Source organism: Pyrus communis, chromosome 11, assembly GCF_041283825.1.
Source record: "Pyrus communis isolate YQ-2024b chromosome 11, ASM4128382v1, whole genome shotgun sequence".
Classification (NCBI taxonomy): domain Eukaryota; kingdom Viridiplantae; phylum Streptophyta; class Magnoliopsida; order Rosales; family Rosaceae; genus Pyrus; species Pyrus communis.
Genome location: NC_142575.1, coordinates 20,319,896 through 20,391,984, shown reverse-complemented (window position 1 = coordinate 20,391,984; position 72,089 = coordinate 20,319,896). Strand labels below are relative to the sequence as shown.

Below are 72,089 nucleotides of genomic sequence, written 5' to 3'. Positions count from 1 at the left end.
AACTCACTATGATTTGGCCGGAAAACACCTCGAAAGGGGCGAAGCTTACGTGAAAATTTGGAAAAGTTACTTCGAGCTATTTTCTACGTCGAAAAAACACGAAACACATCGGAGAAGACGATGAACAATGACACTGTCACTATTGGGGTTCCACAAAAGTTTGCTTGGGTTTTCCCGAGGTTCCTACGTCCAGTGGTGTTGGTTTAGGGTTGTTGTTGTTACTTGTGTGAGTGACAAAATTGAGAAGAAATGGAGAGATCACAGAGGGAGTGCACGGGGAGAGAGAGGTCCGGGGGTGAGAGATACGGAAAGAGGAAGGAGAATGAGAGAGTTGTGAGGGGAGATGAGCCACGGGTCCAAAAGGAAAAAGGAAGAAAGGAGGACCGGGTAGGGGAGACCAAAAAAGGGATAGGCCCCAAGTGGCACACCCTTTAACACCAAAAATATACGAAAAATACCCCTTTCCATTCCGTAAAATCCAGGAATTCTTACACACGGGGAAGGACTTCCCCTGATTTCTGGAAAATTTGGCCTGTGACCATTTGGCTACCTTCAGAGCATTTTTCGATCAACGTCGACGATAACTCGGCCTTACCTTTGTGTGGACTTATTCCCCATATTTCTAGCTTCAATATGACTTTTGAATCATCGAGTTTGGTTAAGTATCGAACTAGAAATTAGCCTTCAAAGTTGGGATGAAATATCTTAGATTCTGGAAAACTTAGACCGTGGCCATTTGGCCACTTTTAGGCTATTTTTTCTACCAGCACCGACCTTAACTTGTCCTTACTTTCGTATGGTTTTGTTCTCTACATTTCTAACTTCAAAATGGCTTTCGAAACATTGATTTTGGTGGAGAATCGAGCTCGATAGAAGCTCTAGAAGTTGGACTAAAAACCTACAAAATGGCAGGAACTCGCAAAGAAGGTGAGTACATAAGTACTCGCAGGAGCGTGGGGGCGTGTGGCTGCTTGTGCAGCCACTTTGTGGAGGCGCGTGGTAGCACATGGAAGAACCCGAGGTCCCTCCTTAGGTTTCTTGACGTGCCAGACCCAATCCGCCTTCCGTTTTTCAAAATTCGACCGTTTTAGAATAGTTCCTTTATTAGCTATACTTTGCACGAAAAATGCATTTATTTGTTAGTACATTATAGATTTACGTTAATCGTTTCTAGGCAAAGCGCATCACAAGGACTCTTGATGCTACAAGGTGGGTTTGACTCGACGACATGATTTGTGAGTGAATCTTTTTCTTTTTATAATATATATATATATATATATATATATATATATATATATATATATTTACACACACACACACATACACATATATATGATTGATAGTTTCCATGTATGCATTTGAAAGAGAATTTATTACGTACGCCTGGATTAGACTAAAGTTTATATGAATCAGCGAAATGACAGAATTTATGAAATATGATACATCCTATGGGATGCACAGGTATGCTTATAATCGTTGATGCCATAATTATATCTACATCTATGAATGCAGATATATTGATTAGAACCATTGAATCATTGTGGCATGCTTATATTTATGTAGTCTGCTTATCATTGTTGCACCCCGGTGTTAGTGCTCGCCTAAGGCGAGGGCCAGTCTTTCACGTGTATGTTCACCTTTGCACCGCACGCTAACCTTGGATCCAAGTTGGTGTCAGTCATGTCGTACAAGTTGCATTAGGCAACTCCGACTCGTAGGTGACCATGAATAGCACCAGTCTTCAGGTGATTGTAGAACTATAGCGTATATTATGATTACACCTAGTCCTGTCATACAGGTCGCATTAGACGACTTTGACTCGTGTGCTAGCATAGATTGATGAGCATCAATTCACTTGTACAGGTCGCATTAGGCGATTCCGACTTGTGTCCTAGCATAGATTGATGAGCACTTGATTTTACTTATATTACTGTTGAGATTATGTGATTTTGGATGTCCTGCCCTTAGTTGCGAGATATTGTGCTGTAATGAATTCTTGAGATTTTGCAGGCTACGGTAACTATTTTTATACTATACGTAGTAAATATATTTTGGAAACTATACTTGTTTTACGGCGAAGGGTGACAATGTTTTCAGAAAGGTTTTTATAAAACTTTATTTTCAGGCCCACTCACCCTTGTTTTCCGCCCCTCCAGGTTTTAATAGCTTACCTTCGATGGTATGATTCTCAATCCACTCTATTGTACTTTACTTATGCTCTAATATCACGTGTGAAATGGGTTCATTCCCACTCACAACGCACTCTTATATTTGGACACTTTTAGGTTTAAATTTATTCATATTTTCCACTACACTACACTTTATGGCTTCATCACCTTCCAGATGTCGGCCAGCATAGCTCGATTCAGAGTCAAGTGGGCATTTCGGATCGGTGTGTGTCACCACAAGATCCATTCATTGAATCATTTTATACATCAAATGTTTAATGAAGAAATTAATATCTACTAAATTATAATGCGTCAACTGAATGAATATATTTTTTGTATTGATGAAGATAGATATAGTTTTAAGCAATGAGAAATCCATTACCCACCAGTATGGTTATGGATAGTCTTCGATGTTTAATTTACGATTATGGATATCATCAATTTTCATGGTTATGAGAATGATATAACATTCTTGTTTGTAAACCGAACCGTTTCTGATCCTTTACTATGTGTGTGCAACTAAATTTACTTTTTAAGTTGCTATACTTAGAAGAAAAAAGAAGAAGAAGAAATTGTATATAATTTTGTAATATGTGAACCACGGCATTTTTTATTAGAAAAAAAAAAATAGATAGATCCAACACATGTGTAAATTGGAGAGAAATGTGGTTTTAATTTTTATAAATTAGGAACTCCATATGCTTTGATGATATGAGTGATAAAAAAAAAAAAAAAAAAAAAACAGCAATTTATTTTTTATTTATTTTTTTTATTTATTTTATTTATTTATTTTTTTTATGAAATTACTTTGGAAACTTTAACGAAAAGCTCCCATTATTATTCATTTTAATGAAAAACCATATTTTTACACTAAAAAGTCAATATTGACTTTACCCTTTATTTTGTTCTTATCGTTAAAACTCAAAGTTTTCTAGTCATTTTCTTTAGTTTTTCTTTATTTTTTTAATGCTTATATTTTTATTTTCTAATATTTTCTTTTATTTATGCACAAAATGGTTTAATAGCATTTTAGTTATTTTTTTCTTGATAAAGAGCGCTCCATTAATAAATAATATTTCTACTGATAGAATGCCAGAAGTTCAATTGATGTTTCAAGGCACCAACATTTGTTAGACTAAAGAGCCCCTCAAACAAAAAAGCACTGCAGCTTTGTAAAAAAAAAAAAAAAAAAAGAAAGAAAGAGAAATATAATTCCTATGGGTCTTTTCATCCAAACAAATAAACCCCGCATTAGATAGCTTCTTAATACTACGATTTAGTAGTATTTTTCTTCACTTGTAAATGAGAGGTTTTAGATTCAATTTTCGCCAAATATGAATTTGAATCACATTATTGCTAACCCATTATGAATGTTAGTCCACTCCCTTACCCTCTTAGTTAAATAATATCGCTAAATAAAACAATGAGAATTTAGTAGTAAAATAGGTTCCTGGATTACAAACCTCAACCCCAAATATCAAAAGCATCATTCACTGTCAAATGTGTAAAATTTGTAGTCCTCTGTTAAGTATTTTCAATGGGTTATGTTGGGATCTATTTAGTTTACAGTGACTCTGTAAATGTGACTTTGTAAATAAGATTTGTTGTGAAATTATGCTAGGATCTATTGGTTTTTTACTCTTTTCATTTCTTTGTTTCTTTGCAAATTTGTGAAGAATGATTGGGACTACAAAGTTGAATCTATGAAAAAATTTTCGGTCGAATTTTAGACATACAGTTTGTATAATGTCTTTGTAAACACGAAAATTCCTTGAGACAAGAACATGTGTACAAAATATATTTTGTATTGATTTTGGGGTTACAATCTCTTTTACAATTTGATCCTCTGATTCTATCTTCGTAAGGTGTAGATTTGTTGATGGGCTGTTGATCCAAAAGGCCGTCGAGGCTCGGTCTAGGAATGAACAGTTGTGCGAATTTGTTGATATTGATCCAAAGGGCCGTGAGGGCTTGATCTTAGAATAAACAGTTGATGAACGATGAACACTTTCTTCAAGGACCGTCGGGGCTTGATCTTGAAGGAGGATTTGAAGAAGAACGAAGAGGGCTATCTTGATCCTTCTGGATTTGCTTGAGAGCTTTAGAGTTTCAAAGCTTCAAGGTTTTGGTGTAATGTGAATTGGTGAAATGAATTGAATGAAATTTGCTTCTATTTATAGAAATTTTCAAGGCCTAATTTTGAATATAATATTTAGATGAAATAAATCATTTCTGTCAGGTGTTGCCACATGTCCTATTTGATGACTTTTCCGATTCATTTCGACTTTTCGTTGAGTCACACGCTACCTGTAAAATTTATGTGACACGTGAGCGTTGAAATTTTATTTATTGGTCAACGTTCATTTCATCGAAATTTCGATGTCTACAGTCTTGCCAACTTGAATAAAAAATGCTACAAGAGCGTAGGTGGAACGGTTTCACTAGCGTTTCTTCCCATTTTATTGGTTTTTCACTCTTTTCATTTGCTTCGTTTCGCTGCAGATTTGTAAAGAAGGATTAGGACTACATAGTTGAAGCTCAAAAAATAATTTCTTAGTCGAAAGGGATGACAAATGATTGAAATCATACACGGGTGCGCCATTTTTACTCCAGTTTAGGGTAAGTAAAATGTAAATTTTTACTCCAGTTTACTGATCCCCTCATCTGCTTGAAAAATCTAATTGCTTCCTCTGCTTTTTCATTTTCTCCACACCCCACAATTATCCCAGTCCAACACAGAGTGTCTCCTTCTTCAACAAAATTTGATAGAGCTAATGCATCCTCAATTTCACCACATTTTGAGTACATATCAAGCAGGCATATCACTACAAAGTAGACATGGCATTTGTGTCGTGTGTTCTGTGTTCGTGTCGTTTTCGTGTCATACCCAATATAAAATACCAAATGTTCAAGGATATGTAAAATGAAGAGAGTTGCATTTCAAAATTGAGGAACCTTGGACGTTTATATATGCTTTCACATTTTTTAGACTTTTACATTAATGATTATGAATTTTATTTATTTTAAACTCTCTTAAAAATACTATTCATGAGGGTTTGTATCGTTTTAAAATTCAAATGACATTGTACCCATACTCATAGCATAGAGAATGCAATCACAAGCCTTTGCATATTTTTTCAAATTTTTTTCACTTGTAAATTAATTATTATATTTTTTTATAATTTTTTATAATGTGTTTGGTATCTTAAATTACTTGATACTTTTATTTCAATGTGTTTTATAATTTCATTATTTTCTATAATATAATATAAAAATAAATAAATAACTTAAATTTTTTAAATTTATACATAATAATAATACAATAATACATAGTTAATATACAATATATACATATACAATGTGACTATTGTATTTATAGTAAGTTTTCTTAGTAGTTTAAAAAATGAAAATCATCAAAATAACATTTTTTTAACGTGTTGAAATAGGTTACCCATGTATCACTTTCGTGTAAACCTGTTAAGGACCCGTTATTAACAGATTCTTATAGTGTGACCCGATAACGACCCGATTAATTATCGTATTGACCCAAAACTCGTTATTTTCGTGTCATTTTTCGTGTCGTTTACGTGTCATATTAACTGGTTGTGTAAGAAATTATCAGGTCTACTACAAAGTAATTGTTTTTGCACGTCAACTTATAAAATGATTTTTTAATAGTCGAAAGGGATAAAGAGAGCATCCGCTACTACCAATAACATCCCTCAGATTCCTAATTCGATGCCGTTTGTGGAGGTAGAAGGGAAGGGAATTAAAAGGGTTGGTTGTGCTGATGCCATGTCCTAGCACATTTTATAACTAACTATTTTGTAAACTTTTTAATTCTATTATTTTCGTTTTGGTTTTGTTTGTTTACCATGGTTAGCAGGCAACTTATAGTTGTGGTTGGAGCTTTGCAAGGATGTTGATTTTGGCATTTGGATTTAAGTGTTTCCGGGTGTTCAAGGGAAATTATTTGGCAATCTTAAAATTTACCACCCAAATTAAGGGAATTGTTTTCCCTTTTCCTCCAACTAGTAAATAATTTTGTTTCCAAAGAGTCTGTTTGATGATGATTTAATTTTTTTTATTTTTAATTTTCATTGGTTTTCATACTAGATTGTACAAAGTAAATGGAAAGATGGATATTTTCACTCCCTTACAGGCAGAAGCAGTGTTGTCTGATCTGGTTTGATTTGGGCAATGAACAAGGGTTTTACAAACTTACTTTGTGAAAACGATTCGCTTCAGATTATAGAAGCTTTGCGTGATTCTTCTACTAACCTATCCTACATTGGTCAAGTTGTAGAAGACATCAAGGTTTTAGCGCCCACAGTCACTAAAGTGCCTTTTACCCACATTCGTCATCAAGCTAGCCAACACGGCTGTCCCCCCCCCCCCCCCCCCCCCCCCCCCCAACACCCACCCTAGTATTATACTGAGGACTGTGCCTCATCTTATTGAGCTTTCTCTCTTTGTTGCACTGTAATTTTGTTTATATTAAAGATAATTACTATCTTTTCCTGTAAAAAAAAAAAAAAAAAAAAAACAAAAACAAAACAAAAAAACTAAATAGAACACGTGCTTAAAATTGTTTCAGTTTTTCATTTCATATTGTGTACCATTCCATGTGCAAATCTTCCACATCACACTTCCCGTACATTTTTATTCATCATTCACCTGAGAAATAGGGGTGGGCACTTGGAATTGAAAATCGAAACCGAAACACGATTCGAATTGAACCGCACCGAATGGTTTGGTTTTGCGGTTTTGAAACGGTTGCGATTTCGAAACCGAACTGCGGCAAAGAAAACGGTTTGGTTTCGGCTTTGGATTTTCAAAACCGCACCGAAACGGAAACCGCACCATATTGAATGTTATTTTTTAATTAGTTCAACTACACTAGTCATGTTCAATTTTGCACCACTATTAGAGTCCATATATATCTCTCTCTCTCTCTCTCAAAACTCATCGTCATTTCTCTCTCAAAAGATATCTGATGATATCATTTGTGTTTTCTGGAATTGCAGTTGGTAAGGACATCCAAAATGTTATTCGTTGGTCAGGTCGAAGTCCCATCTCTCTTTCCATAGTCCAGAACGTTAGGGGTCCTATTTCTACCCTAACCTGATGGTATGAGAAAGCTTATTGCTGCTCAAAATCTTGACTTAGTTTATATTGTTGAAACTGGAGTGAGATTGGTTATTGAAGATGTCAGTTCTAGAAGTTTTATTTCAATTACTCTATGAATAACTTGGGTAGTTAATATATGAGGAAAATAAAACCGCCTTATGCGTAAATAAGTGTATATTTAAATTATACATTTTTTTCTTAAAAACCGAACCGAAACAGTTTGAAACCGCACCGAACCGAACCCCAAACAGTTTGGTTTCATTTCGGTTTTGGCTTCAAAATTGCATCGCAAAAAATTTTGGTTTCGATTGCGGTTTCACTTGAAACCGCACCAAACCGCACCGTGCCCACCCCTACTGAGAAAAGCAATACATCGTATATGCATGTTCTTCAACATATTATGTCAGCGTGGCTTTAGTTGGCGAACCCAAACAATATAGTTGGTGGTAGAAAGTTTAAGGAAGTTTGTAGTGTTTTGGCCAGGAGGGGACGAATAAGATGACGCCATAGGAGAGAGATGTGGATGGCAAGGCGGTATGTGTGTGTGTTTTTTGGTGGTTTGGACAGCAAGAGGAGAGAAGAGGTGGAAAAAAAAAAACTAGGATCTAAGAAAAACCTACGGCTCTGATACCATGTAAATTATGATTTTTTGTATTGATGTGTGGAAAATATTATAATATATATAGATTATATTAATCTCTATTGAGGTAGGAATCCTACACTAATTACAATTAGAAATTACATTACTATAATACATGAAAGAAGTTTTACACTCAATTAGGGTTTGTAATGTTTGTTGAATAAACTCAACTTACTATTATGAGTGAGACTTCATTTGATTATATAGCTTTACAAGAGATGGGGTTGTTACAGTATAGCCTTATCTCAAATTACAAAACAATTCAAATTACAAACAAGACTAATTCAGGAGATGATTTTCACTGCTGGGAAAGAGTCTCGGATAGACTAGGGCTATGCTTCTGTTCTATCTACTGAGGAGTTGGATTGCTATTGTGCAGTCGGTTTGGAAAGCGGGAATCCACCATTTCAAACTCTACTGATGAGGATTGATGACTTGGATGATAGCGTGACAAGGATTGATGACTTGGATGAGAGTTTGGTTATCACACCCCCGCAAGCTGATCGGTCGTTGGCGAATGGGAAGCTTGGAAATGAGATATGTAAAACGAAATGATGATAAACCATTGGTCAAAAGACCAGCAAACTGATCAGCAGTGGCAACATACACAACAACAATTTCCTTTCGAATGATTTTTTCTCGAATATAATGATAGTCAACTTCGACATGCCTCATTCAAGCTTGGTATACAAGATATGATGCCACAACAAGTGGACTAATATTGTCACACCTTCTGGTAACTTTACATAAGATGGAAACTGTAAAAACTCTTTCTTCTCTCTTCTGATTTAATTGAAAATAACGCAAGGCCCTTTTTGGCTTTGTCACCGTCTCTCGTCATCCATAAATCCTTATGCCTATTTGTTCCAAATCAAGGCAAGCTTTGGTCGTGCCCTTCGTTTTTCTCTAGATGTCTAGAATTGTTCCGATCAATGTATCAAAGACATTTTTCTCAACATGCATTACATCGAAGTTCAAACCAAAGTGAAAACAATAACGAACCAACTGAAAATATCGGAAGAAGAAAAATAGTACTTTATCAGGGTCTTGGAATTAAAAGAAACAGACCAAAGTGAAAATGAACAAGAAGATTTAGGATCTAGCTTACTAGAATCAACCCCTCTAACAAACTCCACCAATTCAACCACTCCAGACATCAACACAGGGTACCTGGATAGTTGTTTAAAAATAGTTCTAGTTCTAAACAAACAAGAAGAACAAGAGAACCTGCTAATTGAACTAATTAGCAAAATCGACGACCCATAATTGAAAGCTCAGTATCTTAAGAAACTTAAGAAGTTAGTCAGTCAAGGAGAAAGCAGCACCAGCCTCTCACGGTAAAATTTGTCTTAGTACAACTTTAGAAAAATTTAGTAAAACAAAGAACGAAATCACAGTTAAGGATTTACAAAGAGAAATAAACAAAATTAAAGAAGAAAAACGGAATCTCCAGTTAGATAACCAAGAAATCAAAACTCATCTCAATTTTATTAAAATGCAAAATCTTAATGAAAAAGATGATCAACTAGCTAATGATGATTCATCTAAGGAAAGTACGAGTAGAGAAACCATCTTGGCATTAATCAATAAGATCAAAATCAAGAAGTGGTATTAAAAAAATAGAACTAGTAGTAGGAGGCTTTCAGTTAGAAACTATTGCCCTTATCGACTCAGGAGCAGACTTAAATTGTATTTAAGAAGGTATAACTCCAACAAAATACTTTAATAAATCAACTGAAGTCTTAGAAGCAGCTAATGGATTGCCCATGAATTTAAAATATGAAATTCCCAAAGCCTATATTTCACAAGATAATTTATGCTTTAAAACATCATTTGTTTTGATAAAAAAAAGAAAAGAAAAAAACATCTCAGATCATATTATTTTAAGATTCCCATTCATCGCTCTACTATATCCTTTTATAGTACACCACTATAGAATTTCTACAAATACTATGGGTCAAGGGGTTAAGTTCGAATTCTCTTCAAAAATAGAACTTAGAAAACAAGATAGTATTTCAAAAACAGCTAATTTAGTTACCAGAAAATCACAACAGATTAGTTACCTAAAAGAAGAAATAAAATATAAGAGAGTTGAAAAACTATTAGCCAACCAGGCTGTACAACACAAACTTAACACCTTCCAACAAAACCTTGTTGTAGAAATATGTTCTAACATACCCAATGCCTTCTGGCATAGAAACACATAGCCGAACTTCCTTACATCAAAGGTTTTGATGAAAGGAAAGTTCCTACTAAAGCCAAACCAATCCAAATGAGTCAAGAAGTTATGGAATTCTGTAAGAATGAAATTACATAATTACTTAACGAATGAATAATTAGAAAAAAGTAAATCATCATAGTCAAGTCTTGCTTTCTATGACCAAAAAAGCGTTGAAATAGAAAGAGGAGCTCCAACATTAGTAATCACTTACAAACCTCTGAACAAAGTTTTAGAATGGATTCAGTTCCCAATTCCTAACAAAAGGGATCTAATAAAAAATTAAGCAAAGCAGTAAGCTTTTCGAAATTCGATATGAATTCTGGATTTTGGCAAATCCAGATACATGAACATGACATATACAAAACTGGATTTGTCACCCATTTCGGCCACTGTGAATGGAATGTCATGCTATTTAGATTAAAAAAATACTCCTAGTGAATTTTAAAATATCATGAACAAAATATTCAACCAATTCAGCCATTTCTCCATAGTTTACATAGATGATGTCCTTATGTACTCAAAATCAATTGATGAACATTGGAAATATTTGAATATGTTTACCAAAATCATCAAATCAAACGGATTAGTAGTCTCAGCGTTAAAAGTAAAATTGTTCCAAACAAAAATCAGGTTTCTAGGATATAATATTTACCAGTCAGCAATCCAACCCATGGACAAAGCTATCCAATTCGCAGATAAGTTCCCAGAAGAGATCACTGATAAAACCCAACTTTAGCGATTCTAGGATCATTAAATTATGTTGCAGAGTTCTTCCGTAACCTCAGAGAACAATGCAAACCGTTATTGGGCAAACTCAAGATAAACCCTGTGACTTGGTCTCTTGAACATTCCACTATAGTCAAACAAAATCAAAACACATGTCAAGACCCTACCATATCTTGGTATTCCTACAGTTAATTTTTTCAAAATTGTTGAAACCGACGTCTTTAAACTTGGATATAGAGGTATTCTCAAGCGAAGGAGTCAGCCAAATTTTTCTGAACATATTGTCCGTTTCCATTTCGGAACCTGGAATTCTGCTCAGAGAAATTATAGTATTACGAAGAAAGAAATATTATTTATAGTAATATGTATATCTAGATTTCAAGATGATTTATTGAACCAAAATTTTTTAGTCAGAGTTAATTGCAAAAGTGCAAAACATGTTTTAGAAAATGATGTCCAAAACATTGCATCAAAACAGATTTTTGCATGATGACAAGCCTTATTAAGTGTTTTTTAGTTACCTTCATGATTTCCTAGCTAGAGAATTCTTGCAGGGAAAAAATGTCAGAGAAAAAAATCCTGATAATCAATCTTCGAGGAGGCTCCCAGCCTCACTCAAACCAGTCAAACAAGAGTCACCTAAACCAGTTAAACAAGGAACATCCCTTGTTCCCTTTCCAGCCAGCTCCGCAGTCAACAGATTTATCCCTCTAGGCTTCACCTTAAGAAATTTCAGACTAAACTACCATTCAGCCCTGGTCCAACCCTACGATTCGTTCAAAGCACCAGTAACAACCTCATCTTTCCAGCCAATAAATTACAGTAAGACCTTTATATTCAAAAATCACCTAGTGAGTACCTATTTGGTATCCCGTCCAATCTTAGTAAAATTTCATCACTAGAAAAATTAGTCAAACCTAGTTTCCGCTCAACTTCCATTATCAGCCAGGAGACTATTTAAAACTCTTGATTTTTATAAAAGCATCTTGTTTGAAACAGAGTTAATGTCCATTAAACCAATAAAAAGCAATATTGATCCCGTTAAGATCCTTTATCATTCCATCCGTATTGGAAAAATCATCATAGAGTCTGAATGGGAATCCCCATTTACAAATGCAAAACATCTCCATTCTCAGTTGCCACCCATCCAACATAATTATGATGATTTTATTGATGCCTGAACCAATATCTTCCTCTATCAAACAGAGGATTTTAGTTACTCTTGGTTTCTTAATTTGGACAAAAGATTTAGGCCAAACTTTCTAGCTTGGTTTCCCAAGTGGTGGTCAGCTCATGGTCCGACAATCAATCATCCCATAAACATTAATGCAAAGAGTCAAACATTTCCGTTCATGTTTTAACAGAGAAAAAATCTCTCTTCTTCTCCTTTTCATGGCCAAATACAAAGTTCCATGAATTTTGAAATGAGGTTACGAAGTCAACGATGAAGAAGGTTCCAGAGTCAGGTCAGCCAAATGGTGGAATGAATTCAACCAGCAGAGAATCTATTAGACGTTATGGGGTGACTGATGCTAAGTTTCTTCATCGCGATTTACTGAACTTTCTTCAGCCATGGCTCAAAGATGAAAGGAATAACACAGCAGCAAGAATAGCATAGCCAGGTTACGAAAGAACCCGCTCTGATACCATGTGGAAATTTTAAGTTTGTTTGAATGTATTTTTCATAGATTGATTGAATGTACAAAGGGGGATATATAATGAGGTAGAAGGTTACAAGCAACCCTACCTTGGCAAATCCTATTAACCCGGTAAACCCTAAAGCTGTCACTCCTTAAATTAAGGGAGTGCAGCAAGTAGCTAGCACACAACTATCAACAAGTCATCTAGATGTCAATCTTCCTCAAATTAAGGGATTAGACTTAATAGAGAATCCCATGGAAAAAGGGAACATAAAATCTGGTAGCATCAGTCACCCCATACCTATATCATCTAATATCCATATGCAGCATTAGTGGGGTGACTTATGCAGCATTAGTCACCCTATATCGTCTAATATCCATATGCAGCATCATTGGGGTGGCTTATGTAGCATCAGTCACCCAACCTTGCAGGATATGTATGGAAATCAAAATAATTATGCACAAGTTTTTCAACTTAAGCAGGACATTGCTAGTGCCTAACCAGAAGCAAAGGCATTTGTTTAACACCTTGGGAGTCTCAAGGCCAAGTGGAATGAGTTGGATGTTTATCTCCCTTATACCACAGACCCTACCACTCTCTTGAAACGAGCTGAGGAAGACATAATTTATCAGCTGTTAGGGAGTTTAAACTCCGAATACGAGGACCTAAGGAGTCACATATTGATAAGTTGAGAATTGCCCGCCTTCAACAATGTTTGTGTAACTATTCAATGAGAAAAAGCAAGGAAGAAAGTGATGAATGTTGAGCACAGATCAAGATTGATTGAGACTCGTGCATATGCCTCAAACTACAAGACCTTAGAGGCAAAGGGGTACAAGGGAAGAAATACACACCTAAAATGCAAATACTGCAATGGTGTTGGTCATGTGGAAGACACTGGGAACTTAATCCTGGACTCAAGCCTAAATTTAGCAAAGATGGGAAGATGATACCAAAATCCTCACAACAATTTCACTCTCAACCCAAGGTTCAACTTGCTAATGCTCACTCTTCTACTGTCTCACAAGGATCCATGGAATTCATTGCCAATCCATTGTCACTCATCAATGAATTTGCAGCCTATCTTCAAAGTAAGGGACATAGAGGAGGTTCATAAGCTCAAGGCAAGGATGAGGGCAGTCATACAGCTATGTTGAGACAGTTTGCCAACTTTCTTGCTGGAAATGAGAAGGTATCACGAGAGGAAGCACCAGGTATACTCAAAGCCTTCACTATTGCCTTATTGACTAGTACTGAAAATGATTGTTGGGTAATAGATTCAGGCGCCACATATCATATGACAAACAAAGTCACAAACTTGCATCATTTTAAATGTTTTTCGAGTCCTTCACATATTTCAGTTGCAAATGGAAAAAAAATGTCTTAGTTTTCGGCAAAGGCGAAGTAAACGTACTCTCACACAAAACACCCTCCACTGCCTTATATGTACCAACCTTTCCTTTCCAACTTCTGTCAATTGGAAAAATCACAAACACCCTGAATGGCCGTGCTATTTTCTCAATAGATAATGTAATTTTTCAGGATGTTCTCACCATGAAGATGATTGGTGAAGGGGTCTTCATAAATGGACTTTACTACTTGTGCAAGAATGTCTGTTTTTCTTAGGCTCTTCAAGCTCAATCGAAGTCCATAGTTGAAAACCAACTTTGGCATAAGAGATTAGCTCATCCCTCAGAAGCTGTGTTGTAAAAACTATTTCCACATTTTTGTAAATCTCATCTTACTTGTGATACTTGTCAATTTTCTAAGTTTACTAGACTACCTTTTGGTAGTTCAATGTCTAGGACAAGTAAACCTTTTGAAATAGAACACAGTGATGAATGGGGACTAGCAACTGAATTAATGGAAGGTTTTAAGCATTTTGTTCTATTTGTTGATGACTTTACTCGAATGAGTTTTTTATACCTTATGAAATCAAAGAGTGAAGTCCCAAACATTTTCAAAGACTTTCATCTACATGCAAACTCAATTTCAATCAAACATTAAAGTCTTAAGATCTAACAATGGCACTAAATTTCTATCCAACAACATGCTGCAATACATAAGTTCTCAGGGCATCATGCATCAAACCAGTTGTGTTGGAACTCCCCAACAAAATGAAGTAGCCGAGAGAAAGAATAGGGATCTCTTAGAGAAGACTCGTGCCCTTATGCTTCACATGAATGTTCCAAAGAAATTTTGGTCATTTGTAATCCACACTACCACTTATCTCATCAATTGACTCCCAAGTCGAGTGCTAGAGTTCAAATCTCCCTATAAAGTACTTAAAGGTAGAAAAATTGATTTGACACACCTCAAGGTATTTGGATGTGTTTGCTTTGTTCATATTCAATCCTTGAATCGTGACAAATTAGATGCCAGGGCTACCAAATGTGTGTTTATGGGTTACTCTTTCACCCAAAAGGGATATAAGCGCTTTAATCCAGCCACTAAAAAGTGTATTGTGTCAAGAGATGTGACATTTGAAGAACACTATCCTTATTTCACTTCCAAAGGAACTACTACAAGTCAGGGTGAGGAATTGTTTGAATTATTTCCATTCCCGCAGAACTTTAATCATTCTGTGTTGGAAAAAAACTCAGTCTCTGTGATTTCTAATGGTGAAGAAGCAAATTGACTCAGTCACTGCTAGTCCGATTCCTGCTTGTGAAGAGAATGATGAGTCTCACTCTGATCACTCTTAACCTCTCACAGAGCCTCAAGTGATTAAAAGAAATCCTCCTCGAACAAGGAAATATCCAACTAGGTTGCAAGATTATGTTACTTATCCCTCACGGTACCCTATCAATGAAAGCATCAGTTTTCGTGAGTTCTCTACATCTCATGCTGCATTTCTCAATGAAATTGATAAACACTATGAACCTAGGGGTTTCCGAGAAGCATCACTCCTCCCATAATGGAATCAAGCCATGATAGATGAGCTTCATGCACTGGAAGAAAATAACACCTAGAGTTTAGTTCAACTACCACCAAGAAAAAAGGTTGTTGGAAGTCGTTGGATTTACAAGTTCAAATTCAAGGTTGATGGTTCTATCGAGACACACAAAGCTAGACTTGTAGCTCGAGATTTCACCCAGACCTTTGGGGTAGATTACAAAGAGATATTTTCACCTGTGGTCAAGATGAATTCCATGAGGGTTTTACTTTCAGTTGCTGTAAATTGTGGGTGGTCCCTCTATCAAATGGATGTGAAGAATGCTTTTCTTCACGGAGAGTTACAAGAAGAAGTGTATATGTAGCCTCCTTCATGCTATAATGGTCTTGAAGGCAACATGGTGCGTAAATTGCGCAAGGCAATATATAGATTGAAACAATCCCTGAGAGCTTGGTATGGCAAGCTCAATTCAGTACTCGAGAAGGCTGGTTTTATGCGAAGTAATGCTGATTCCTCAATGTTTGTAAGAACTGGTACCAGTGGGAAATTAGTGGTTCTCATCTACGTGGACAATCTCATTATCACAGAAGATAATACTATTGAAATTAAGGCACTGAAACGTTCATTACATCAAACATTTGCTATCAAAGATCTAGGGTGGCTCAAGTATTTTTTGGGTATTAAAATGGCAACATCTTCAAAGGGGCTATTTCTACATCAACGCAAATATGTACTAAATCTTCTTCAAGAAGCAAACATGCTTGATTGCAAACCTGCCATCACTCCCATGGATTACAAATTGAGGCTCAATAAAGATGGATAAGCTATGCATGATGTGAGTTATTACCAACGGTTAGTAGGTAAACTTATATATCTCATCATCACACGTCCAGAAATCACATATGCAGCGAGCGTGGCAAGCCAATTTATGCACTCTCCTACTGTTGATCACCTTCATATTCTTAAAAGAATTTTGCGCTACCTCAAGTGGTCAATAGGGCAAGGAATCATCATGCGGAACAATAAGTCCACTACCATTAGTGGCTACACGGATGCATATTGGGCAGGGGATGTACTTGATAGAAAATCTACCACTGGTTATTGTACATTTGTGGGGGGTAATCTTGTTACTTGGAAGAGCAAGAAGCAACAAGTAATTGCTCGTTCCAGTGTAGAGGTTGAATATCGAGCCATGACAGCCACTGCATGTGAACTTAATTGACTTAAAGGGCTTCTTTCAGACTTAGGGTTCCTTACTCCGTCCTCTATGTCCCTTATGTGCGATAATCAAGCAACCATGTACACTGTTGCCAACCCTGTGTTTCATGAAAGAACCAAACATATCGAAGTGGACTGCCATTTCATTAAAGCTCAAGTTTAAACTCAAGTCATACGGACCATTTTCACATGAAGTCATGATCAACTAGCAGATCTATTTACCAAGGCACTAGCATTAGTGCAATTTCAACGTTTTTTTGGCAAGCTAGGCTCAATTAATCTCCTCGATCCAGCTTGAGGGGGAGTATTAGACGTTATGGGGTGACTGATGCTAAATATGACTGATGCTGCATAAGTCACCCCACTGATGTTGCATATGGATATTAGACGATATGGGTTGACTGATGCTGCATAAGTCACCCCACTGATGCTGTATATGGGTATTAGACGATATGGGTATGGGGTAACTGATGCTGCTAGATTTTATGTTCCCTCTTTCCATGGGATTCTCTATTAAGTCTAATCCCTTAATTTGAGGAAGATTGACATCGAGATGACTTGTTGATAGTTATGTGCTAGCTACTTGCTGCACTCCCTTTATTTAAGGAGTGACAGTTTTAGGGTTTACCGGGTTAGTAGGATTTGCCAAGGTAGGGTTGCTTGTAACCTTCTACCTCATTATATATCCCCCCTTGTACATTCAATCAATCTATGAAAAATACATTCAAACACACTTAAAATTTCCACAGAATCTTTAAGCGGGTGCTCGAGGAATTCCCCATTAATCACAACCAATTATTCCGACATAGTCATCTATCAGGTAAAATTCAATATCATCTTAGTTACTCTGTTTGAAATTCTCCGCATCTATATAGGTCTTTTATCCAAAGGGATTCCCACTTTTTGATCAAAATGAGGATTAGTTGTGAGGTCTGCACCACATTGAAGTTCAATGATCCGAACCATTTATTTTTCAAGTTGCACTTTGCAGATTATCCTTGCAAAATATTTGCTAAATCGAAAATGTTTGAGGCATCTAACTGAGTTTAAAGAAATTGACGAACACTATGTTCTAAGAAACATTGAAATTTTATTGTGACGATCATGGGTAAATGATTTCAGATTGAATTAATTAATTTTTTTTCAAAAATGATTTATGTATGAAGACTTAAAAAATAGGTCATCTAGATTGTTAAAGTTCGATGTATAATAGACTCCACAGCTAGTCGCTATTTTTACCAAAAAATGGAGACCATTTAGATAAAGGCTCTATATGTAGATATATATTGCATACCTCATGAGCTTGGCCAGTTTTCGTTGCAAAAGTTTTTCTCTTGGGTGGAGGAGACGCCAAGCATTAACCCCTCTTAGTTGTTGATGTATATGAAGTCTGAGTTTAATAAACTTGATTTTTCATAAAAAAAAAAAAAACAATTATAAAGTCACTGGAATTACGGTTTAGTGGTCTTTCCATATGTATGTGGGTGTGGGACATCTTAGACCAACTTCTACTGATTAATTAATATTTTTTTTTTTTTTTTTTTTTTTTTTTTTTTACCGAAATCTGAGATATTCCACACCTCAAAGGGTAGGACTAATTCTCAATGTGGTCCGGAAAGACTAAAGGTATTTCAACCCATTCCTGACTATAATCACACGTGTCCTTCAAAGCTTTCAACCAGAGAATCACTGATATTTTTACCAGTTTCATGCCTCGAATCAAAGACCATAGAGCATACCTAACTTGAAAGTCTACCATATTTTTTCATCTGGCCACTTGTCGTGGTTTACTGATTACAAGTTCAAAAGAGGCATTATTTGAGTTAGCACGAGAGTTAGCACGACCTCCTATCTTTAGTATCGTTGTATTAGAAAACAATTATATATTGGGCAAGTCAAAGGGCACTTTTGTCCTTGGCTACACGACTCAATTGTGCGTAATATGTTTCTACAATTTGCCTGTTTTTAAATCAAGTCAGATATTATAATGCAATCATAGCGTTCCACGATTAAGTAATGCGTTTCAATATAATTAGCACATAGGAAGGAGCACATCTTCAAGAAAGAAAGAAACAAAGAAAGAGCAGTTATATATTTCATGTATAATCTTATCTTAAATCTTCAACACGGATTGTGTAACCATCATCTTGACAGGTGGACACATAAAAAAGTGAATATGATGTTGCAATTTTGGCACATTCACTGAGTTTAAGTTGTGCCTTATTTTTTATGTCATGGTTCATTTTCTTTTAAAATATAATGGTAACGTTAAGGAAATTAAATTTGTAGATAAAATTTTGTAAACTAAATAACATGAAAGTTGATGATTGAGTTATTACTTAAGCGTTTATGAACTTGTTCATTTTTATTGGTGACACATCAATTAGTTTGTAAATTTTTTCTATAAATTTAGTCTCCCTAGCATTAAATGAAAAACGTACATACATAGTCTTTCTTCCCATTTCTTTAAAACCCTAATTTTTCATTTATACTTTATATTTGGTTACACTCCTTTCTTATTCTATTCATGTTTGTGAGGTATAACATACTACGCATGTACGTTTGCCATGAAAAGGAAAAGTCAATAGAGTATTTGTTGAAGAAACTAACTAAGAGTATGAATCAGTGGGTAAACAAGGAGCCAACTACTAAGCAGCTCGAAGTGACATTTAATTAACATGTGGTTCATTGTATCATATCTAGCAATAATTTACAAATAAAAAGTCAAATGCTAATTTGAGGACTAACCTTTTTGTTTAATTAAAAAATTGATGGATTAGATATAAGGTAGTCCTATCTACGCACATTTTTTTATCTCTCATGCATCCTTTATTAATTTTTGTGTTTTGATATTTTTCAATTCATTCGATCTGAAGGTTAAAAATTGAAAGGAATGTGTGAAAGATAAAAGAATGGTGTGTAGATAACACTGCTCTTAAATATGTACTATTTTTGCTGCTACAACACGGCGAAGGTAGACATAAACATTGTGGAAAAATATTAAAACCATTCAAACATACGTGGGTTTCATTCTATTCTCAGCATATCTGTGTTCTTTCTCCGAATATTGAGAACCATTCAACAATCCGCACCCATTGTATGATTTAGGATGATAGGATCACCAGCAAGATTTACCATACATACGAACGTAATCATGCGCTTAAAAGATAACAAACTAGGACGTATAAGTTACACCAATTTGCTCAGTTTCTGACCTGTCTCGTTGTATCCTAATTCAAATCTCCTCCAGTTAATTGAAGTAGGTTTAAAATATATTCTTGTTAAGAAAGAAAAGACAACAACAATGGCTCTAATATGGTCAGAGGGTCAACTTATTCTGCACATCTCATTGATAAGCACAAATTGGCTTGCTAGAAGAGTGAACCAATGATTAAGACAAACCGTAACCAGGCTTTGAGTCTAGGGACAAGTTTTATTGCATGCATGTTATGCATGGTCCTATGGCATTAATGATTTTCAGTTCAGACACCCTTTCGGTCTGGGTAAGGAGTCCGTTCTGTGTAGTTTCTCGTGCAATGGGTCAGACTTAACCAAGTATCAAGCGTGTGGCTGTTCTAAATTTCAAACCATGAGTTGATGACAACTCCAGAGTTTATTAAATATTAAGTGCCTCGTGATTATATCCGGTCAAATATGATTATGTCGGCTTCATTCAAGCAAAAAAAGTATGAGCATTGTTGATCTAAAGATAGGTGAAGGTCATTAGTTTGATTTGGAACACTCTGGTGGTGATGCATGTAATTCCTCCATTTCACTCCAATTCCGAAACGTTTTTTAAAATAAAATTTGTTTTGGTGTTTGTAATCTAAAATCTGATCATTTATTTGTCCTTAAATGGCTAAAGATTAGAAAAGAAAATAAGAGGAGATTACAAGAACTCCATGAATCAAACAAGTTGAATCCCATGTCACTCTCTTCCTATTTCTTCATTCTTCTGCACACCATCAGCAAGAGCATCTAGGAAGGCAAAGTTTTATTTTCGGATTTGAAGAGATAAGAAGAGAGAGAAATCAAAATGCTATCATAATATATAATTTTCATTATTCTAAACTTATAATTTCCTTTTTTAATTTGAAAACAGTCAATGAATCAATGCAATCGCAACCATTAAAATGGGTTTAACTAAGTGCCTAAGGGAAAGCAAGCAAACAACGAGCATACATGGCAAATAAATCTACACTAACCTAGCTAAAGTTCTCAAACAAGAGTTCCTCTTACTTGTATTTGCAGGCAAATTCCGTTAAAAATATTTGTTCTTTGATCTTGTCCCTATACATACATATGTACATACATAGGTACATCCATAGAGGAGGCCTGAATGAGTTGTAGGTAGCAATTGCTTCGCGAGGAAGATGCTGGATCCCCTTTTTCCCGCTTCTATGTCGTTGTTTGATCTACTTGACTTTAAATGAAACGGCTCGCTTCACATGTTTAGGATTTTGAACACATGAATCCTCACGATCTGGGCTAACAAGTTTAAAGAGTGATACAGGCCACTAAGGGCTGGTTTGGTATTTCTGTGCTTTGAAAAAAAGTTGATTCTGCTGTGCTATGAGAATAAGCGGCTGTGAAATAAAGCAGCAGAGTGTTTGGTAAACTTTTTTGTAAAAGTGCTTTTGAAAAAAAAAAAACAGTATTATAGTGTTTGGTAAACTTTTATGTAAAACAGATGTGAAAAAAAGTCGATTTTTCAAAGCTGGGTTTTGCAGCTTCTTGTTTTTGGCTTTTTTTTCACCCAAAACTGTGAAAAAAAGCTGAAGCTGAATGTTTACCAAACACAAAAACAGCTCCCAGCTTTTTTTGATACCAGCTTTTTTCAGAATCACCTCAATACCAAACCAAGTCTAAGTTGACCATTTATTTAGATGAGCTATGGAGAAAAAAATCTTAATGGAGAACAATTATCTTTAGATTTTTATAACCAAACAAAAAATAAACCCTCTTTTTGGTCCTCCATAACAGGTTGAAAAACTATCAATGTACTCATATATTTCGTTTGAATTATTTTTAAACCTTTTACATAACTTTCGAGGTTAGAATTCTGAATTCGCTATTGAGTGAGGGACTTATTCAAAGGAATTTAGACAAAGTGAAAAAGAAATGGATTTCTGTTTCTCTTCTTAAATTTACAAAAAAAATAAAATTTTACACGATAAGTATATAGTAGTAATTAATGTATGCATTTAAAGTCAAAATAATAATTACAAAAATCTTCCATAGTTTATCCCATTTCGTAGATAATGACGTCATCTGTATATTAGTTGCATCCTACGTTTATGACTGAAAAATCGAATTTAAGGTAACGTAGAGTGTGCTAAACAGAAAACAAAACGAAAACATACTGGTTGTGATCTGGTTGAAGTTTGAAAAGGACCATTAACTACTTATCTGAGTGGTTAAGGCCGCACCTAACACGAGAGAGATTGTCAAAGCCGACATAACTGACCACCGGCATGCTCAAACCCTAAAGAAAACATGCAAAGACTTTATCCAAGTCAATTTCATCCCTGCCCTCTTGTATAGTTGTTATATAAAACCCCCAACACCCTTTCTCTCCCGTCGTCCCTTATCTAAAAGCCAACTACATTCCTAATTCCTTAACTATCATCTCGCTCCATCCAATCATATGGGCAATGCAGTTTCTCCCTGTTTCCAAAAAAACGCTAACTCAGATGTGAAAGTAATATTTTCAGATGGCAGCACAAGACTCCTTAAAGGAAAACACATCGCTGGAGAGATCATGTTTGAGTTTCCAGACCAAATGGTTTGCCACGCAGACTCTTTCTTCATCGGCCACCCCATTCCGGCTTTAGCCATCGACGACGAGCTCATGCATGGCCAGACCTATTTCGTTCTTCCGATTGATCGTTTCGCATGCAGCGTCCTCACAGCCTCGACTCTTGCTGCCCTAGGCTCATCGTCAAGCCCTAACAAGAAGGCAGCTCCTATCAATTTTGGGGAGTGCCCGTTTGAGTACATAAAGAGTTCGGATGGAAAGGTCTTGATCAAGGTGGTACCGGAGTTCATAACAAGGTTAATTGCAAGAGGTCACAAGAAAATAAATGGGTCGTCTGATGATGCTGCTAGTTCTGGTAGTAGTACTTTTCTTTGTAGCACACCTGAGCTGCAAAATCACTATGAACAGCTTGTTGTGTCTAAAGAGCAATTATGGTCGCCTAAGCTTGAAACTATTTCTGAATACAAGGTTAGGTTTTCACCATGTAAATATATAGGGAAGTGGAAACAAAAAGAGCAAGAACTCATCTAATTAATTTCCTTTTTGTTTTTACAATTACATTCATTTTTTTATCAAGAGAAAAGTTAATTTGAAAATTTACTGTTAGCTAATTAAGGGCATAAGAAGAAAGAAAGATTTGATAATTGTACCTATTGTTTTCTTCATTCTTGTCTATATTTATTTGTGAGTGGTACAAAATTTAATTGATGTTAAAGTTTAATAGTTATTTTTTTTTTAATTACGAGAGATATTTCTATTTTAAGCTACACTAAGAAAAGGAAGAGATTATGAATTTGGGATACATGACTAGCTTGAAGATGAAAACTAATCAACAAGGCAATCCAATACGTGCTTCTTTTTCTACAAGAGCAATCAACATGCCCTCTTAGTTGCATAAAATAATCATTTGTTTAGATTGGCTCATCTCTGTATTTGGTCATGTACTAGCCACTAAAACTCTATTATTATAATTGTGGTAACCAAATTTTACCAGTTTCGGAGGAGAAGGGTTGACCACGAATGCTACTTGACACATCTCGGTCCAGGCCCCCACCATATTTTGGGCTTAACTCCATTGTAGCACGATATTATCCGCTTTAGGTCCCTACCACACCTTCATGGTTTTGTTTTTGGGAACTCACACGAGAACTTCCCATTGGGTCACCCATCCTGGGAATGCTCTCGCGCGAACTCGCTTAACTTCGGAGTTCCAATGGAACCCAAAGCCAGTGAGCTCCCAAAAAACCTCGTGCTAGGTACAGATGGGAATATACATATAAGGCTTATAGGATCCACTCCCCTGGGCGATGTGGAATGTCATAATCCACCCCTCTTAGGGGCTTGACGTCCTCGTCGGCACACATTCGGCAGGGATAGGCTTTGATACCAAATTGACACATCCTGGCCCGGGCCCCCACCTCATCCCAAACTCGACTCCACCGTAGCACGATATTGTCCGCTTTAGGCCCCTACCACACCCTCAAGGTTTTGTTTATGGGAACTCATACGAGAACTTCCCAGTGGGTCACCCATTCTGGGAATGCTCTCGTGCGAACTCGCTTAACTTCGGAGTTTCGATGGAACCCGAAGCCAGTGAGCCCCCAAAAGGCCTCGTGCTAGGTAGAGATGGGAATATACATATAAGGCTTATAGGATCCACTCTCCTGGGCAATGTGGGATGTTACAATCCACCCTCCTTATGGGCCCGACACCCTCGTCGGCACACATCCGGCCAGGGATAAGCTCTGATACCAAATTGACAAATCCCCGTCCGGGCCCCCACCACATCCCGAGCTCGACTCCACCGTAGCACGATATTGTCCGTTTTAGGCCCCTACCACACCCTCACGGTTTTGTTTATGGGAACTCACATGAGAACTTCCCAATGGGTCACCCATCTTGGGAATGCTCTTACGCGAACTCGCTTAACTTCGGAATTTCGATGGAACCCAAAGCCAGTGAGCTCCCAAAAGGCCTCGTGCTAAGTAGAGATGGGAATATACATATAAGGCTTATAGGATCCACTATCCTGGGCGATGTGGGATGTCACAATCCACCCTCCTTATGGACCCGATGTCCTCGTCGACACACATCCGGCCAGGGATAAGCTCTGATACCAAATTAACACATCCCGGTCCGGGTCCCCACCACATCCCGAGCTCGACTCCACCGTAGCACAATATTGTTCGCTTTAGCCCCCTACCACACCCTCACGGTTTTGTTTCTGGGAACTCACATGAGAACTTCCCAGTGGGTCACCCATCCTGGGAATGCTCTCGCGCGAACTCGCTTAACTTCGGAGTTCCGATGGAACTCGAAGCCAATGAGCTCCCAAAAGGCCTCATGCTAGGTAGAGATGAGAATATACATATAAGGCTTACAGGATCCACTCCCCTAGACGATGTGGGATGTCACACTACTTCTTCTACAATAAATCACATAAAATTAATATTAGTATACCACAATATTATTATCACAATTTATCAAATAAAATAAACCAAGGGCGTGTTTATGAATCCATAATCAAATTGAGAGGAATTGAATTCAAGAGGAATTGGATTGAGGAGGAATTGGAATGAGGTGGAAGTAGAATTAGATTCCTGTTAAAGTTGTTTACTAAAACTGTTTGGAATCGGAGATGACTGATGTTGGTTCTATATAAGTTGTTTACTAATTCACTGGAATCAGAATTAAAGCTAGCATGATTACTAAATTGCTCTTATATAAATAAATTATTTTTATACTAATTAATCAAACTAATTTATTGTTGAAAAAAAAAATCAAGCTAATTTTATATACCAAAATTTATCTATATATAAAATAATTAAAGAGGTTTCTTTTTGTTAGAAGATGGTTATTTCCATTTGCCCCCCACCACCCAAAACCCTTGTGTTTGTCTTCCCCACACCGCCCCTTTCATCCTGAAGGCTTTATTTTCCTAGCCACAATAGCCCTCCCCCATCCCCACTTTTCCTTGCCCTCCACCCTAGTTACACCTATAGCCACCACCCCTAGCCCCAATTTCTGAAACCCTCCATCTCTCTCCTCTATGCCCTTCCTCTCCACTTTGTTTGTTACTCCCACCATGGCTTGCAATGTTGTTCAATCCAACGCGTTTGTGAAAGCCAGTGAGTAGGTCAAAGTTAAGAGATCTCATATATGCTTCCTGAGCGGGTCACCTATTATCGATCATAGTGGGTATGATGTTTGGCTGATGGGTTTTTTTTTTTTTTTTTTTTTTTTTTTTTCTCTTTTCATTTTCTCTAAATTTGAAATTTTGATTGTTGAAGTCGAGGATGGGTGCGATAATTCTACATATGGTGGTTGTTATATTTGTGGTGTTTTTAGGAGGGGTTGTGATAGGCGTGGTGGGTACGGTTGTTATTGTGTCCATTCATGGTGGTAGATTTGGGAAAGACAGAAGATTGAGAGGGTGGTTTGGGGTTGTAGAGGGGTTGGAAGGTAAAACTGCAAGGGGTGTTTCGGAATTAGAAAAAAACTATAGGGGTAATATCGGTACAAAAGGTGGATTCCTAATAGGCTTTGTTTCGGGGAATTCAATTACTGTTGACAATATCCAAAGGTTGTTAGAGTTGTTACCAAAATTAGTTAGTTAAATAGCTTAGGCTGCAAGCTAGTCATGATGGCTATATAAACTGTATTCTCATAGTTGTAAATATCAATTTAGTTCCAATGTAATCAATTACTTTCTCTCTCTCTCTCTCATTCCCTTCTCTCTTTTCTTCTTCGATACATGCCCTTTCTGCATCTCTATGTTTTCTACATTTCTGTTAACATGGTATCATCGCCATGGGTGATCGTTTGATTTCCGCTGCTGTATTTCTGAAAGATTGTTGATCTCTGAGAAACGTCGGTGTTTTGGAAAAGGTTTTTGTGCTTGTCTATGGAAGTTTCTTGGGAAAGGAAGATCAGTGCAAGCCAAGTGTTTGCTATTTTGTCTCATATGTTGTTGCTCTGTTTGTGTGGGATGATTTGTTGTTCTTGGTGAAGGTTCTTGGTGCTCGAATTTGGGTTTTTCAACAGGGAAAAGATTTGTGCAGTCCAACTGTTTGATGGGTCACCCTTAATGCCACCCATCTTTTCTCTTTCATGATGCCATCGACCTCTTTATTTCTGGCGAAGTAACAGTTGCCAGCTTTGTCCATTCCCATCATAGTCTGATTGGTGAAGAACTCAGCAACCTTCTGAAAAAGCTTCGACATTTCTCTCCCCCAATTCAATTAAATTTCAAAAAGGATTCAATGACACATTACCACCATTGTCTTCAATGCCTAAGAATTGCAATCCAAAGTTTGCTCTGTTTCTACGGAGGTTCTGGATTTGAGTTTGGTTTGTGTTCTGCTACTAAATTCTGCACTCCATCTGTTTGCTTAAATGCCGCAGTGAAATTTTTTTTTCTTCGATAGGGTTTCTTGTATGCAAGTTTATCTGTTAAGGCCGATAGCTATTTTCTGCAAGATTGTTGAAGGAATACTGCAAGATTGTTGAAGGAATACAAAGGCCGATAACCATTCCTTTTTGTTGCGTGATTAGTTCTTGGTTGTTTGAGATTTGTGCACTCCAGACGGCCGATTGCCAAGAGTGTGTTGAATGCAATTTGTTTCCTCCATAAAGCCAATAGCCGGAGTGAAAAGTTCTATCTCAGAAATAGTTTGTTACTCCTTAAAGGCCGATAGCTGGAGTAACGCTCTTGACAAGTTTTGTTTGTTGTTATTGTGTGCAACTCCATTAAGGCCGATTGCCGAAGAAGGTTGTGTTTCTTGATGTTTGTGATTGTAAGCTTGTTGTTTGATCATTCTCGATTGTGAAAATTGAAGGTCTTCTAGGAATGTTGATTGTGAAATATTGGAAACCTTATCACGAAGAAAACAGTTGCTACAGCGGTGTAGAAATCAGTTTGAGGGGCTAATTTTCTTTGGAAAGTTGATTGATGAATGGTTTGCTTCAATCTCAAACTGGGAAATCCCAGTTGAGATTGAGGGGGGATGTTGACAATATCTAAAGGTTGTTAGAGTTGTTACCAAAATTAGTTAGTTAAATAGCTTAGGCTGCAAGCTCGTTATGATGGCTATATAAATTGTATTCTCATAGTTGTAAATATCAATTCAGTACCAATGTAATCAATTACTTTCTCTCTCTCTCTCTCTCTCTCTCTCTCTCTCTCATTCCCTTCTCTTTTTTCTTCTTCGATACATGCTCTTTCTGCATCTCTTTGTTTTCTGCATTTCTGTTAACAATTACTACCTCAATGTCGAGAATTGAATTCTAGGAGTTTAGGGAGTCTGATTCCTTATATTAAGTGGGTCCCACACATTTTTTTCATTCCTAAGTGTTAGTAAATGGAAGAATGATCAGGAATGGGGAATGACTCTCATTCCGCCATATCCATTCCCTATATGAGGAATGATCAAGAATGAGGCGTGTAATCACTGTCCTTAAGAGTAGATTTTGCTCCTCTAAGACAATGTCTCGGTGTAGCAGGTTATGGCACCCTACCTTTCAGGATACAACAACATATGATCCTTGTACACGTACACTCACAATACTTGGATTGAGTGAACAATTCGATTCTTTCCTTTGGTATAGAAGCGACCGATGAAGTAGAAGGATTGAAGACGTAGAGAAATGAAGAAGACTCGACTGGAACTACCATACTCCTTTTAATTTATGCAATACTAATTTATAGGGCTAATCACATTGAAAAACGTTTGGCCATTATGAATTCAAGATTATTGCATAGTCAAATAATAACATTATACACCTCCTATAATGCATCAGTTTTGGTTTTACAAATAAAATTGAAATTAGGACTTTTAAAACAAGTTGAATAATATTAAAGTTATTAATGAAGAGTTGTATTTTGAAATACCCAATTAAAATTCCAACAATCAGCCACATATTTCTAAATACAAATTGACTCACAAGAAGAACGGAATTAGAGAAACACAAGTATAATGAGAGGACAAGGAAATACTAAGGGAAAGTGAGAATCTAATGCATCAGAAATGGTGTCTTCTGGACTACGAACCAACCTTAGGACGAGCTAGTCGTAACTCACAGAAATTTGGTGAAAATTAAATTTTCTATGAACCAATATTTCTTTGTGTGGATCATAGGACTAACCATCCACAATGAATCCTCAGAATCGAGCATGTTGCCGACCAGGCCATGCACCTACCTAAGCTCTCATAGGAAGCGACCTCACTCCCACACTCAAATAGGTGAACCCATCAAGTATGCACTGCAGTCAAGCACACCATCCAAAGGTACGAGCTATGGAATTCATTAAGAACATAAGTTCATCCTTGCACGCTGTAGTAATTGCACTATTTACACCATAGGGGTAAACTCACAATATTATAAATTTGATAATGCACGCCCAATCAACAAGTGACTTATTTTTACCTATATGAACCTACTTCATGGGATCGCCATTCACATAGGTTGGGTTACCATCACTCTTGATTGTTGTTATAGACATTAGTCTCATCCCCCTCGATGTATTAATCATCACTAGCTTTTAAGCTTAGTGGTTTTGTAAGAGGATTAGCTTGATCCAATTTTGACCTCAAAAGTATTATGTAAAATGCATATATCTTCCATATAAATTTATATGTAACTCAAGCTTGCTAGGCCATTAGCCACACATAGACACAAATATAAATTGGTCATTTCCACAAATAGTGGGATCACTAGTACAAAAAACAGTTTGCGCGACGTAGGTACCTTTGTCACGCACCAACTGTCGTGCCAAGGCAGTGAAAGCAGAGTCTGCGCGATGAAGAAGTAACATGAGTTGCGCAAAGACACTTTGCGCGAGGCATGTCCCTACGTTGTTCAAAACTCCTTTGTGCGACGCATGTCCCTATGTCGTGCAAAAGTACTTTACACGATGTAGGTTATCCGTCGCGCAAAGACACTGATGCATCAAACCTTTTTTTTTTTTTTTTTTTTTTTTTTGGCAAAAATATTTTTTATTTAATTTTTAATAAATATTGTAATTAAATTCTAAACAATAATTAATAAACCAAGAAAAGATATTTAATTATAAAATATATAGAAATGTACATACAAGATGTTCAAATATAAAAGAAAAAACTACAACAAGTAGTCTTCTAGGCTTGATGCATTAGGCTACTGGGTATCGGCTGGGCGAAGTGGTTGGGAGGTCGAAGGTGGAGCTAGATCACGTGCTGGCATCGGGATTTGGAGGCCGGACATCTGTAAGGCCTGTAAGATCATACTTATCTTCTTGTCCTGGGCTGAAAACTGGGCTGCAATCTCAGCTTGCTACTTCCGCCTACAGTGTTGCTTGTTGGACCGCAAGCTGACCTTTTAGGGTTGCCACTTCCTCCGTCAGGGCGATGACCTGTCTTGTGGTTGATCTGGAAGAGGGGGGCATCTGTCTCACGAACCTGCACCTTCCCTATACACCGAATAACCTTGCCATGCATGACGACGACCGAGCTTTTAAGCAACAACAACGAGTCACCAAACTAGGAATGCTAAATAGTCATCAAACTAGGAATGCTATATACCACCAGAAATCCACTTGCAAGTATGATTCACTAGTCACAACAAAAATATCCAATTTATGAAAACTGCATTGAACCTAAGTCCTAATATTTCACCAAACACAAAAAAAAAAAATCCAAGAAATGCCCTCATAAGCAACAAACCATATATATCAAAACCAATTACCAATGCATATATTTAAAGACAACCGATTAAAACCAATTAACCAACAAAACAACCTGTGTAAAATGATAATGCCAAACACAGAAGCAACAACTGAGGAATATTTGTACCAGTAATTCTCTTAGATAATCCAACAATCAGCAAAATCCAACAAATGCTATGATACAAACAGGTTATCCTGAATTTAATCAAGACCCGGTATGCTCAGATTGAGGAACCTAAGGTTAATGCACAAGAAAAATGAAGAGAAATATACTTGGAAGGGAATATTTACCACAATCTAATCACCGAAAATAATGCAGCTTGTTTTAAAATTTCAACACATGTTTAGAACAAATTGCTCTCATGAACACTAACAAGACTGTCTGGTACGAGAAACATCAAAATAAGAAATCAACAAAAGATCAATCGGAATTACAACCCAATTCAAAAGAATTGGGGTTGAACTCCATGACTATGTCCATTTTCGCTTTTGGGAAACGACCCACTAACTGAGCAATCTAATTGAAATCTGAATTCTGATATCAAAAGTCAAACTACAAATGCGCAACATGACCATAGAATCCAAGGGAGAAACTGCAAAGAATGTAATAAAAAGACTTACGTCTATCTCTGGTATTGTAACCCCTAGCTTAGCAGACAAATTTTTCTTGAAGACATTAAACTTGGGAGCCAAGTCCTTTGCAGCAGGGCCACCATCAACACCAAATTCATTAAACCTACATATACAGACGTGCCATCAACACAAAGGAACATGATATTGTTTTAATTTTTAAACACATCAAAGTGCAATGAAATTTTTGACAATCTCAATAATAAGCCTAGCAAAGTCATGCATAATTCTTGCAATATAGCATACAAACAGATACACAGCAAGACTGTTAATAATATGTAAAAGTTAAAACAATAGCAAAACCAACGGGTAAAATGCCCGAAGATACTGAAACTTAACAATATCAGGGCAGAAAACTCATGCGAGGAGTTACAAACTATAAACTGGAACTGTAACAACTTTTATCTTGCATTCTTTTCTTTGTGAGTTAAACGTTGGCACATGTTAAAAACCTCCTCACTCTACATTGGTTAGAGCACATCAATGGCCAATTCCTTGACTTCACATCTGTTGATTGGGACCCTATCAAGTATTTCCAAGAGAATAAAAAGAATCATCACTATGCAAGAAATTTGGTACGTGAATAATAAGGCACAAACATATGCTTGAAATGATGATCTTGCCAACAACATCTGGTATAGTTACCACACTATCAATGACTTGAAGCACTGACAAATCATTATCAAGATCAAGTACAATTTTTCTTGTGAAGTATGCTTTGTACAAATAAATACGTAGTCTTTGGAAGAGTCAACTTTACTGGCATGCACAGTGACAAAATTTTGTCATGCATCAGACATTAGCAAAATGGTACTAGTTGCATCAGAAAGAGACAATGTAGTGAAGAACAATGCGAGAGAAATGATAGGCACAAACAACAGTGGTGCCGTGTCAAGTGTTAATAATCATGAAATAGAAGAATCGAGTATTATGAAGCTATCTCATGATTCCGAAACGAAACAGTTTTTCCTGAGCAAAAAAGATAATGATCGGAAGGCATAGGCTACTCAAAGAAACAGGCCCTTAATACTAAATTGACCACTGATTTATTAGTCAACTTTATCTTCAGATAAGTAATCAACTGTGCATTTTTACATGAAAAGAAGTAAGCATTCTCCAAATAAATAAGGATAATGGAAAAGGGATTAAAGGCTCATGTGGAATTGATTCACCAACCCATGAGGCTTGTCCTTCGAGAAACTGAAACCCCGAATACCTTCAAGATATATATATATATATATATATTGGGAAACAACATGAGCATATTGCCAGACTTCAGTTTTTATAACATTTCATATTTTTCTAAAAGAAAAGAGGAAAAAAGAGAGCTATTAACGATGAATTGGCCAAGTAAGTTCTTTTATAATTAATCATGATGGATGGGTGGTGCTTGGCAAAAAATCCAAAAAAGGAAAAAGAATATTGTTTTCGTTCCCGGCATATTGATATAAACAAATAAATAAGTTTTCACATTGGAGAAGAAGTTAAGGGAATCAATTCTTTAGCAAAAAGAAAAGGAGACCACTAATTCTGAGTGTTTGAGACAGCTACTTATCATGCAATCCCCAAAGAGGAAAATATGTAAAATACAGATTCCCAACCCAGATTTTGGATAAGGGGAGGAGCCAGAATAAACCTGCAAGAAGTCCAATGTTACAAATGGGTATCAATGAAAACCAAATCTAGACAAATATAGACATAAGAAAACCAAATCTTATTTAGAATGACACCAAAAATTAAAACATCCTCACGTTGTATTCATAATCACAGATTCGACTTTCCCCTTTTCATTTTTTAATATAAATAAATCTTCAAAAACCATTGCAACATACCCTGCAACACTTCCTATACTCAGACCACCAAAGACAAATGCTACAGCCTGTGAACGCTCTTCCAAGGGTATTGTGCTGTACCAGGTAAAAGATTATTAGGATTCTCAAACACAAAGAAATGGACCCAGTAGACAACCTGAATTTGAACAAAATAATGCTTCATGAACACCACCTATGAATCTATGATGGACCAAACTAAATAAAAGAATGTCATACATGCTTGGCAAAAAGGTCTATTGTGGCGGATGGGGAAATGCCTTCTCCAATTCCTACCTGTACTTCAAAGAAAAGAGCTCTCAGTAACAGGTAGGTTTGATACTCAAACCAACAATAAGTTGGAAATCAAGAATGAAAACAAAAGGCTAAACAAAGTTGAACTGATTTACAAGAGTCTGTAGTAAATAGAATATATTGTAAATGAGCGTACCAAAATTCTTGACAAAACTAAACCAGGTGTAAATCCAGCAACAAGAGGGACAAGTGACGTAGCCAAAGACCAAGTTAACACTCCAAACTCAAGAACTTTTCTGCATAGAAGAAAATGATAGATGAGTATGCATACCTGTCCCTGCCAAAAGATCAATAAACAAGCATTTGGGGATTGAACCAATCCCACCACGGATGAACTGCATAGTTTTGCGTATAAATAAATAACATAATAAAAACTTGAAACGATCTTTTAAAAAAACAAACCTCCCACTAAAAATCTTAGCAAGCCAACCTCCGGGATGCATACCCCCAAAAGAACGACGATTGAACCAATCCCACCTCGGATGAACTCCATCCAAACTGGTGAGACATTGGAATTATAGCAGTACTTAAGTTCACCTGTCAATCAAACACCCAAAATCAAACTTAATCAATTCCACATGCAAAAGGAACAAACTTAATTCATTTAAAACCAAAATGCAGTAAACCCACAACCCAATATCTACGTCCAATTGCATTTTGCATCAAAGTTCTTTCCTTTTCACCACAAAAGCATCAAAGCTTAAGCTGAAAATTTCAAGCCCATAACTTGTTCAATGAATGCCTATGTGAGAAATAAAAACAGAGCCAGCAGAGTCACATAACTACCTTATCCATGTTGCAGATGACAAAGGCAAGCGAAGTAGTCCCAATGAGCTTGTACCTCTGAGGTACGTTCTTCCACGGAGGCCAATCCCGATCAAAACCCACTTCCTCAGACCCGCTTTCCTGACTCTATCCCCCCTCAGAATCGGACCCAGAACCCGAACCCGCCCGTTGGACCTTATCCACCGATAGTCCATTGACCCTTTTGGTTTCTCTAACACTTTCCTTCTCCTTAATGCTACAAAGAACTCTCAACTCCAAGTTGTTCTTCGGAGGAAACCGAAGCAAACGACGTCATCCGGGTAAGGAGAGGGGAGATTGTGAGCTTGTGCTGTGTGAAAATAAGCAGGAAGAGCACTTGGTTCTGAGCGTGAGCGAGACGGAGTGAGAGAGAGGGCGAGATGAGCGAGAGGGGAGAGAGACCGAGTGAGCTAGAGGGAAGAGAGAGACAGATGGGTGGGTAGTGTCTAGACTATTTTCCAATTAAACCTAAAAAAGCGCCCTTTTTTTTTTTCAACTAAACCGCCAAAATTTTAACAATTGTGTGACGCAGTTATAAATTATGACGTCGCACAAAGTGCTTTTGCGACACAATCACATTGTGACGTCGAGCAAGGTATTTTCAAAAAAAATATTATTCTAAAATTTACTAAAAATCTCAACCCAAACTACAATAATAAATTTAAGGCCACTTAATAAATATACATATCATTCAATTTCTTAAGTGTTATATGTACAAAATAAATAAATTTAAATCTACTTCTGTTGATCCTAAAAATTACAAAACCTACGTGGCGCGCAGGCCGAGTAACTAATAAGCTAACTACGTCCTTCGGTCGAATGCGGGGCGTGCCAACTCGTCGGCCGAGCCTGGCCGAGGAGTAAAATTTGTTGATGTAGCTTTGAGCGCGTTGCTGACTTCTTTAACTTGCGATTGCGACCGAGGAAGGAACACTCTCGGTCTCTGGGTTCTACAGCCTGAAGACAAGGCTGCTAATTCTGCGGAGTTCACAAATCGTCCGAGCCCGATTCGGTCACTGTGATTATATTTGTGAGAGTATAAGCACGTCGAATCGAGACCAAGGTGTATGGGCACAGGTACTCGAACGTGATATATGTCTTGATGGTAAACGTAGTTCGGCCGTCGGAATGCCGAACCCTGAAACTCACCTGTGAGTATCCAATCATAAAACCACTCGGCGACCAGTACGCCGAGCAATGTAATTCGTAACACCTAACTATGCCGAGAAAGCTTAGTAAGGTGACCTCTGCCAACAAAGGTTCGAAAACCTTCCTCGACCGAGACTTGGATAGATAATCGGTCGACCTCGACGCAGTGCTGTTTATCCAAACTGAAGATGCTTCTTGGTCGGCTGATTCTGCGGCAGCAGTGCTGTTTATCCAAACTGAAGGTGCTCGCCGGTTGCTTCCATAGTGCTGTTTATCCAAACTGAAGGTGTGTCGGCAGGAAAAAGAAAAGGAAAAAATCTCAAGATGATTGAGAGGTTTTGCGCAGGGCAATTGTATGCTGAGTTCAAGCTCCTTTCCGTTTGCATGATTTCTTGTATTTATAGTGCCCCATTCCTTGAATCCGACTCCGATTTGGATTGGGAGTCCTTGTCCCACTTTGCCTCTTCCTCGAACAAACCTACTCCCACTGGGATTCTGAATTTTCCTTCTTTTCGGGACTTCATTCCTTGCTGGTCGAGAATCCTAGTTGTACCAGGACTTCCTCGACCTTTCTATTTATCTGGACTTTTTAGGATTTGGCTGACCCTGCCAGCTGGCCCGGGCCTTATTATTCGGCCCATATTATTTGTCATCACCTTGGGCCGAGCGCATCCTGCTGCTCGGCCCAGCAATAATATTTTAGGCCCAAACATTGCCCCCTCGCTTCTGAGGTCGCCGACCGTTAACTCTTGGTCGGGCCTCGACCTTGAAGAAGCGAAAACGTTTATTGCTTTTTGGATTTTACTTCCTTAATGACCGTTATTCCTGCGCATTTATGAGACATGATTGCACTTTCCTCGTTGCCCCCAACGCGTGGCCACGTGTCGATTCTCCGCTGCTCTTAAAACTTTCAATCGTGAGCCTCGAAACCGTGCCCTAACTGGAACGTCTTATCCTCATTAATGCTTTAAAACTGGCGCCGCACGCGATCGTGCGTCCTGGATTTTCGACTCCTCGATCCCCTCTTCGCAGGTTCCCAAAATATCCGAAATGATTGGAATCTTTCCGGGTTAAGTTTCCCCCAAAATTAAACCAGTGCTTTTTTAATTCCAGCGCCTTCCGAATTTCAGACGTTTGATATTCATTCTGAAAAGCCTATAAATACCCACTTTTCCACCATTCGCATCTTACGCTTTCAGAAACTCCAAAATCCCAATTCTCTCAGACTTGTTCAAACCAAAACCCTTCCAGTTCTTCCTTCTGCGATTTCTTCACCAGTTTTCCAAACTATCTCCTATCACCTTTCCAAATGGCCTCCTTTATCTCGAAGCTCTCTGACGAGATCAACAAATGCAAAGATTTCATTGATCGGAATGCGATCAAAACACTACGCTTTGAGAATGACATGGCTACCTCTCATCAGATTCTGGGCCCCCTCTTCAGGGATGCAGTGCCGTCGTGTATCACCAATCTTCTCAAAGAGCAATGCCTAACACCCCTGCTCCAGGGGTTCGACTGGTCCAAATGGTGCTTGGCTCGGCCTCAAGGAGCTTGGCCCTCGACCACTACAGCCTGGGCTGCCTGGGTGGATCGAATGAGATCAATCTTCGGTGAGGAATGGAAAGCCCTCGGCATCTATGATGCCATCCTGTTATCGACCATGGAGATTACCATGGATAAGGAGCTGCTTATGGCGGCCTTGACTCTATGGTGCTCGGCCACCAACACCATGGTCCTTCCATTCGGACCCCTCGGCCCTACTATCCTCGACATCTCGGCCATTCTTGGGACTCCACCATCCGGCCTCCCAATTGACGCTGCTCTTTCTGGATGTCCCTCCCTTCTTGACCTGAAGGCACTTTTCGACGAGCGGGCCGTCGAAACGCTCAGCCGAGGAGATCGAGAGCCTTCCAGAGAAGAAGTTCAGAAGCTTCATAAGAACTTCTTCAACTACAACACTCTGATTCTCCACTTTGCCGGCCGAGGCGAGGAGAGTCTCAAGAAGGGAGAACACGAAGCCTTCCTTTTCTATTGGTACAACAAATTTATTTGTTGTACCAAGTCGAACAAGTGCTTGGTCGAGAATATGCCGGTGGCCCAGGCCCTGGCTAGTGGTCATTCTCTGGCGCTCAGCTCGGCTATTCTTGCCAACCTCTTTCGTTGCTTGGCCGAGACGACCATCAACAAGATTGACCCGCACCAGAATGGGCCCCTCTGGGTTTTCCAACTCTGGCTGCAGGTCTATTTCTCCACCCTTCGGCCTGAGGTCCCCGCCTTCCAGCGCTCGGCCGCCCTCGGCCCCCAACTTGCCTCTCGACCGGCTCCTCCTCACCGGGCTGACGAGGTCCTCAAGCACTTTTTCGGCCTCGACGTCCTTTCGGACGACTAGTTCCTGGTGTGCCGGCGCCAGGAGTATCCTGCTTCAATCGGGCTCCCGACGGCAACTTGGGCCGCGGCCGAGGACGCAGGCCTTCGTCAGTCCTGGGGGTCAATCGTACTGGCTCGCGACCTTCCTCTTGGTTGCGATGCCCGCCGAGCCGGTTGGGAGGTCTACCAGCCTCACTTTGTCGCCCGACAGCTCGGCTACCTCCAAGGTTGCCCCGTACCCCTGATCGTCTATCGTTCCCTCCTGAGCCGGGGACGTCTTTCTGGTTCTTCCGAGAGGGAGTGCCGGTCGATGGAGCAAGAGTTTCAGGATCGGTGCAAGAAGTTCCGTCTTCGGCCAACCGTTCCGGAATCCTTGGGCACCGACACATTTGGGGACTGGTAGTACACTGGCGACTTCTTCGGTGCCTCGGCCGAAGACGTGGTGAGCAAAGTTTTTGGTGACCGGCCCAGACCAGCGCCCTTGACTCAACCTAAGGAGTCGGTCCAAGGTATATTGTTGACTAATTACCTTGTTACCCAGAAACAGAGAAACTCACTTGTACTTGTTACTAATTACTTTGCTATTTCAGGGGGTCGCGGGTTGAAGACGGTCGAGGTGGTCGCCGCGGTGGCAAGGGTAAAGAAGCTTGTGCCCAAGAAGAGGACCCTTGTCACCGAGCGGACGGTCCCTTCCAAACGCCCCCACCGAGAGGCCGAGCCGGCGGAGGAGGCCCATCGCCCTTCTAAACGCGTCAAGAAATTTGCGAAGAAGGGCGACCGGGAAATTCATGTCGTCCCCAGTGACACTACTGGGACGCCTACTCCCGCCGGCTCTCCTTCTGTGCCGGCTGCCCCAGCCGATCCAATCGTTGCACCTGCCGAAGCTCCCTCGACTCCAACGGTCGTTTTGGAGGTATAATTCTGCTCCTACTCTTGGTTTGTTAGGTTTCCGGTCGTAATGCTAAATGATCTCTTTTGTTCAGGATGTCGAGAGCGAGAGTGATGAAGTTCCGTTGGAACGCCGTCGTCGACCAGTCAACTCTCCTCCCGTCCATCCTCCTTCGGTCGTCGAGGCGACCGCTCGACCACGTCCTACTGCGGCGGATCGTGGCAAGAGACCTGTTGCCGATCCTGAGGCCACGGCTGAAACGCCGATCCACCCGCAGGACGAAGACCCTCCCATTCCTCCGCAGGAAGTCTCTTCGGCCTTTGTAAGTCTTGCTTTTCCTTGTGTGAATTAAATTATTTTTTTTTTATTTTTTTTATTTTTTTTTATTTTAAAAAAAACTATTAAATGTCAGGTGCCCGAACATTCATTTCACCGGCAATTTTATGCGCCGAGGGGCGTTGTTTACATTTCTTGGCCGCCATCGTGGCCATCAAATGTAGATGACCTCCACCGGCCGCGTGAATTGCGTAGCGGTCTAAGGCACTGGGCTTGGCCATTAAGTTCCCTGGGTTCGAGCAATGACCCAGAGGGCATGGCCGAAGTCTCTTCTCGGCAGGTCTAAAACACTTCCCTTTTTTATGCATTATATCACGTCTTTCTTTCCTTCACTAAGTTCTCTTTTATGTGCAGCCGTCGTGGGAAGTGGAGCTTGACGCTATTCTTCAGAGCACGACCGGTGAGGCCGGCTCCTCTGCAGCTCCGGCCGAATCGGCGGGAGCCACGCCCGCCGAAGTCTTCGTGAAGCTGCACGAAGTCTTGTCTCTGACTGCCTCCCAAGCTCTCCGGTGCAAGGGCCTTGACTCTGTTGGAGAATGTCTTAATGACCTCGCCAGCGGTGGTCACCTGAGCCCGGAGGGCATCTCTTTCCTAACCGACCTCCTGGAGCGGACTCGGCAACACTTTCTTATCTTCGAGCGTGCCCTACAGGCCGAGGACGATTTGAAGGTGGCCAAGGTCGCGCATGAGGCTGGCCAAGTAGAGATGGAGGCTTTCAAGGCAAAGAAAGCAAAGCTGACCGAGTTTGATCGCCAGATCTCTGACCTCCAGCGTCAGATTTCTGACCTTCGACGCCAAAGGTCGGCTGCTGCTTCCGAGCTTGAGAAGGATTTCGAGGCTAACAAGGCTCGGCTGACGGCCTTCGCTGCCGGCGCACGGCGTATCCAGCAACTGCAGTGCAACAAGAAGACGCGGCAGGCTGAGATAATTTTGAGCGAGGCGAAGTGGCTAGAGCTGAAAGCTGCCCTTGAGACTTTCCTCCCCTCGACCCCCTAGGAGTTTAAATCATTGTATTTGTTCTCTTGTAATGATTCTTTTTGTTATCAATACAATGGTTATTTTGCCATCAATACAATGGTCGTTTTGCTGTCAGTATAATGGTCTTACTCTTGCATTTCCCATGTAATTGGGTAGTACTTCTTTAAAAACTTTCCATTAATCGGCAATTTGTGAACTGAACCCGTCCGATCTCGTAAATGATATGCCCCCTTGCCGAGGACTTTGTGAACGATGAATGGCCCTTCCCAATTTGGCGACCACTTACCAAACCTGGGGTCTTTGATTCCAACAGGCAACACAGTTTACCAAACCAATTCTCCTTCACCGAACGTTTTTTGTCTTACACGCTGGTTATATGCTCGTTCGGCAATTTTCTTTTGCGCAATCAACAAGTTACCTGCGTCGATTCGACTTTCTTCTAAGTCTTCCAACTCTTGTCGCATCGCTTGACTGTATTCAATACTGCACAAATCATTCTGCTCGATTACTCGCAACGAGCTTATACTCAACTCGACCGGTAACAAAGCATCGTGTCCATAAGTAAACGCATAAGGAGTGCTTCCAGTGGCCGACCGGGGTGAAGTTCGGTATGCCCATAATGCTTCATATAACTTTAAATGCCACAAACCAGGTTTCTCTTTTACCATTTTTTCAAGGATGCCGATCAACACTTTGTTGCTTGCCTCGGCTTGTCCGTTTGCCTGTGGGTAGTACGGCGTAGATTGCTCGAGTCGGATATTCAAACTTGCCGCGTATTCCCTAAACCTATCGGCCGTGAATATAGTGCCATTATCAGTTATGATTGTTTCTGGCACGCCGAATCTGGTCACAATATTCTCCTCTACGAAGTTGCATACCTCTTTAGCAGTTAATTTGGCGTATGACCTTGCCTCGACCCACTTAGTGAAATAGTCGGTTGCTACAATTATCCATGCGTGCTTCGCTGCCCCTGATGACGGCGTGATTTTGCCAATTACATCCATTGCCCAACCCCTGAACGGCCATGGTTTAGTAACCGAGTGTAGCAATTCGGCCGGGGCTCTTTGCACGGGTCCATGAATTTGGCACGATACGCATCTCCGTGCATATTCGATGCAATCCTTTAATATATTGGGCCAAAAATAACCGTGTCGTCGGAGCAACCATCGCATCTTTCGTCCAGATTGGTGTGCTCCGCAAATTCCTTCATGTACCTCGGCCATTACTTGGGCAGCCTCGTGTGGGCCGAGGCACAATAGTAGTAAACCATCCTCGCTCTTGCGATATAATTCATTTTGATACGACACATAATTCGTGGCGAGCACCTTCGTTCTTCGGTCGTGTTTCCCATTGGGGTTATCGAGGTACCGTAACATCGTCTTTCTCTAATCCTCTGGTTCTACTTCGACGGCACATACTTCTATGGGATCTCCTCGTTCTAGTAGGGATGGGAGCGACATTACCCTTGTACGTATTACGTGCGCGCGTTGGAGAGTTTGCTGATTGATCAAGGCGGGGTACGATCGTTGACCCGTGGTCGCAATTCCCACAATTCGACCTAGTTTGCCCCCCATGAGTTGTGCTCCGGAGGCGATCTGGGCGAGTTCGTCGGCGTCAGTATTGTGAATACGTGAAATGTGTTCAAATGTGATTCGTTCGAACGACTCGGCCAGGTAGGTGGCGACCATGTGATACGGAGCTAAAGTACAACTCATGCAGCGAAACACGCCGTTCAGCTGGTTAATCACAAGTTCAGAATCACCAAGGACGAGAATGCGGGGGGCCCGCAGATCGTGTAAAACATGGAGGCCGATAATGAGGGCTTCATACTCGGCCTGATTATTGGTGCAGCTGAAATCTAACTTGAGAGAAAAATACCATCGGCAGTGGTCCGGCGACTGAATTGCGATACCGACCCCGGCCGAGGACGAAGTACTGGAACCATCAAAATGCATAGTCCAATGGTTATCGCGTGTGGTGACGAAACCGATGTCGACGTCGCCCCCCTCAAAACCATAAGGGGATGGGTGTTGTGCCAGGAAGTCGGCGAGGGCTTGTCCCTTGACGGCCTTTTGTGGTACATACTGAAGGCTGAACTCGGATAAGGCGAGTGTCCATTTCCCGATTCGGCCTTTGACCATAGGCCGAGTCAGCATGTAACGAATTACGTCGGTTTGGGCGATGACCTGCGTAACTGTGGGGAGCATGTAATGCCGAAGTTTGGATGCGGCAAAAAACAGCGCTAAGCAAAGTTTTTCGACAGGTGCATAATTAATCTCTGGGGAATTCAGGTTTCGGCTAAGGTAAAAGATAGCTTGTTCACGCCCGACATTATTATCTTGCGCGAGGAGGCAACCAATGGATTCGTCGGCTGCCGAAATGTATAACTTAAGGGGTTTGTTGCGACAAGGTGGAACGAGCACTGGTGGAGTGGAAAGGGCCACCTTGATCTGCGTAAACGCAGTTTGATGCTCTTCGCGCCATTCAAATCGGTCAGTCTCCTTCAGTTTAAGGAGCGTAGAGAATGCCTTCATTTTACCGGCCGAATTGGCGATGAAACGCCGGAGGAAATTTATCTGCCCGAGTAACGACTGGAGCTGTTTCTTTGTCGTCGGAGGTGGGGCGCTGATGATGGCGCGGGCTTTATTTTCATCGACCTCGATGCCACGATGGTGTACCAAAAATCCTAGGAAATTACCGGCCGAAACACCGAAAGCACACTTGGCCGGGTTCATCTTGAGGTTGTTTTTGCGCATGCGAAGGAACGCTTGCCTTAGGTCGTCCAGGTGTGTTTGACGACGTTTGGATTTTACGACCACATCATCGATATAAACTTCGACGATTGTACCGATTAAGTCGTGGAAGATCATATTCATGGCTCGTTGGTATGTGGCGCCGGCATTCTTGAGGCCGAAAGGCATGACTACCCATTCGTAAGTACCAAGTGCCCCCGGGCAACGGAAAGCCGTCTTGTGGACGTCGGCTTCGGCGATGAAAATCTGGTTGTAACCCGCATGACCGTCCATAAAAGATAGCAGTTCATGATTAGCTGCGGCATCAATTAATAAATCTGAAATCGGCATCGTATATTCATCCTTGGGAGTAGCCAGATTTAGATTACGGAAATCGATGCAAATGCGAAGGGCACCGTTTTTCTTTAACACGGGGACGATATTGGCCAACCATTCGACATACCGAGCGGTCCTAATAAACCCGGCTTTCAGAAGCCGAACTAATTCTTCCTTAATGCCGAGTTGTACTTCGTTTGAAAATCGGCGAGGAGGTTGTCGAAAAGGCTTACACCCCTCCTTGATGCGTAGCTCATGTTCTACAAGGTTTCGGTCGAGGCCAGGCATTTCATGATAACTCCACGCAAAGCAATCTTTAAACTCATGGAGTAGCTTACGGAGTTCGACCTTCATGGACGGTGGGAGTAACGCACTAATAAATAATGTTCGAGGATCCTCGGCCGTGCCTACGTTAACTTCCTCTAACGGGTCCTTGACTTGAGGTCGATGGTCTTCGAGTTCGGCCGGCGCAGCCTGAACTTTATCGAACGATAGAACGGGGCCGTTATCTGCTTCGGCCAGAAATTCGATCAAATTGATGCCAGAATGTGGTTGCTTGGTAATGGCGTACCAATGGGCCAGCAGACGTTCCATTGTAGATGAAACTGCGGCCTGACGCCGTTCTTGCGTGGTGTGCTCAATCATCGGCATTGATGACCAAGTTCGCCAAGCCAAGTCTCGCCGAATCCTGTTGGACAGTCTCGGCGCCGACCTCAATCACTTTTTGTACCGAAATTCGCGTCGGCCGCCCATCCTCGTTAAGGCCTTGGAGGGTGATGTAGCCGACGTGATCATCATAATAGCGAGCCTGAATCATGTTGGTTTCAAATGGTTGGTTATCGGCTGGGTGGACTACGACCGATTTGCCATCCCAAAAGATGAGGACTTGGTATAGTGAGGAAGGAATGCAACTGGTTTGGTGGATCCAGTCGCGGCCAAGTAATGCGTTATAATCGGTCTTGGAATCAATGATAAAGAATGCCGTCATGTGTTGACGGCCGGCAATGCTAACTTCCAACGGGAGCACCCCTTTGGTCTGAGATTTGTCACCAACAAAGCTGCTCATAGTGATTCCTGATGGAATGAGTTCATTATCAGAACGACGTAAGGCCTTCATGACGGATATCGGCATAATGTTGACTGTGGCTCCACAGTCGACAAACACTTTAGAAATGGGAAATCCTTCGATGTGAGCCGTGACGTACAACGGCTTCAGGTGTTGGAGATTAACCGAGGGGGAGCGGGGAAATAGCTCGGCCAAAGCGGCTTTAAGGTTGTCCCCGCTCTGGTTTTCTCTATCGTCGTCGTTTGCGACAAAGTCTACTTGTGTTGCTTCCTCGGCAACTACGTCCCCGTCCAAAAAACTTGACTGGTGGGTACTCGGTTGGAATTCAGCTGGTAGGACGTGGACCATACTGATCTCCATATGTTCGAGGACCGAGGGGCCCATGGGGTCATGGTCGTCGTCTTCCGGAGAACTATCCTCTGTAGCAGTCGTCGGAAAATCCTCGATCAAACTTTTGAGTTCCTCGGTAAAAGCCGGTATCCGAGACGTGGGAACCAAATCGAGTGCGGGTGAGCCATTTCCTTCGGCGATGTGGACTGCCGAAGATTTTCGTTGGTCCTTTGTTACACGGGCTCGTTCTTCATATGCAATACGGGCGTTCCTTGTGTCTAAATAGGTATCCAATCGTGCTATCCGTTTTTCCTCGTCGGCCGTGAGGCCAAAGAGCGATACAGCCGAGAAGACTTCGAAATGATAGCGTAAATGCTGAAGGTCTTCGAGCGAAAAAGGTAATTCGGCGGCGTCGATATCTGTATAAGGATCGACCTCAAAACCAAGGACCCGAGCCTCCCGGATATGTTGAAACCTAGCTTTAATGGCTGGATCAGAAGTTTTCTGGATAATTTGCTCGGCATCAGGGCAAGTTAGCGCCAAGTCGAGGGCTTCCTGACATGCCTTGGGGAGTCCGTACAAGTCATTTGCGGAGTACTTCTTATGAAATTCTCGCATGTATTCCATGGATGCACCGAGGAACGGAGGGTGTAAGTTGCGCCGTATTTTGATAAGCGGCTCGCGCGGTGGTAACGGAGAAAGTTTCCTTTCGGCCTCTTTTGTAAAGTACTCTAGACGAGCTCTCGTTTCCCCAGGCCGGAGAAGGATCTTAATACGTTTCTCAGCCTCCTCAATGGTGGTTTCGAAATCAGCCTCCGCTACTTTCTTCCCTTCGGCTAACTCGGTCATGATAGTCGGGGTTGGCCGTTCGCTACTATCTTCCACGGCCTGTTTAGGTTGCCATTGATTGGCCGGGCTGGCCTGCGCTCCTCGTCGCCGAGCCATGCAATCTATCCGTTGACGACGACGTTTTTGGGATTTGGACAGTGCCGTATACAAACCAGTCGGAGAATTGTAACTGTACCAGCGTTGATCTGATGTCCTTGGTGGTTTGAAAGTTTTGCGATCGGCCGGTGAGGCCGAACTATTAGCATTGCGCGAGTAATAATCCTCATTGTAGAAAGGTGCGTCGAAATCCAGACGCCGCCTGACCGAGGTCTGGTCTTTCGGCCGTACTTGTGGGCCGAGTCGATCAAACACTTGATGTCGTGGACGTAACCCTGTCGACGATGTTGTAGGGGCCGCAGGTGGTGTTGAAGATGTCTTCCTTCCAGGCTCCACTGGTGTTTTACAATGGTCACATAACACCTTCGATCCACAAGTTCCGTCGGATTTTGACATTGTCATCGGCTCATCGGCGGGTTGCGCCGATTGTTCCGTTGGTGGTGCATTTGAAAAGATATCAAGCTTTAGTCTTGTTTGACCATTTGGTCGACGGATATGCTGCACCGGGACATATTCGGCCTTCCCTTTGTTTTTGGGAAGATGAGCATCCACCATACCAATCGTTGTTGAAGGGAAAGGATTAACGTCGACCGCCATCTTTTCCGGAAATTTCAACTTTCCTTTTTCAATCCAGCTTTGAATTGTGTCCCGGAACACAACACAATTATTGGTTGCATGCTTATTAGAATTATGATATTTGCAGTATATCTTTCCTTTTAATTCATCGGCCTTAGGGATAGTATGCCCCGGCCGAAGCTTGATGATTTTTGCTGCCAATAATTGATCGAAAATTGCGTCAGCTTTGGTGATATCAAAAGTGTATACTTTTGATGACTTAGCCGTTTCCTCGGCGGTCAAACGTGTTTTGGCGTCTTTGGTATTTACTTGTGCCAAAGCCTTGCAAACATAGGGTTTGTCTATTATTATCTCGGCTGCATCCACACTAGCGTACTGAGGGTCTTCACTTTCGGCCGATGCATAGCTCACCGTGGGGTTCTTATACAACGTCCCCCGGGATGGTGACTTTGATATCTTCTCTTCTCCGAGCAGATACTCATATTGTTCGACGTGTTGAGCAAGTTCGTACATATCTCGAATATTTGCCCCCAGAAACTTCTTTTTGTATTCCACGTCTAATCCGTTGAGGGCGATCCTGACGAATTCTACTTCGGGGAGTGGCACTCGGCACCAATTCCTGGCCGATTTAAACCTTGTTAGGTATTCCATTGGAGATTCATCAAATGCTTGAGCCATCCTGGCCAAGGAGGATACGGACATCTCCATCCCTGGCCGATAAAATTGTTCATGGAACTTTTCGACCAACTCTTCCCAACTCTGCACGGAGTTGGGTGGAAGATTAATGTACCAGGCGAAAGCTGAGCCTGTCAGTGAAAAGTTAAACAGTCGCAGTTTGTAAAAATCACTATTGACGTCCCCACACTGCGCTGTGAACCGAGCCACATGTTCTAGTGAGGATAATGATGATTCCCCGGCGAAGAGGCTGAAATCAGGGATCTTAAATCCTCGTGGGTATTCAAACCTTTCCACATAAGCTGGGTACGGGTGAATGAATTTTGGAAACTTCGGCCCTTTTTTTAGGGCCGAATCAATCATTCTCTGGACTTCGGTCACGTTTATGGAGGCGACTTCTTCTCCCTGGCTTGGTCCCTCGGCTCTATTCCCTGGTCCTCTTCTTTCTAAAGGGACTGATTGTGGCCGAGCGGACCCTCTCTCGGCTGGTATGGGCACATTCGTCGGGAGCTGCCGCGGTTGGCCGACCTGGCCATCTTCGAAAGCTTTACTGACTAGTAGTTCAAGCATTCTGGTCTGTGTATCGCTATTACTACGTATTGCGTCTAGCAAATCATTCATCTTCTGACCAATCGACTGCTCGACCTGACGATATTGTTCATCCAGTCGTCTCCGAAGGAATGTCCTAGTTGGTGGATCGGAACCTTCTCCACCATCGTCATCACAATCTTCTACAATCCCTTCCATGAACATTCCAGCTGTTTGATTCGGGACTGTGGGGTTGTAAGGTTGTCCGCCGAGACAGACTTCATTCTCCCAGCGTGTTATACTAGTGGCCTCGGGCGGCGCAATTATGATCGGATTTTTTGTAGAATGCAAATCCTGCCCAAGGCCTTGCACTGGTAAGTCAGTTGTTGACTTTCCCATGGTTGTTTTCTGCTTCGTAGACCGTGTCTCAATGGTCATGAACTCCGAAGGTTTAGCACAATGGTCCCACTGGGCGTGCCAAAATGTTGATCCTAAAAATTACAAAACCTACGTGGCGCGCAGGCCGAGTAACTAATAAGCTAACTACGTCCTTCGGTCGAATGCGGGGCGTGCCAACTCGTCGGCCGAGCCTGGCCGAGGAGTAAAATTTGTTGATGTAGCTTTGAGCGCGTTGCTGACTTCTTTAACTTGCGATTGCGACCGAGGAAGGAACACTCTCGGTCTCTGGGTTCTACAGCCTGAAGACAAGGCTGCTAATTCTGCGGAGTTCACAAATCGTCCGAGCCCGATTCGGTCACTGTGATTATATTCGTGAGAGTATAAGCACGTCGAATCGAGACCAAGGTGTATGGGCACAGGTACTCGAACGTGATATATGTCTTGATGGTAAACGTAGTTCGGCCGTCGGAATGCCGAACCCTGAAACTCACCTGTGAGTATCCAATCATAAAACCACTCGGCGACCAGTACGCCGAGCAATGTAATTCGTAACACCTAACTATGCCGAGAAAGCTTAGTAAGGTGACCTCTGCCAACAAAGGTTCGAAAACCTTCCTCGACCGAGACTTGGATAGATAATCGGTCGACCTCGACGCAGTGTTGTTTATCCAAACTGAAGATGCTTCTTGGTCGGCTGATTCTGCGGCAGCAGTGCTGTTTATCCAAACTGAAGGTGCTCGCCGATTGCTTCCATAGTGCTGTTTATCCAAACTGAAGGTGTGTCGGCAGGAAAAAGAAAAGGAAAAAATCTCAAGATGATTGAGAGGTTTTGCGCAGGGCAATTGTATGCTGAGTTCAAGCTCCTTTCCGTTTGCATGATTTCTTGTATTTATAGTGCCCCATTCCTTGAATCCGACTCCGATTTGGATTGGGAGTCCTTGTCCCACTTCGCCTCTTCCTCGAACAAACCTACTCCCACTGGGATTCTGAATTTTCCTTCTTTTCGGGACTTCATTCCTTGCTGGTCGAGAATCCTAGTTGTACCAGGACTTCCTCGACCTTTCTATTTATCTGGACTTTTTAGGATTTGGCTGACCCTGCCAGCTGGCCCGGGCCTTATTATTCGGCCCATATTATTTGTCATCACCTTGGGCCGAGCGCATCCTGCTGCTCGGCCCAGCAATAATATTTTAGGTCCAAACAACTTCATAAATATATATATACCGTTGAACTTGATGGGATATGAATTCTACGAAACTAATTTCAACGATCCAAACTTGTTTGTATATGTTTCGAGATCACATAAGCAAAGAATCGCAAAAAACAAACATTAAGAGATCAAGTAACGGGACAAAACTTTTCGACGGTTATAAATGAAAAATCACAATTTAATGGTTATTTTAACTCCAATTTTGATGATTTTTTTTACAGCTACACTCCTTGATCCTATATAAATACAATGAATGAATTCGATCTTCAATTTAAAATGTTTATACTAGTGGATACCACAAAATCTTATGTTATACTTAATGAAAGTATAAATAAACTCTAAGTGTTAGTGAATCTATCATTTTGATGGGGTACGCATTCTATAAAACTAATTTCAATGATTCAACCGTCAAACTTTTTTGTATATACTTCGAGATTGCATACGCCAAAAATCACAAAAAAACAAATATTTAGAGATCAAGTAATAGGACAACAGTTATAAAAAAAAAATCACAATTTAATGGTGATTTTATGATACACCCCGACCTGGGATGTCCACTAGGACTCCTAATCAAACTGTGTTGGCCGACACCTGGAATGTGACAAAGCCATAAAGTGTAGTGATGTAGAAAATGTGAATAAATTTAAACCTAAAAGTGCCTAAATACAAGAGTGCGTAGCGAGCGGGTATGAACCATTTCACATGTGATGACAGAGCATAAGTACAGTACGGTAAAAATAGGGTGAGAATTATACCATCAATGATAATTGTCACCCCAAGATTTGCTGATAATCCTTGTCAGTACGAAAACTCTGCTACTAGAACCTGGAAGGGCGAAAAACAAGGGTGAGTGGACCTGAAAATAAAGTTTGAATAAAAACCTTTTGAAAGCGTTATAACCCCTCACCGTAAAACCCATATAGTTTCCAGAAAATAACACTACGTAGGTATGAAAAATGAATGCACAGGTGCAGTAAAAACAGAAGCATGCCATGCCACAATATCTTAGCAATAATAAATGTAAGCCAGGTGTGAGATTAGTCTAAACTAACATGTCAGTCGGAATCACCTGATGTGACTTGTACAACTGGACCTATTGCTCATCAATTTATGCTAGCACATAAGTTGGAGTCACCTAGTGTGACCTGTACAACAGGCTGGATGTAAATATGTATGCTTTAGTGCTACGATCACGTCATAGCTATGCGCGGGCCACCTAAGAGTCGGAGTCGCATAATGTGACCGATACAACAGGTTAGCACCTAACTTGGATCCAAGGTGAACGTGCAATGCGGGAGGTGAACAATCACGTGAAGGCCATGCCCTGGCCCCGGGCGAGAGCACTAACACCGGGGTGCAGCAATGATGAGCTCTAAATGAATATATGCATGCTCATATAATTCAACCATTTCAATCACATAATAACTCACCTGAACCTATCTGGACCTCTGTATGATCATTTGGCATAACCACAAATCTCATCACAATCCAATATTTAAATATCACACATTTAAATCATGGCATGCTATGCATAATCAATTTAAAACATTTCTGGAAAACCGCAAGGTGTATATATATACTATAAAAAGGAAAAAAGACCCACTCACTTAAGGTCCACGCTATAGGTCCCTAGCATAAATATCGAGACGTCATAAATGATCGGCGCCTAGAACAATTATCAAATCACGTCTTAGAATTCTTATCAATAGAACCTGTAACTTACATATCCTATTTGGGAAGATCCAAGCATCGGATTCCCAATCCATAAGTTTCTAATATCCTTAAATATTATGTACTATAACGTATCAAAGTTTCTTGACGATCCAGCAATCGGATCGTCGATTGCTATAATAATCAAGTGGCGGACCTTAATGGAACTAGGTTCAAACAACGAAAATTCGTCAATCAAACTTCACGTACAAAATTGGAGAATCAAATTTAGCCTATGAAGGATGCCTCAGCCCACGCACTGCCGCCACGTGTCACCGTACACTGCGATCGGCTGTCCCGACTCACTGGAAAAATCAATTATTTTTAAAAATTCTCAAACTTCACAGAAATTAAGAACTCAACGAGTAGAGCAAGTTTTATACATGTGGCCAAGTCCAATTTGGCCGAGAAAAGCTTCAACTTCGACGGAACCCTAGAATTTGGGTGTTCTTGATTTGTCCTCAAATCAACTTCGATGCTCCAACCAATGATCGGGCATTGTTCTTGAGCTCAAGGGAGGGCTATTGGTGGTGACAATTGAAAGAAATCATTGTAGAAATGGTGGATTCATTGCCGTGCACCCCTCGGAGCCGACGTGGGTATTCTTATGAAACTAGGGTAAAAAACCCATCAATCATGGGTGGAAATTGAAAAAGAAGGGCCGGTGAGAAGTTCCCAGGTGGTGAATGGCTGCAATTTAGCGAAAAAATCGACGGAAAACCGTCAGAATGGTCGTGGAACTGATCGGGTCGGGTCGGCTCTTTCCCATTGGTCACTTACCCTCACCCCTTTCTCCATTCGTCCTCATCTCTCCCTCATTTCTTTCCTTTATTTTCCATCCCCACCGACCATCTCTCTTTCCATTTACTCTCAACCACACACGTGGCTTTCCAGATTTAGCTTCAAAAATCTGGAGTTTTTTTGAAAATAATTAATTGTTTTGTCCTCGACTTTGTTCATTAATAACTCATTCGTTATAACTCAAAATTACGTTTTGCATGTGCCCACGCATTCATAGCGATGAGTACAACAAGGATACGCCATGAAAACGAACCTTACGTAACATGACAAGACGGTCAACAAAAGTCAACGCCTTTGCCTCGAAGGGCATTTCCGTAAATTCACATTTAAAAATTATAAAGACTAAAATTTTTGGGGACAGGTCCTTACATTTTAACTCCGATTTTGATGATTTTTCATAACTACACTCCTTTATCCAATATGAATACAATGAACTAATTCAATCATCAATTTAAAATATTTACACTAGCCACTTCACCCACCCGATACCCAATAGCCTGATGTATCAAACCTAGAAGACTACTTGTTTTAGTATTTTCTTTTTTGTTCGGACATCTTGTATGTACAATTTCATATATTTTATAATTAAATACTTTTTCTTGGTTTATTAATTATTGTTTAGAATTTAATTACAATATTTATTAAAAATTAAATAAAACATATTTTTGCCAAAAAAAAAAAAAGAAAAAAGGTTTGGAGACGAATAAGTGACCTGTGTCGCACAAAAACACTTTGCACGACGTAGGTTACTTCTTCATCGTGCAAACCTTTTTTTTTTTTTTTTTTGCCAAAAAATAATTTTTATTTAATTTTTAACAAATATTGTAATTAAACTCTTAAGTGTTTTTTGAAAGTATAAATACCCTACTTTTAGCTTTAACACCATACATTCAGATCCTACTAAACGAAGGAAAAAATACATTTCAGTTTCTTCTAGTTGGCAGTTACAATGCATGAACATTGCACATAATCCCACTAGGACTGATTCTAAACCTAACCAAGATTACAACACACATAATTGACAATCTGTCAATGCCATCAATGCACAGCTTTATAATTACCAATGGTTGTCTCCACAAATACCGATGCACATACTCTAGTATACTAAAAACCATATGAATCCTGATTGTATAAACACCATTCACACTCACAAGTTGCTTTAAGAATTAAACGTGTTTAAGAAAAAAACATATCAATTACATAGAATTCCCTTTCAGAATTCCAAATAATGTAATGTCGAACGAAGAACTTCATATATCTCCGAAAGGAGTTATATCACATTGAACAACTTCCAACTACAATTCTCCACAGTTTTTCACATTTTTTGAATCATGAATAACCCTCCAACTCACATTAAGAAATTGAAAGGCTTGACAAGCCCCAATTTTCATAGAACAAAGAATGAACACATCTGTCACTTCATTAATCATGGATTTAATTACCACATATTTTGATCCAAATAGGTAATTAGTCATTCACAAACAAACAAAAATAATCAAAATTTTCAATATATTGGGTAATATTAACCAAAATTTCAATACAATCATATATAAAAAATGGAAAAATAAATATATATGTATACCCCATTGAAAATGATGGGATATGCATTGTACAAAACTAATTTCAACGATTCAACTGTCAAACATTTTTTTATATACTTTAAGATCGTATACACCAAAAATCGCAAAAAACAAACATTCAAATATCAAGTAACGGGACAAAACTTTTTGACAGTTATAAACGAAAAATCACAATTTAATAGTATTTTTAACTCCAATTTTGATGATTTTTTACAGCTACACTCCTTGATCCTATATGAATACAATGAATGAATTCGATCTTCAATTTAAAATATTTACACTAGTGGATACCACAAAATCTTATGTTATACTTAATGAAAATATAAATAAACTCTAAGTGTCAGTGAATCTATCATTTTGATGGGGTACGCATTCTACGAAATTAATTTCAATGATCCAACCATCAAACTTGTTTGTATATACTTTGAGATTGCATACGCCAAAAATCGCAAAAAACAAACATTCAGAGATCAAGTAAAGGGACAAAACTTTTCGACGGTTATAAATGAAAAATCATGATTCAACGGCAGTTTTAACTCCGATTTTGATGATTTTTTACATCTACACTCCTTGATCTTATATGAATATAATGAACTAATTCGATTGTCAATTTAAAATATGTTGATCATAATTTGAACAATGGAAATATGTGACAACATATATTTATTTCTATACAATGGAATACTTCACTGGCTTGGAAGCTTTGGTCATTAAAACAGTTGAACTGTGGTTTTTTTTATCAATATGGATGCATCTATTACACTTGTTGTGATGCTATTTTAAATGTACAAAATCAGTTCTGATGAGAAACTGTGTCAATTGAAGCAACATTAGCAATGATTGTAGATTGTACAATAAACTTACCATTTGGAGCATCCGAGTTTTCTTCTTTCCAGATCAAAGTATCTTTCGAACATGAAGGGTCACTATTCTGAGCTGGTTCTAAATCCTCTTTTACAATATCGTAAGAGATTTTTTGAGTTAAGTACACATATACTGTCATATGTTGAAGTCAAACTGAAGGCAAAAGACTGACCATGCATCATAAGAAATTTACATGTTCTTCTAACTATTAGTTAAGTCCTTCCATTTTCTTGTGACTACGCTCTCTCACTATCATATGATTTTAAGACTAATAATTAGGTCTTCACATTTTCCTGAACCAGTATAGACCGAGACGAACAGAATAATTCAGAAGTCCTCAGTAGAACTTCTATTAAAAAACAACTTATGTCCAGTTATATATGGTAACGTTTCCTGTTAAATCTATACAGAAAACAAAAATGAGTTGTACACATAAATGAAATCTTCTTTTATGAAATTCTGTATAAGTAAAAAAGAAGTTATAAATGAATTAATACACTTAAAGAAAATGAATTTATCACAGCCAACTGTAATACAAATTTAGACACCTGGCTTTTGAGTTTAGGATGTCTGTATGGGAGGTCTGGCTTTTGACTTGTGTTAGAATACATGACATATCCCGACCGAAATCAGGGCATGCTGGCCATCACGTGAGAGTGACGTAACCATGTGCACAGTGCGGAAGCTAAGAATAATAATAAAAGTACGAATAAATAAAAACCAAGCTATACACTGAGTAGATAACATACATGTGCAAGCGTAAGTGTGAAAAATAATATTCAAAGCACAAAAGACCTAGTGCAGTCCAAAGGAATAAACACTACGAAACACACCCAGGGGTGGTCTTACACTGGTGATAATCTGTCAGATATGCTGAGAATCCCTCAAGAGCCACCAACAGAGCAACCAAACTAGAACCTGGAGGGGCACAAAACAGAAAGTGTGAGTGGGCAAAAACAAAGCTTTTCAAAACCATTTCATTAACAAAGTTCTAACCCCTAGCCGTAAAACTTGTATAGTTTCCCAGAAAATAGAATATACACATATATAGAAAACATGCTCAGAAATATGTCATGTCGAATGCCTCTACATAAAAATGTAAGTACTCAGGTAATGTCAATCAATGCAATGTAATCTGTTAGCCGGAGTTACTTAACGTGACCTATACGGCTGAAGCTAGAGCTCAAATCTCCAACTCACTAACTATACCTGCACATGAGTCGGAACCACCTAAAGTGGTCTGTACGACAGGATTGGGTGTAAATAAATACGCTCAAGTGCTATGATCACGTGAAGACTGAGCGAACAATCGGGGGTCACCTACGAGTCCGAACCACCTATAGTGGTCTGTACGACAGGATTGTGCACCTAACTTGGATCCAAGATGAGCGTGTGGTGCGGGAGGTGAACATCACGTGAAGGACTGTGCCTTACTCTGGGTGGGAGCACTAACACCGGGGCTCTCTATGCATCTCACATCACTACTAATCACAAACATAAACCATAACTTACCTGGCACTTACCTGTGCGTCTGTAGCACCAAACATATATCTGTATATGCAACTACTAATGCATAATTAAATAGGCAAACGCAATGCATGGCATTTAAAACATAAAAACGTTTCATTTCATTTTCTGGGAAAATCACAAGTATATAGGTATATACGGAAAACCAAAAGCCCACTCACTGGTATGTAGAAGGGTCGTAACCCCCTTACCTTGAGTGACTACGCTCGTCCTCGGGATAGGTTTCATCTATATGCGAAACAACTATAAAAACGTTAATTTAAAGCACATAACCCAAATTAGGTAATAACTTCTCATACAATGCTCAAATGGGGTGTATGAATACACCAACGTGATTTACTCAACCTCACGAACATCCCCATATTTTTAAAATAATTTTCTGACATCACACGTGCCCCCTTTCGCCGACCAAGGCACAGCCACATGCGCCGCCCACGTGCAGGCATGTGCCTGGCACACTGACGACGTCAGTTAATGTCGTTAGGAATATTCCGTTAAAACTAACAGATTCCGTTAAAGTTAACCTAACGCCGTTAGGAATATTTCGTCCAAACGGACGGAATATTCTGTCGTCTTCTCCGGCCAACCTCCTGTGCCGTCGCCGTCGCCGAAAAACTAGAAAAACTTCAAACCTTCATTTCTCACTCGTTTTTCACCCAAATTTCATGAAATTGGTACCAAAATGAAGCTTACAACTAGAGGAACAAAACCTTACCACTTTCAAGCACTAAAACCAACAGAATCTGGTCGGAAAAGCTTCCCCAAATCCGGCCAAACCTGCAACTCATGATCCCAACGTCCAAAACCTTCAAACGAACCACCCCGAGCTTCCTAAGGACCTCACCAAGCTTCCTACAACCTTGAAATTCCCAAAAACACATGATTTTACATGTGCATGAACAATACCCCGAATTGAACGTCTCGGGTTCGACGTGAAAACAAAGGTTTCCTTACCTGAAATGGGTATGGTTGAACTCGTATGGACCTCACGAACATAGTGGTCTAAGTCTCCACCACGATCTACCACGTTTTCGAAGAATTTGGTCTTGTCCGTATGAAGAAGAAGAAGGGAAAGAGAGAGAGACACACGGGACTGGGCAGAAAATGATAAGAATGAGTGTGGGTGCATATGTGTGGTCCAAAAGCAGCCAACCAAACCCCAAAACGACCACACAATGAAACAAAAATACTAGGGGAAAAACCGTCATTTTACCCCTACGGTACGAATAATCCAGGACGGGCTGTCACAATACAGGATAGAAAGACAAGAAGTGAAATTTCTATTTTCACTTTGTGCGACGAAGGTGTGCATTCGTCTGGCAAAACAATTTTGTATGACAAAGACTGACATCGCGCAAAACAGTTTTGTGCGATGAATGTTCACCTGAGTTGCGCAAAGTTGGGAAAAAGTGGTGGAAGTCTTGGTTTGGCGCCAAAAACTTGCGCAACACATATACCATGTCGTGCGAAACTTTTTTGCGCGACGGCAGTCTTCGTCGTGCAAAGTGTCGTTGTGTGACGCTTAGTTGTCAATGTCGCACAAACGGACCTTGCGCAACGCAATTTGATCCATCGCGCTAGTATGTTTTTGTACTAGTGGATAGCTCAATAATAGATATAGAAAGAACTCGTCTCTTGTCGTTAACATTGTCTTCTTTATAAGATTACCAACTGGTGTTTCATAGTGAACCTGCTCAATTAAATTATCTGCAAACTCTTGTACAATTAATCAAATAAATCAAACTCTATTAATAATTTGCATATCAAGGATACGCATGCTCATTCCATAACCTAGAAAAGTACAAGATTAAATTTCACATGAGTGTTAGACTCCCTTATTTCTCACTTTAAATGGGTATTGGTGGCACCAGATCATGACTGCAAACTAAAATACTTTAGGTATCTGCTCGGTTCTTGGTATAATGCTTTAAATATAAATGTGTGTATATATCAATACCAAGAGAGTAATTAGTCACACCCATTTTCGAGTAACAATTGCATGCATATTCACATAAGATGACATCAATGATAACAGGTTATAGATGAAATTACAGAAACATAGCAGTACCCCCACATTTTCAAGTATATATGTCATCTCCTGTAATAAAGTTTTTTTATGCGCAAAGCTCTCCAACGCCCACAATTTGAACAACATTCTGAAAACACTTGATAATACTCAATAGTGATAGTAAGATATTGCTCGGTCGATAATTACTTACAACTCCTTGTAAATGTCATTGTTGGAACCCCAGTGTCCCACATTGGCCAGGAGGGAAGAAAGAAAACACTTTAAATAGAAATACCCCACTCTAATTAACACTGAGGCCTTTTGTGATAAAACCCCATACAGAGACATTGATATTTCAATTAGTTGAATGTTTTAGACGAATTGAAAATCTCATTAATAGACAGACAACATTATCTCTTATATAATTGGATGTAACTAAAAGAGTTTTAAGCCACTTAGCCTCAACTTTTTGGCTTGCATGTCAAGTTAGAATATCTCCGATACACTGTCTATTAAAATGTCAGGACAAGTAAATGATTAGCAACAAGCATCGTCATATGTAATGAGTATAACGTAAAAACTCACCATTCGTCAAATTTTAATTAATAGTACAACAAATATAACTTTCTTCTCAAGAGATATGCGTCTTTTCCACTAAATTCGTCTTTCATGGTGGACCATCATTGTAATTTTGTTGAATTTTAAGTTTGTTTGAATTGTATATTTCATATATTGATGAATGAAAGTACAAGGAGAATATATAGAGAAGGAAAATGGAACCGGTTCCAAGCAACCTTTCCCTAAACAACTCTAACAACTAGGTAAACCCTAAAGCTATCAACATCCTTAAATCAAGGGATTACAGCAAACAACTAAAAAACCATATCAACAAGTCAACTAATCCTTAGTTTGAGGGAGCCATTACGGGGACCATACCCATGACAACTAGGTCCATCAGTCACTTCATAGTGTCCTATGCATATCTTTCCATCACTCTAATATCTTCCAATAATTATACTTCAACACCCCTCTTCAAGCTGGATCGAGGGGATTTATCGAGCCAAGCTTGCCCAAAAGACTATGAAACTAAGCAGATGGCAGTGCTTTAGTGAATAGGCCAGCCAATTAATCATAATTGCGAGTGAACACAGTGTGAATTCTACCTGAGATTGAACAAAATGACAATCCACCTCTATATGCGTCGTTTTTTCATGTAAGACAGGATTAGCAGCAATGTGCATGGCTGCCTGATTGTCACACATGAGAGGCATAAAGTTGGAATAATGAAACCCTAGATCAAATAGAAGTCCGTTGGTTGCCATTGCGCGATACTCAGCTTCTGCACTTGATCGAGCAATGACCTGTTGCTTCTTGCTTTTCCAAGTTACAATATTGCCTCCCACAAACATTCAATAACTTGTCGTAGACCTTTATCCATGGCATTGCTTGCCCAATCAGCATTAGTGTAACCACTTCCAATTGTAGATTGGTTATTTTGCAAGAGAATTCCTCTCCCAGTGGACCCTTTAAGATAATAAAGAATCCGTTTAACAATGTTGAGATGATCAATAGTGGGAGAATGCATAAACTGACTAACTATCCCCACTGCGTAGGTGATATCAGGACGAGTGATGGTGAGGTAAATTAGCTTACCAACCGATCTTTGATAATAACTCACATTATGAAGAGCTTCCCCATTCATGGTAAGCTTAGGTTTGCTGTCAATTGGAGAGGCTACAGGTTTGCAGTCAAGTAGATTTGTCCCCTTAAGAAGATTAGCTACATATTTCCTTTGATTTAGGAACAATCCTTTGGAAGAAGTAGCCATTTCTATGCCAAGAAAATACTTTAACCTCCCAAGGTCTTTGATGGCAAAGGTCTTATGTAGAGATTGCTTCAACTGCAATCTCAATTGCACTGTCACCTGTGATTGTAAGGTCATCCACATAGATAAGAATCATCAACCTTCCTCTTGTGTCAGTTCGAACAAATAGAGATGAATCTGCATTACTTCTGAGAAAACCAGCCCTTTCCAAAATTGAGCTAAGCTTGGTATACCAAGCTATTGGAGATTGCTCTAGACCGTAAATAGCCTTGTGAAGCTTGCATACCATACCATTTTGAGTTTGACCATAACCTGGTGGTGGTTGCATGTACACTTCCTCTTGCAATTCTCCATGGAGAAATGCATTTTTTACATCCATTTGGTACAATGACCATCCACGATTAACTGCCATAGACAAAAGAACTTTGTCAATGTTCATCTGGCCTTGTGTCATTCGATCTAGTCATCAACCTTGAATTTCACTTTAAATATCCACCTGCTGCCAACAACCTTTTTGCCAGGTGGTATATGAACAAGACTCTAGGTTTGGTTGTCACTCAATGCTTGTAATTCCTCCGCCATTGCCTTCCTACACTAAGGTGATTGATTTGCTTCCTAAAATGTGCTAGGTTCAACATTATTTGCAACTTCAGTGAGAAATGCAGTGTGAGAATGTGAAAAACAGTTGTAATTTAGAGTCTTAGTGAGGGGATGCCTTGAGGCATAAGTAACATAGTCCACCAACTTGGCTGATGGCTTTCTTGTTTGAGCGGGATATCTCTTGGCCTCTTGAGGTGTGGTTGATTGTGGTGGGGTTGAGCTTGCTTGCCCTTCACTTGTTTGCTCACTAATTGATTGAGGGTGTAATTGGCCTGTACTTGGAATCAAGTAAGATTGAACTTCTTCAATGTTTTGACAATTTGAAAGGTGATCTTCCTCTAGTGTATTGTGATCAGTGACTTTTGCTAAGGGAAACAAATCACTCAAGGTCTCATTTTCATCATCATGAGTCCATTTTCTTTTATAGTAGGGTATCGTTTCATCAAAAAGAACATCCCTGGACACAATACACTTCTTCGTGATATGATCAACACATTTGTATCCCTTATGAGTTGGTGAGTATCCAACAAATATACACTTCATTGCTTTAGCTTCCAACTTGTCACGATTAGGTGCTTGCACATAAACAAAGCAACTGCAACCAAAGGTTTTAAAGTGTGCCAAGTTGACTGCCTTATTGTGTAGGGTTTCATATAGAGTTTCCTAATACTCTACTTGGAAGTTTGTTGATTATATAGGTAGCAGTGAGAACAGCATGTGACCAATATCTCTTGGGAACATTCATATGCAACATTAATGTCGAGTTTTTTGAAGTAGGTCTGTATTCTTTCTTTCTGATACCCCATTTTGTTAACGTGTCCCTACACAACTGGTTTGGTGAATGATCCCTTGTTAACTCAAGTACTGAACCATGTTATTGGACATAAACTTAGTGCCATTGTCCAACCTAAGTACCTTAATGTTTGAGTTGTATTGACTTTGTACAAGGTTATGGAAATCTTCGAATATGCAGAAAACCTCCTTTTTTTATTTCATAAGGTATAGAAAGGTGGTACGAGTGAAATCATCAACAGATATGACAAAAAATTTATAACCATCCATTGATTCAATTTTAGGTCCCCAAACATCAGTGTGTACCATCTCAAATAGTTTACATGTCTTAAAAACAGAAGTGCCAAAAGGTAGTCTAATTGACTTTGAAAAATGACATGTTTCACATTTAAGTGGCGACTGACAAAACATGGGAAACAACTTTGACAAAACAAGTTAAGATGGGTGAGCAAGCTTTTGGTGCCATAGTTGTTGGTGTTTAAAATACTTTGGTCTGGCTTAAAAGGCTCTAGCCATGATAAATTTCTTGCACAGGTAGTAGAGACCGTTAAGAAGGAATCTTTCACCAATCATCTTCTTGGTGATGATATCCTGAAAAATAACTTTCTTTGGTGAGAAAATGGCATGGCAGTTTAAGGAGTTTGTAATCTTTCCTACAGAAAGTAATTGGAAAGGAAATGAGGGAACATAAAGGGTTAATGACTCATTACTATTTGTGAATATACTAGCTCTTCCTTTTACACTAGTGAGGGCTTTTTGAATGCTTGAATATCATGTAAATTTGAAAGTTTGTTTGTCATGTAGTCAGTTGCACCAGAGTCAACAATCTAACAATCAGATTCAATGCTTGTTTGTAATGCAGTGGAGAAAGCTTTGAGTATAACTGAGGCCCCTTCATGCGTTGCAAATTTGTTGTTTGCAATGAATCCTGCAAACTGCCCTAGCATGGCAGTGTGTCATCTATCTTCATTTTGAGAGGTTGATGCAACATTCCCATGACCCATGGTTTGCAAATACGTAGCAAATTCGTTTATGAGGGCCACATGACTTGCAGTGAAGTCCATGGATTCAAGAAAGACCCCAAATGTGAAGTTTGCTGCATGTTGACTCTTGAAGTGTTTTGAGGGAATCATCTTCCCTTCTTTGGTGAATTAAGGATTTAACTCGGGATGAAGAATCCAACATTTTTCCTCCACATGACCAACACCATCACAATAGGTACACTTGAGATGAGTATTCTTACCTTTGTTTACTTTTTGGTTTATAGCATAGGCTCGAGCTTCAGTTGGCTTTGAACTAATCTCACCATTCATAGCTTTCTTTCTAGCTTCTTCACATTGGACAGTAGCACACACACTTTTGAAGGTTGGCAATTCTTGGCTCATAAGTATGTGGCTTATGAGATCCTCATACTCAGAACTTAAGCTTCCCAAAAGTTGGTATATCTTGTCTTCCTCATCTCTCTTTAGTAGGATACTTGCATTTGTGGTGTGTGGAAGATACACATCCAGTTCATTCCACATAGTTTTGAGGCTACCAAGATGTTGCACAAAAGATTTCCCTTCTTGTTAAATGCTTGCAATGTCTTTCTTCAATTGAAACACCCTTGCATAGTTGTTTTGGTTTCCATACATGTCCTTCACTGAGTTCCACAAATCTTGTGAGGACTCCGAGTAACTGAAAATTTCTACAACATGCTTCTCCATAGTATTGAGAAGTAAGGACATAACGAGCTGATCCTTGCATAGCTAAGCCTCATAAAGTTGGTGAGGTGATTTTAGGAGCTTCGATGCTTCCATTTACAAAGCCAAGCTTTCCTTTTCCTCCTAGGGTAAGTGAAATTGCACGGGACCACGGTAGATAGTTGTACTCATTCATCAAGGCTGAACACAAATGCTGATTTGTGTTAACCTCAATGTCTGAGAAATTTGAAGGAGAGGTATGCGAGATGTCACCCTTAATATTTACTGAATCTTCTTCAGCCATAGCTTAAGGTTGAAGGAAAGACGTAGAGGAAGAAAAACGGCTAGAGGCAGGTTACAAAACCTGCTCTAATACCATGTCGAATTTTAAGTTTGTTTGAATTGTATGTTCATATATTGATGAACGAAAGTACAAGGAAAATATACAGAGAAGGAAAAGGGAACCGGTTCCAAGCAACCTTTCCCTAAACAACTCTAACAACTAGGTAAACCCTAAAGCTATCAACATCCTTAAATCAAGGCATTACATCAAACAACTAAAAAAACCATATCAACAACTCAACTAATCCTTAATTTGAGGGAGCCATTATGGGGACCATGATAGGAGCATATTCATGCGACTTAAATAGCTTGTTCTCGTGCATTTACGTTATGTTTCTTTAGTTATTTTAGTACTTTAAGCTATTTTCGTGTGTTTGTAGGTCCAAAGGGCTAAAGGAGCAAAAAGATGCATTTTGGAGACTTTTGGAGCACTTTTGGGCTAAGGACGGATAGCTTATGCTTGAAGCCAAAGTGTTGGACGAAATTGAAGACCTAATTAAAGACCAAAGTGTTGGACGAAATTGAAGACCTAATTAAAGACCAAAGTGTTGGAACCTTGTTCCCTTTAGTTTTAGGACATTTAAACCTTTCCTTTATCCTTAGCCGTGCATAACATTCCAACATTCCACACTATCACATATCATACACTACATATCACTTATCACATATCATTCACCACTTATCATATCATACACTCAATCACTTATCACATATCACTTACCACATATCATTCACCACTTATCATATCATACATTCATTTATCACTTATCATAATCATTCACTTATCACTTAACATATCATACACTTATCACTTATCACTCATAATCACCTACAACATCCACCTACTTCACCTACAACATCCACCTACTTCACCTAACATCCACCTACTTCACCTACAACATCCACCTACTTCACCTACAACATCCACCTACTTCACCTACAAATGACATAGCCATATGTTCCCTCCACTACTCCTATAAATACCCTTGCATTCATTCATTCAAGAATATATCTCATTTCATACACAACACATTACAAACACATTCTCCCTTCCCTAGCCGTGAGCTTCCCATCTCTCCCCTTATAATCCAAACACCATTTTTCCATTCCCCTTCCACTTTTCCATCACTCCTCACTCCATTCCACACTTCCATTCCCCCAAACCAACTATCCTTAGACCTTATGCTACAATAAAGAGGAAGAGAAGAGGGCCTAAACGTTCATACAATTCAAGTTTGAGTTGTTGGAATGTTTAGGTGTTTCTTTGATTTCAATGTTTAATTTTAATTCTCTTTGTTTTGTATGAGGAACTAAACCCCCCCTTAGCTAGGGGGTGATTCGAAATATATGTTTATGCTTGCATTTTGATTTGATTACTTCTAATTGCATTTCATAAGTTGTTGATTCAATTTGTTTAACCGTTTGATTGATAACTTATTTATGTATGTTTATTAAGAATGCGCGCTTAATTTTCATGCATGAATATGACGCTAGAATATAAGTGATTTTCACCTAATCGTTATGAACTTATATTCACAAGTAGTGGAGGTTGCTTATAAACAATCGCGTTAAATGAATTCTTGGCACGAGTTTTGATGCGAACTAATTAAGCACACAAATTGAAACCCTCTTGTGACAATTGTAGTAAAGATGCAAGTAGGGATCGTTCTAGACCGGGGATTAGGAGGGATTACTAAATCACTTGGAAACTGACTCAAAAATGTAAAACAAATGTTAAAACACTAAACTAGACTCAAAGAATACAAAACTAAATAATAAAACACTAAAACAAATCAAAAGACTCAAAGAATACAAAACACTTGTAAACACAAATTAAGACACTTTCTAACTAAATTGGACACTAAAGTAAAGGGGGATTGAGGTTTTGACGAAATTAAACTAAATGCAAGAATTGTAATTAAAAGGCAAAATGTAAATATGGATGTGATGAAAATATGGATGAATGCTAGCTAGAAGGTTCTTCTCCACACATGTCACACTTGCATACAAGATGATTTTCGGTTGGTCTTTCGATAAATTATGAAACTCAACACCCCGGGTTAATTAGGTCCGCTTAAATTAACCGTCAAGTTTTCCTTAAGTTAATGAATTGGATGATTGCATGCGACAACCCAAAGCATTCCCCACAAGTTCCCTACATGAATTGCATAATAGAGATACAAGCAAGAATCATTAAGCATCATGAAAACTATAAGTGTTGACGAGGCATTCGTTACTATGATTGCATGAAACTTATGCCAAGAATTTATTTAACGCGATTGTTTATAAGCAACCTCCACTACTTGTGAATATAAGTTCATAACTATTAGGTGAAACTCACTTATATTCTAGCGTCATATTGATGCATGAAAATTAAGCGTGCACTCTCAATAAACATACACAAATAAGTTATCGATCAAGTAGTTAAACAAATTGAATTCACCATTCATGAAATTCCAACCAAACGTAATCAAATCATATTGCAAGCATAAACATGGTTTCAAATCACCCCCTAGCTAAATAGGGGTTTAGCCTCTCATATTCACAACAAGAAAAATAAAATTGAATTTAAACATAAAGAACAAAGGATGGATTACACCTAGAACGCCCAACGAATCCACTTGAATTTCTGAGCGTCTAAGTCCTCTTTCCTCTTCTCCTTGCTGCGGCAGTGAGGTTAAATGGATGATTTGGATGTTAATTTGGGTTGGGGATGGATTTAGGGTGGTAAAGGTGTGCGGCAAGATTGGTGGAAGGTGTGTGGAGGTGTGGAAAGTTACGGCAAGATGGGGGAAAGCTGGAATGAATGGGAAAGCTGCGGCAAGGTTCAGGAAAAATGGGATGGTGCTGCCGCTTGGTTTTTGGGTGAGATTTATGGTGGAATGGTGGTGGAACTGGTGGAAAGACTTGGAAGTGGCTGGAATGGAAGAAAAATGGACTGGGAAGGCTCGGCAATCAATGGAGAAAATGGAGATGGTGGCTGCGGCAAAGGGTTGTGCTTTTTAGGTCTTTTGGTGGCTGGTGGGAGTCACGGCTTATGGGAGAAAAAACTGGCTAATTAAAATATCAATGCATGGCTTAAGGTGCCACGGCTGGAATGATTTGTTAGTTTATTAGGATGAATGGTCAATGGGGGGGGGGGGCCACGGCAGAATGTTATGAGAAAAAAAATGGGATTTGCGGCTGCTAGGTTCTTTTTGAATTATGGGAGAATTTTGAGGGGAGTGACGGCTGTTTTTAGTTAGGGTGAATAAGATGGTACGGCTGGGATGTTATTGTGGCTGAAAAATAATAAGAAAAATAATAAGAGGTCCCTAAGGTGCGGCTAAATGGTGGAAACCCTAGGGTTTTGAAATTCAAAACCCTCTTTTATTTTTATTAACTAAAATTCACCTAAAGGCTGCTAGAATTTAGGAAATAAAACTAGAAATTAAAGGGAATGGCTTAATAGGTGCGGCTAGGGTTTAGGGTTAGGATTTGGGCTAGGGCCTTCGTTTTGTGTCCTAAAGCGCCTACAAAGACTTCAAAGTGGCTAGAAAAATACGGACGTTTAAGATTAGGAAAGGTTACCAAAACGGGAAACTTAGGATTAACTTTCCTAAAATAGGAAACCTTGTTTGAGTAGGATTCCTCGTTTTGATAAGAATTCATCATTGGAGTAGGAATTCGTCATTTCTTCAAGTCTTCAACTCATTCATTCCTCTTTCACTCCAAAAGACTCCAATTTGCATCTTCTTGCACACTTTGGCCTTATAATCTGAAAATACACAAAAGTGGCCTTAAACACTAAAATAACTAAATAAACACAACATAAATGCACGAGAACAAGCTAATTAAGTCGCATGAATATGCTCCTATCAAATTCCCCCACATTTAACTTTTGCTAGTCCTCGAGCAAAACAAACCAACTAAAGAAAACAAGACGAAACAAAACAAACAAAACATAACCTAAACCTTCCAACATTTGCCTCAGGGATTTCCAATGAAACATGACATGTCAAAGTGTAAACACGAAATGTTCCTGAAACAAGAAACAAGAATACCGTGTACAAAATATATTTTATGTTTAATGATTTTGGGGTTACAATCTCTTTGTAATTTGATCCTCTGATTCTATCTTCGTAGGGTGTAGGTTTGTGGATGAGCTGTTGATCCAAAGGGCCGTCGGGGCTTGATCTAGGGATGAACAGTTGATGAACGGATCTTCGAGGGCTTTTGAGCTTGATCTTGAAGACTGGGTGTATGAATTTCTTCAAGGGGCAGTCGGGGCTTGATCTTGAGGGTTGATGGATGAGCGGATCTTCAAGGGCTTTTGGGCCTAATCTTGAAGACTGAGTGTATGGATTTCTTCAAGAGGCCGTCGGGGCTTGATCTTGAGGGTTGATGGATGAGCGGATCTTCAAGGGCTTTTGGGCCTAATCTTGAAGACTGATTGGATGTGTGGATTTGTTGAGGTTGTTGATCCAAAGGGCCGTTGGGGCTTGATCTTAGGACGAACGGATGATGAACACTTTCTTCAAGGGGCCGTCGGGGCTTGATCTTGAGTCGGCGGAAGTTCTTCAAGGGCCGTTGGGGCTTGACCTTGAAGGAGGGTTTGACGAAGAACGAAGAGTGTTTTCTTGATCCTTCGGGATTTTGCTTGAGAGCTTTAAAGTTTCAAGGCTTCAAGGTTTTGGTGTGATGTAAATTCCCTTCTTTCTTTCTTTTCTTCTTCCTTTCTTTTTTTTTTCTTCCTTTCTTTCTCTCTTTCTTCCTTTCTTTTTTTTTTTTAAATGAATGCCTTGGCTTCCTATTTATAGAATTTCAAAACTTGATTTTTGGATTTAAATAATCAGATGAAATAAATCATTTCTGCCAGGTATTGACACGTGTCCTATTTGATGACTTTTCCAATTTATTTCGATTTTTCGTTGAGTCACACGCTACATGTAAAATTTATGTGACACGTGAGCGTTGAAATTTTAATTATTGGTTAACATTCATTTCACCGAAATTTCGATGTCCACAAATGCCCCCACTTCAAGGCGCGTCGTAGACATGTGCTTGTCACGTGTAGAAGATGCGTTTTGAAGTCCCTTAATGTAGATGTCAACCCAAGGGCCGTCGAGGCTTGATCTTGAATTGAGCTGGAAATTTCTTCAAGGGCCATCGAGGCTTGATCTTGAGTTCGACTGGAAGATTTTCTGGTTTCCTCCAATCGTTGATTTTCCACAAGCTTAATCTTGAACTGGGCTGGAAGATTCTTTTGGTCTCCTCCGAAGGTCTGAACTTGATTTTGAATCGGACTTGTGATTTCTTCAAGGGCCATTGAGGCTTGATCTTGAACTGGGCTGGAGGATTCTTCTGGTCTCCTCCGCTCGTTGATTTTCCTTTGTGCTACTCTTGAACTGGGCAGCAGGATTCTTTTGGTCTCCCCCCGAAGGTCTACGAGCGGTTTCAGGATATGGCAGGCAAGTACGAAGTGGAGGTGCTGACCTGTTTCTTTGTTCAATCTTTCCAATTCGTATTGAATACGAATCGGAAAGATTGAAGTTTCCTTGTCCCTTCTCTGGCAGTGTATCAACCGTTGAAGATGACTACTCGAGAGCAATACTAGGTAAGCAATCAGGAATAGGTTCCAGGTAGTCGGTTCCAGATCGGAAGACTGACTCCAAGTGCCGGCTGATTGCTTCTTTCACTTTGCCATGCGAGTAAGAACAAGGACAAAGGAAAAGACAGGGAAAAAGCATGATATGAGATACCTTTGCTTTCGAAGAAGCAGCGAATGAATCAACACATATATTTGTTGTGCTTGTCTCCACATGCTTCGATGTATCATTTTCACTTGCCTTACTTGCTCCCCTTTGCAGAAGTGGTATTTCCTTATGCAGGTTTAGCATCTTCTCTTGTAGTATTTGTCCTCCGATGCAGGAGTTGAATGCAACATTTGCATTTAAATGGTGCTTCACTTCTTGGTGGCAACTGGTTTGAGTGGAGGTTCCGACATATTGCTTTCTCTGTCCTTGTCTTGGCAGGTGAGAACAAGGGCAAAGGAAAAGATAGGGAAAAAGCATGATATGAGATACCTTTGCTTTTGCCCTTGATGATATGAGATACCTTTGCTTTTGAAGAAGCGGTGAATGAATCAGCACATGCTTCAATCTATCGTTTCCTCCTGAGTCATCTGTACTTCAGGCATCTGGTATCTTCAAAGGTTGAATAGGTTTTCTCAAAGGAAGAAGAAGAATTGTGTATTTCGAGAGGCTTTGCTGGGAGTGCGCCCTCAGAGGTGAGGAAGAGTTGGGCATTTTCTTCAGGTCTGCCTTGCCATAAGAGACGAAGGTCGACACATATAGGGATTTCTTAATAGCAAGTGGTGGTACCGTTCTTTTACCCTTGTCGACAAACGTCTCTTCGATATCTGAACGACGCCTCTTCGATTTCTGAACGACGCCTCTTCGATTTCTGAACGAGCGCCACTTTTGACAAAGTTGCACGCGTTTTCTGAAAAGCAGAGAAAGCGTCGCCGAACTTTGCGCTTGTCGGCTAAAGACGTGTAGTTGCGATGATGGCCTCCACGTGTTCTCGACTTTGTCAGATATCTTTTGACAAAGTTGAACGCATTTTCTGAAAAAGCCGCGAACGCGTCGCCGAACTTCACGCAGGAAAATCCGGATTTTTGAATCGGTGGTCGTGTCGCTTGGCTTTTTACAGAGGTATCGATCACTCCAACATACACACTCTGAAAATTGCCCATTCTTGAAAATCGTTTCCGGCCTTTTGAGAATTAACTCCATCCACCCCTTCTCTCTGAACACCTTTGAAAAAATGGCAAACCCATCGAACCTTAGCTTAGACTTGAGTCTCAGCAGTGATACGGGCGCGCCGCGTCAAGGTAACGTATGGCGCCCTTCTTTCTTATCTTCTAACGGTCCTCTTACAGGTGAAGACTCTGTGATGCAGGATGCCACAACAGCTACAATAGTAGCTAGGAACCTCCTCACTCCGAAAGATAGTAGGCTGCTGTCAGGACGGTCCGATGAGTTGGCCGTTCAAGAGTCCCTTGCTCTCAGCGTTCAGTGTGCAGGCTCTGTGTCCAACATGGGCCAACGCCTACTTGCTCGCTCCCGTCAGGTTGAATCGTTGATGGCAGAGGTGGAAAGTCTCAAGCAAGAGATCAAGCAGCTGAAGTATGAGAATAGAAGTTTGCACGTGCTTGCAAACAACTATTCGACGGGCATGAAGAGGAAGCTTGATGAGCTGCAAGAATTTGAAGGTCGGATTCAAAGTGATCGTCAAAGGTTTTCGTCTTTCCTCCAGAGGCACCTTTTTCCTGGGTCTTCCAGCGTTTGGCCAAGTATTGAGGCCTGGAATGCTCTAGCTTCAATGCCTCCCTCTCCGATGCCTTCTGCTCCGATGCCTTCCGCTTCTAAAGTTTTGCCAAGTAATGGGGCTTCACGTGAACATCCTTTGTAAAAGCTCCATTTTTTTTTTTTTTTTTTTTTTTTTTTTTTTTTTTTTTTTTTTTTGTACACAGTTGTAATTTCTCGAAGATTAATGGACATGTTTTATTTTATTCAGTGTATTGTGCTAAATACAGATAAAACATATACATCACCGTCCATCATCATTACTTTTTATTTTATTTTATTATTATTTTTTTTATTATTTTTTTTTTTTACTTTTCTTTGCTTTCGGTGGCACTGATCCACCATTCGTTTATATATATATATATTTCAGATGGTGCCAGAAGCACCATCATTGTTTTTTTTTTCTTTCTTTTTATTATATATATATATATATATTTTCTTTTTGCACATGATTCCAGAAGCACCATCGTTGTTTTTATTATATATATGTATATATATATATATATATATATTTTTTTTTTTTTTTTTGGGATGGTGCTTTCCATCCAGATTCCATTATTTTTTTCTTTATATGGTGATCTGCAAGGCTGAGTTTGTGGGTGAAAACCCAGGCCGAATCCGAGAGAAGACGGAGGAAATCTTTGGGTGTGAGTTGACAAACTTTGATTTTGTCAATCACATTCAAAGGCAGCAGCAGAGGCAAGCAGACGGATGAGATCTTTGGGTGTGAGTTGACAAACTTTGATTTTGTTGATCACATTCAAAGGCAGCAGCCATGGCGGAGGTGCAGAAGCAGCCAGAGCTTGAAGATGGAGCACAGCCGTGAGGAGGTCAATGATCGAAGGGAGAAGGCCGCGCTGCTCAACCTTAGAGAGAGACAAACTGCCCATACAGCAGCATGAAGATCTTACTGGGTAGATGGGCGGAATGGAGAGCATGGACGAAGAGCTCAACGAAGACGCTGCAGACGACGTCGCTGGAGAGCTATTGAACTGCTGTTGCTGTTTGCTACAAGGGACACCGCTCGCTGCGGAGGGAGTGCGCGGGAGCTTGTACCTGTGCAGCTTCCATGGTGTACATAATCTGAAGCAAGTTGCTGTCTTGTTGGTCAGAGACGAAGATTTTGACAGAGAAGTGAAGAGGCCGCCTCTGGTCCGTTTGCAAGCGAGTGCACAAGAACGTCAATGCTGCCAAAATCATTTTTCACACATTCAGCAGCTTCCTGGACAGTCCAATTACTGGATCCTGCGTAGCGCTTATTTGTTTTGATCTCCTCGGGGACATCCTCAGGGTTGTCAAACACAGCATCTAGGGGATATACTTTGGTAATCTCCATCAAAGAACCATCTGGTAATACGCGTGATTCTTCAAACTTTCCACGTCGCAGGCTGGACTCAAAAATGTTCAAAGCAGGCACCCATGTTCCCCCAAGAATTTCAGTACCTGCAGCAGCTAGAGATTTTGCGATTGCCTAACCATACCCATTATCATCAGCTACACCAGCAATAAATGCCCTCTTTCCTTTCAAATTGATTGGTAACCCCGAGACAGGTTTGTTGTCACTAACCCCAGCCATTGCCTTTGTAACAAACTTATCCAATTTCATAGATGATGAAGTAAAGCACCTCTGGACAGATTGTACAGATGATATGTGGCATGCACTCGAGAGTTTAGTCCATGAAGCCACCTTAAAATTGCCATTAAGCATTGCAGTGCTCAACCCGAAAGCTCTATGCAGGGTCTGGCAGTTGCCATTTGCAGGCTGGAAGCAGCAGTTGTTGCCATCTCCGATAAATGCAATCTCACGAAGGAGAACAGAGATCTTTGTGCAATTGGGAGCGCCAATGTGGAAAGCGCAAACAACAAAAGCTGTGTATTTTTTAATTGGGAAAGAGAAGGGGGAGTTCAATTCCGTTATTGCCAGCGGTGTCCGGGTCGAATAAGCTGAGCAGCCACTTCATGTCGCCGACGGAGGACTCGAGGAAGTTGAAGAGCTTGCGGAAGTCTGTGGCGCTCGTGATGGCAACGGACGTCGTAGGAAGCTCTGGCGCTTGCACTTACGGACCAGGGTCAGGGCCCCGCTCCAGATTCTTCGACACCTCGGCGACGATGCGCTGAATCGGGCGCTCGTACAGAACCGGGGCCGCCGTGGCCAACCGGACCACGGTTCGGAGCTTCTGCGAGAGACGATCCACCTGCTTCCCCACCTCGGAGCACTCCAGCTTGAACGACTCCGACTCGTCGACAGCGGTCCGGACCCGCTCTGCCAGCAGAATCGGGTACGACAGTTCGTCCTCTATTCGCCTCTCCTCCGAAGCCATCGCCCGCAGGAATTTCTACTGTGTGTTTTGTTTAGCAGAGGGCGAGTCAATGGAGTCGATGGCGAGTCAGCGGCCGAGTTAAAAAATGCGGGGGTGCTGTGGAGAGGGACGCCTTTCCAGGTGGAGTTATAAATGGGGCAGACGAGGCTACCATGAGAAAAGCTTGAGTGGTCCAAATCGCGATCCGAATCCAAACAGAACCCATGCTTTTCAGCACACTCGTCGTCTTTCCGTAACAGATGACAGTTCGATTTACAGTTCTGGTTGCTCATTGGTCTGAAGTTGACGAAGATCTGTACTGGGAGAGGTTGATGGATTTGAGCTTCTACAGCAGAGAAGGGGATCGAGTGATGATTCAGTGTAAGGGTGCTGTGATGGGGTTCTTACTTTCCTGGGTAGAATGAGACATCAGGCCCACCAATAATCTCAACGGCAACAACACCGGCCCACTGATAAAAGTCAGCTTAAGAGAGAATAGGGAACTGTTGCTTGATGGGTTTGGGCTTGATGACGAA

At 40.1% G+C, this 72,089-nt stretch overlaps 1 protein-coding gene and 2 pseudogenes across 2 annotated transcripts; 1 reads left to right on the top strand and 2 right to left on the bottom strand.

The window, feature by feature from the left end:
• Positions 1 to 22,203: 22,203 nt before the first annotated feature.
• On the top strand, positions 22,204 to 23,113 carry LOC148693042 (uncharacterized). Its single transcript, XM_088680363.1, has one exon. The coding sequence runs from the start codon at positions 22,288 to 22,290 to the stop codon at positions 22,927 to 22,929; it is 642 nt and encodes a 213-aa protein (XP_088536489.1). The 5' UTR covers positions 22,204 to 22,287; the 3' UTR covers positions 22,930 to 23,113.
• A 6,329-nt stretch (positions 23,114 to 29,442) lies between these two features.
• On the bottom strand, positions 29,443 to 35,992 carry LOC137736044 (uncharacterized; annotated as a pseudogene). The gene is made up of 9 exons (XR_015953586.1): positions 35,976 to 35,992; positions 33,640 to 34,108; positions 33,256 to 33,390; positions 32,990 to 33,089; positions 32,779 to 32,835; positions 32,563 to 32,637; positions 31,070 to 32,366; positions 30,722 to 30,836; positions 29,443 to 29,886 (listed from the first exon to the last, which is right to left on the bottom strand). The product of XR_015953586.1 is annotated as an uncharacterized LOC137736044 (transcript).
• Positions 35,993 to 69,877: 33,885 nt separating this feature from the next.
• LOC148693041 (enoyl-[acyl-carrier-protein] reductase [NADH], chloroplastic pseudogene) lies at positions 69,878 to 71,657 on the bottom strand (annotated as a pseudogene).
• Between the last annotated feature and the right edge of the window lie 432 nt (positions 71,658 to 72,089).

Coding starts and splice junctions, on each gene's coding strand:
- LOC148693042 (XM_088680363.1), top strand. CDS start 22,288: ATGGGCAATGCAGTTTCTCCCTGTTTCCAAAAAAACGCTAACTCAGAT.